At 39.4% G+C, this 72,089-nt stretch overlaps 3 protein-coding genes across 3 annotated transcripts; 1 reads left to right on the forward strand and 2 right to left on the reverse strand.

Moving 5' to 3' along the window:
* Window positions 1-13,542: 13,542 nt before the first annotated feature.
* Window positions 13,543-19,087, reverse strand: alpi.2 (alkaline phosphatase, intestinal, tandem duplicate 2; the record flags this gene model as incomplete). Its single annotated transcript, XM_083887796.1, has 11 exons — window positions 13,543-13,817; window positions 14,852-14,971; window positions 15,087-15,277; window positions 15,580-15,718; window positions 15,879-15,948; window positions 16,033-16,158; window positions 16,391-16,563; window positions 16,867-17,041; window positions 17,532-17,647; window positions 18,350-18,466; window positions 19,063-19,087. 11 exons carry the CDS (start codon window positions 19,085-19,087, stop codon window positions 13,543-13,545), a joined length of 1,527 nt encoding a protein of 508 aa, XP_083743922.1.
* Window positions 19,088-21,212: 2,125 nt separating this feature from the next.
* Window positions 21,213-31,444, reverse strand: alpi.1 (alkaline phosphatase, intestinal, tandem duplicate 1; the record flags this gene model as incomplete). The annotated part of the gene is made up of 11 exons (XM_083887797.1): window positions 21,213-21,493; window positions 22,379-22,495; window positions 22,645-22,839; window positions 23,045-23,191; window positions 23,835-23,910; window positions 24,005-24,139; window positions 25,030-25,193; window positions 26,119-26,302; window positions 28,034-28,149; window positions 30,546-30,671; window positions 31,351-31,444. 11 exons carry the CDS (start codon window positions 31,442-31,444, stop codon window positions 21,213-21,215), a joined length of 1,635 nt encoding a protein of 544 aa, XP_083743923.1.
* Window positions 31,445-44,286: 12,842 nt separating this feature from the next.
* Window positions 44,287-47,727, forward strand: srek1ip1 (SREK1-interacting protein 1). Its single transcript, XM_083888013.1, has 5 exons — window positions 44,287-44,390; window positions 45,248-45,295; window positions 45,801-45,959; window positions 46,545-46,626; window positions 46,858-47,727. The coding sequence occupies exons 1-5, from the start codon at window positions 44,366-44,368 to the stop codon at window positions 47,111-47,113; spliced, it is 570 nt and encodes a 189-aa protein (XP_083744139.1). The 5' UTR covers window positions 44,287-44,365; the 3' UTR covers window positions 47,114-47,727.
* Window positions 47,728-72,089: the final 24,362 nt, after the last annotated feature.

A 72,089-nucleotide genomic window follows, 5' to 3' on the forward strand; every position in this document is an offset into this window, starting at 1 on the left:
CTAAGTCAACTCGGCAGCTTGAAAAAGAAGTCAAACGCGGGCAGAGACCTGCGCTCAGATATGGGCAATGACTCGTTGAACAATCGCAGGAAGATCAAAGTGTGCCTCTGACACAAGCAACAACAACAACACAAAAACACTTCCAGCTTCCAAAGCACAGCAAAGGTCACAATCAACATTCATTGCTGTCGGTGGGTTTAACTGTGTGGAAGAGCTCACTGAACGATGAATGCAACTGTGTCCCAGATTTCATCCAACTGTCAGAAGGAATCGCGTCACGATATGCTGATGATGCCATTATTTATTTCTCTGCCTGTGAATTTAGAAGCAGTTCAGATTGCATCTTGATCACAGAGGCAGGGGTGGGGGGTGGTTCAAGTCTGGCTCCAGCAGCAAGAGGAAGAAGAAAAAAGATGAAAGGTAAATTCGGACAAAACAACCGATAATATATTGCATAAGGATCAATGAAAAATGTTGTTTAAAAAAAACAAAAAAACATTTCTATTTATTAAAGATCAGAAACAAAAATGTTGAAAAAAATATTGAAGTGATGTGACAACAGTAAATAACTTAGATTGTAAAAATGTGTAAATAGTGGATATGTCATGATGGTACAAAGATTTCTGTATGTGCATTAAAAATCAATGATGTTTCATGTTTTTCTGTCTGACAAAACATTAAAGAACCATTACACAAATATCTGTGTCTTATCTATCTATTGTACTTATTAGTAGTTTTTATTTATTATAAATAAATTGTCAATGTTCAGATTGTTCTTCTTTGGTTTGGGAGATGTAAAAGCGGCCGACGTTAGATTAAACACGATCAGCAGTAGCTTATTCCTGTAGATAAGAGCGTATGATATGATGCATCTATCAATGTGGCAAACATTGAGTATTACTACTGATGTATTATTAGCTCCATCTTTAATCCTTAATCTCCATTTACTGCCAAAAATGTATTTGTGTTTGATCTGCTGATAAATATTTATTAACATTTCTATAACTATTGGCTTTAAAGCTAGTTCACAAATATTCTTTACATACTATTTAAACATCTATTGCACTTAAATCAAAATCATTGTGTAAGCTATCAGAATTCACACATTTAACTTAGTTGCTATGTAAGGACAAGATTCCTGGTGTAAATTTCAGTGTCTGTTTATCAAGCTCAATTAAAATTACATTTTGCAAAACACTTAAAAAGATTTTGTAATGGCTGTAAAGTAGGTTTCCACTTTTAGCTTACAGGTTGTTTCATCACTATGAAAGAAATTACAAAAAAAAAAACAACATTGAAAAATACTGGCTAACCAATGGCAAGAAGCTGTAGATGTATGAAGATAAATGAGTCATAGCAACTGCTAGATATAGATGAGATGAGAATCTTTTGAAAAATAAACTCATATAACATATGAGCATGATCAACACCCACAACAAACCTGGTGGTGCCGTGTACTGACTGACAGACAGACATACAGACACTGACACCCCATGTCCACTAGAGGGACACCAATAACAAAACAATATAAAATACAAACAACTTGTCCAGTGTTTCTGTATTATTTTTTTTTCAAACATAACGCACAAATGCTTACATGCATCATCATTCAGCTACAATGATAGACGTGTTTTGACATTGAAACAAAACATTTCAGGCACATTTCTAACTATGAAAACATGGTCTCAAAATGAGCTAAATTATTAACAGCGGGAATTATTTCCATGCAGTTTATTTCATCATTAAATTATTATGTTGTCGGTGTGCCCACCAGGGGACTGATGATGTTAAAAAAAATATATATTTTATTTTTATAAATGATTCTATAGCCTGTAGCAAGAGATAAAGACTGGTGATAATTAATGGTTTTGAAGCGCATCACTCTTAACATTTATAATTAGAACACGGCAGCGGGGAAAGATTGTTATAACTGAAGATTATTGTCCTTCATAAATGTTATGTTCTCTTCATTTTAAATGGTCCATAAAATACAGACTAAGCCCAGAAATCTTACATGGATCACCACAGGTGAAATATCACAAACTATAGCTCTGTTAACTTGGACATCTAAACATTTCTAGTGCTGATAGAGTCTAGCTACGAACTCCAGCGTCCTTCTTCTACTCAAACCTGATTATTATGACATCGTACACAAACAAAACAGCAATTACTATTGTGACTATGTGATTAGGTACCAGGCTTCCTCTGCTAATATCATTTTCTGGCCAAAATACTTCAAAATTGTGTTTTGACTTCTTTTTATAGCACTTGATTATTTTTCACAAGACAGCTGAAGATAGGTGGACCAATCTGAAAACATAATGACAGCAAATGAGGTGGAAAATGATTCTGAAAATTTGTTTTGACTTGCACTTGAACTTATTAGTGTTATCAAACGCTGTCGTTTCAACTAGGTAATGCATGAAGCGGTAATCAAACATACAAAGAAATAATGCACAAAAAAAGAGAATCAGGCAGAATTGATTCAACTACATTTTTGAAAAAAAAAAAGGGTGGAATCAGTAGATATTTTAAAATGTAAAAACACAGAAAGATCTTCAGTGACTGACTTCATGGGTTTAAATCACCAGAAAATGTCTAGTGACTTGTGGCTTCCTCCCCTTATGCATTGTCTTTTACTGCTGTTCATAGCGTTCTCCAGTAGGGGTCACTACTGTCTGATGTCTGCTGGCCTGAGCTGTCTCTCACCCTCAGCCAGGAATATCTGCATGGCTCTGTAGAGCAGATGGACACCCAGCTCCTGTTTCCGCTTTGTCTGCCAATTTGACACCACGCCATAAAAATCGCCTCGCTTCTGATTAGTGAGCATCTTCAAACCTGGGAAGTTCGAGAATTAAAATTATTGACTGGCTGGTTCAACACAATGGGTAAGTCAGAGGCTCCTCTGGGAAATTGAACAGCGTCTTACAGGGTATCTGTTTATTTCGAAACCTCAAAATATTTTAAGACCTTATTGCTACTTCAAGCTGTAATCAGCAACACATATTTAACTTAAACAGACAAAACAGTTTTAGTTGACAGTTAAATCTATAGAGCACAACCATACAAAGGAACTCATAAGCTGGAAAGGAACAAAGCTCAAAAGAATAATTTAAACTAAAGGAAAGGTTTATTAAAATAAACAACTAATAAAACACTTTCACTCAAGTATTTCGGAGTTTATTTTGTGCAATTTTGGATAATATTTTGCGCTAGGAGGAGCGCCTTCGCTGTCGACAAAGATGCAAAACGTGATGTGTACGCGAGCCCCCAGTCGATCTTGCAGGGCGAACATGCCTGAGTATCGTTTTTTAACAAACGCGGGGAGAAAAAACAAATACATTCATGCATACCTTTTGCAGTAAAACTCCATGGACAAAATTATTAAAAATAAATACCTCATTAAGACTGTTTAATGGGCCTTAATTTTCCCAAAATTGATTTATCAACTTTGAATACGTTTTAAGACCCCGCGCTTGGAAGACTCAAACAACAGTCAATCAAAATATATATCTGATGGTTTAGAAGTAAGCTGTCTAGTATATTTATGAGATTACATCATATTTGATTTGCTACAAATGATACTGAAATGTATACAGTATTTATACATAACACAAACACAGGGCGTCTAATGGCCTTAAGATGTTTTAGTTGGAAAAGCACAGATTTTGAGAATCTGCAGCATGCAGTCTGGAACTGAGGAACTAGCTATATTTACTTATTATTGTACTTAGTAATCATGCTTTTCCTACTGTGACCTGTAAAAATATCTGCCTTTAAAAAGAATCTATTGTTTGAGAACAGTGTCACATGGACACAACTTTTAAATGGATAAGTGTGGTTGTATGAGGTACTGACACATTATCAACACTTAATTGGACAAGCATGCCACCTCTCTTATTACACAGCCTGGGATCCGGACATGACACATGCTGTCGCTGACAAAATGGCTGCCAGCAAAGACACAAGGGAACACTTAACAAAAGGCTCACCTAATAAATCTGACGCCTGCATAAGTCTACATATCTTCAGAATATGTTGAGCACTTGATCTCGCTTTCTTCCCAATCGCTCGCACCAAAGTCCAGTGAGAAAATCAGCGTTTTTAGCTTCGTCTTTGGCAAGTTTGTGTCTCTTAGGTAATTCCATAGACAGGATTTCAACACCAAAAATCACAAGATAACACATTTGATTACCAAGAGAGGCAGTAGTGAATAAACGACTCCTGTATACACCGATGTAAAATTGCGGAATTTCTCTATGGACTTCAGTGCGAGGGTAGAGCAGTTTAAACTGCTCCAGAAAAGGCTGCCGAACAGCAAGAAACATAAATAAGATATCACAAGCCTACGCTGGCATGGATTTTATTAGACAAGTCTTTTGCTAAAGCCATTGCTAGAGTGGCTAAAATATGTTTTTCCTTCTGTTCTTGTTGGCATGTTTTCAGAGAGAGTGAATGTCTGGGTTTCAGGCTCGGAAATGGTGGCTAACAACATTGTCAGTGATCCTATTCATTTTGAAATACTAATTATGAATGATATTGCCATAGTTTCTGGGTCCTGCTTTGAGAGGATCAGGTTAAGCACACTTACATGGATTAATCCATCTTTAAATTAAATGAAAAATCTATGTGAAGGATGTATCTCCATTTGCAGTGATTGTTTTGTGTGGTCAGTTGTAATGTAATCTTTAGCTGTACTGTGTGATTAACTGCATTATGTTTTCTCATGTGTGTTGTGTGTTGAGATGCTATGGCAGAAAGACACATGAAACAATATTGGCATTAGTCTATCAAATGAATTCCCCCATAACTTTAAGTAACTGCCAAACCGTGGTTGCTCGGCATCTGAGAAATCTACTGACTGCAATGAATGGTAGACGGCGGTAGGTGGCGCCACTTGCCAAAACTTGATTTCAAAACATAAACATGATTTGCAGTCTGCAAAATACTTTTTTTAATGCAAATATTTTGGCTGTACTGTTGTTGTTGGTGAGTTCAGTTTGTTATATGAATATTATTCCTGAGTCTCTGTGACATATTAGGAGGATGTTATGGCCAGTTGCTTTAGTTTTATTACATAATGCACCTTTAACTATATAAAAAACAATTAGTTGATAATCACAAGTTGATTTAAGAGCGTAATAAACAGTAGTTCAGGACTAGTAAATGAAACTGGACTGCATAACATCACTGTTAGCCAAACTAAAGAGATAACCGGGGATGAATGTCATCCTCCTTTTACTCACCAATGGCCTCCACCATGCAGGCCTCTCTTGTGTACGCCTCCACTGGGATGACGTTCTGGAAACAATGCAGAGAGATGACGCCCTGTCCGGCATTCCACACCTTGAGGATGTGCTGCACTTTGGGGCATAATTTCTGTCAAAGAAAGAGTCAGAAATGCATTTACAGTTAGGCCCATAAATATTTGGACATCGGCACAGTTCTCTTTATTTTGGCTCTATGCACCACTACAATGGATTTGAAATGAAACGGTCCCCTAAAAAGTGGGAGGCACATATAGAAAGTGTTGTAATTCCTACACCGTTCACTTGATTTGGATGTAAATGCCCTCAAATTAAAGCTTAAAGTGTACCGTTAGATCACATCTTGTTCGTTTCATTTAAAATCCATTGTAGTGGTGTATAGAGCCAAAATAAAGAGAACTGTGCCGATGTCCAAATATTTATGGGCCTAACTGTATATATCTCATATCCTATCATTCTTTTTTAATGAAATTAAGAGTGAACAGTGTAAGCTGCCCTACCTTGGAGGTTTTGTCCCCTTTGTGGTACTCTAAAGCCTCATACAGATGGCTGTAGGGACGGGAGCGTTTCCCTTTTCCCACATAAAATATAGCATGGATGAAAGTCTGGAAACACTCCTGTGGAGTCATGGTGTGACTACGGAAAGGGAGGTTGTTCGTCACTCTAGCAGAGGAGAAAAACAAAGATTCATTTTCTGATGTTTTTAGTTTTGTTTCACAATCATAATTATAGTTCAAATCTAAACTAATCCAAGGCAGTAAAATACACAGCAACATGAGAGACAAGTCTACCTTGGATCTAGCAGTAGGTAGTTGAAGCTCGACTTGATGATGCCTTCTCTCCACTTTCTATTTCGGTCTGGTTGGTCAAACTGCAGACACAAATCCTGCTCGTCTGCCTGACAACTAGGCAGCTTGAATGTGTGCAGGGCCCGGCGCAATTCTGGATTATAACCTAACGCAACAGGGTTAAAAAAAAATAATAATAATAATGCTTCATGCTTATTTTTTGATGTTCTCAAGTGAACAAGTACTTAACTTGTTTAAAGGAAAATATATTACAAAAATACAAATAAATAAAATATTTTTTTTTAAAGTCACCTGTTTGTGTTTGGTCCAATTGCTTCTGGTGATGTGGTGATTGAGAGTTTGACTCCTGCAACAGACGGCAAAGTCTTCGTATGTAGGTGGGCCTGGTCCGGCTGCTGATGGGCCCCGGACTTTCACCCATTTCTAGCAGTCTCTGTCTCAGCACCTTGTCGGTCATCCCTTTGGTCTCTGGCAATAAATGTTCCTCGCGCTCATCATTTTTCTCCTTCTGCATCACCCTCAGAGGCTTCTGGTTCTCCTTCTCTCCATTGCTCACCACTTTGGTCTGCAAGGAATGCCAGTCATAAAGGATGGTATCCTCACTGCTGGTCGTGCTCATGCTGGAGGAGAGTGAGGTGTTTGCTGTTGGTGGGACATGTGTCTCAATGAACTTGTGACCATGTTCTGTGTCAGTGTAGAGGTACTCCACTGGTTCGTCCAGATCTTGAATAAGTGGACGCCCCCCAGGGGTGTAAGACAGGTTAGCCAGGCTCTGTGGCCTGCGGCAACTGGACACTCTGCTCATGCTGTACCTCGGGGTGCATCCAGTGCCAGGGGTGCGCGGCAGGTCAGAATCTTCCCTGGACCTTCTAGGGGAAAAGTAGCTGGAGCTGGATGAAGAGGAAACTGAGTCTGACTTAGAGCTCCATTCCTCTGTGATCAAGCCCTCTTCATTTTTTAGACTGGGATCTTCATCCTCAACAGGATCATAATTTACCTTTCCTTTTGTTGTTGCCTCATCTGAACTTGTCAGATCATCCGTCATAAAATCCCCACCTTCAGAAAGATTCTGATCTTGGCACTGCATAGCAAGCATAATATCTTCAAGGTTATTTTCATATGCATTCAGTAAAGAGTCCTGTTTTTTCTCCAGTACAAATGTGTCTGATAAAGTCTGTGATTCAGTGACACTGTCACTTATGCTCTTAGGGAGGATGAGCGTATCTGCTAAGCTACTGCTAACAGTTGAACCTGCTCTCAGGGTGCTGGACTGTGTGTCCTGGCTTTGCTCATGCAAGGAGTCTCCTCCTGTGCTATGCCCCATATAGGTTGGTGCAAAACAAGGTATGTGTGGTGAACTATAATATTCTTCACTGCTCTGATTTCTAGGTGTCTGACGGTGTGATCGAACCGGTGTAGGTAGGGTCTCCTCAAACAGAGTAGATGTAGTGAAGAGGCTCTCGGGTGTTCTTAGCGAACAGCGACTCAATCTCGAGCGAGTCCTGCCAGTTACAAAAGGACTGGGTGTGAATGGGAGGTTAGCTACATCCTCCGATATCTCAACTGCCTCATCAGATTTGGTGTCTGTAGTGAGCCTTGTAGACATCTTGTCAAAACCATCTTCACTTGTATTGTCCACCATGTGCCCATTGCATGCAAACGCATCGCTCTTTGTATGTTTTGTCTCATACAAGTTAAGTTTATCGAGGATTCCCGGTAAATGTGCTAACGTTTCATGCTCTGAATCCATCTGGGGTTTAACGTGTGGAAGATTCCCATCTTGCCACACAGAATCAGAATTTGCTTCAGATTCAGAGTTTGCAGAAACCTCCTCTGCTTCAGGGAGTAAAGCCCGTCTGGGATGTAAGGAAAGATCCAAAGCACTGGTGTAATGGTCACTCTCACAGCTACTATAATGACTCCCAGTGGTCCCGCTGCTACTGCTGCCCCCGCATGGATGTGCTGGCTTTTCCGTTACATTCACATGCATGTTTTTTACATTTTCCCCCTGCTGTTCATCATCACTCTCTTCCAAAGCACAATGACTGATGACGGTTTTCTCCATGTCCTCTTCTGTGCTTGTGCTGCTCTCCCTGCAGAAAATATATACGTGATCTGGTGATGTCACGTCAATACCCTGCTTGTTTAAAACTGTGGCCATGCGGTCCGAGTCAAGGAAGTCAGAATATTCCGAAAGGTCAAAGGATAAGTTACTAGAGCACTGCCTGCCATCAACAGCAGCCTGCTCTTTGGGAGAATTTGGACTAAAAACAGGGAAATATTCATCTACATCCCAAAAGCTCACACTCTTGCGGCTTCCTCGCCTAGAGAGAAGTGCTGGGAGAGTGTCTCTTCTGGATGGAGACATTTTGCTGTTAGTTGTAGCAGCATTTTCTCTTGGTTTAAGTGCAGAAAGATCTTCATCAGTTAATAAATCATCCTCCTTAAGAATTGGCATTGGAGCTGCACTTCCCACACAAGACATGCGAGTACTTGATAGTATGGACGGACCTTCAGCTGCCCAGTGTGCAAAGGAATTGTTCCAGTCCTGGCTGTAATGACTCTTAGTCTCCATATTAGAAAGTCTGTTATATGGGTTTAAAAATGACGAGCGCCTTGTGCTGCTTAATGGGGCTTCGCCAAAGTCACTGATGACAGATGACTGAGAAGTGAAGCTGTAGTCTGAATCGGTATAGCTGGACAGGTCTGTCTGGTCTGAATACACAGCTGTGGGGGAAAACAGATACATAAAAATATATTATCACAAGCAATGCAGATTCTGTAAAAATGGAACAGGAATTCAAACATATACTCTTTATACACTAACAGAATGTGTAGCAAATGAGTAGACTACTGACATTACAACATACTTACATAAAACAAACAATACTGAATACAAAACAAAAATGACTTATGTAATCTCATATCATACAATATTGGAATTGAGGGAATCCTTGCTCCTCTGCTGAGCTGGTCTGGTACTCCTGAAGGAGCAGGGCACATTTACGATTCTCCTGTTGCCCAGCAAGATGCCCTGGTGTATTCCCTTCCTGCATTAATGAAGGGAAAAAAATGCATTAAACCAAACTGAATCAGAGATGTGGACATTCAATTCATCTACACATTAATAAACAATTATCAAATGTTCACTAATGACTGATTTGACTGGCTAATGCAATGTGTTCATATGCGAAGTCAGTTCGACTGAAATTGGTTGCCCAGACTTTAAGCTTTGTCTACTGACTTTCCTTGTGTGAAATCTTACATTATCCTTAATGTTTGGATCCCCTCCATTCATCAAGAGCATCTTCAGATTTTGAAAACATCCCCACAAAGCAGCAATGTGAAGAGGAGTCAGGCCATCTGATGACCTGTGTGAAACACAAGTAAATAAACAACTTATAAACAGGGTATAAGCAGGAATCCTGAAGGTAATTATGATACCTTTTTAAGACTTTTTCAAGACCGTCTCAAAATATTTTGAGACCTTATCGCCACTTCAAGCTTAAATCAGCAACACACACATAACCTACAAAGCAGTTTAAGTATGCAATTAAAATCTATAGAGCACAACCATTCAAAGGAACTCATAAGCTGGAAAGAATACATTAAACCAAAGTCAAGGTTTATTCAAATAAACAACATATTTCGCGACAGGAGGAGCGTATTCGCTGTCGCAAGATGCGTAAGGTCATGTGTACGTGTGCGGCCCCGAGTTGATCTTGCCGGCGAGCATGCCTGCTCATCGTTGTTTTTAACAAACGCAGGGAGGAAAATAAATACATTCATGCATACTTTTTGCAGTATAACTCTATGGACAAAATGTAATACCTCATGAAATTGCAATAAAGAATTTTTAAGGGCCTTCATTTTCCCAAAATTGATTTATCAACATTTAATACTTGTTGAGACCCCATAGACACCCTGCATAAAAAAACAATACAACATCTTAGAGGCCATTAATGACCTAATGACAATTTCAACAGTTTCTCCCAGCCATATTTGTACATTTTTCAACAAATTGAACACAATGAGAAAGGCTGCTGTGGAATTTTAGGTTTATTATAACCATACCTGATATTGGGGTTCGCTCCAGTTTGGAGCAACATTTTCAAGCAGCGCGTGTTCTTCTCAGACTCTTTGCCAACGGCCAAGTGCATGGCAGCCACACCTTTACTGCCCACCAGGTCAGGACATGCACCTTGTGACAGAAGCAGCTGCACTAATCTGCCATGATAAAGGATTCTGTTACAACATATCGTCAATTGCAATTTTCAACAGAACAGTATCCAATAAATTAACTCTTTTCATTCTTTCATTGTCTATTTATATTGTTGAACACCTTTATAAATATACATTGATGCTGTTGTGATGGGTTCGTCTTAATGTTTGTCTTTATACTATACTAAATACATAAAACTATACTTTAAGAACTATGAAAGTGAATTTAACTGGCTAAAAGAAGAGCAGAGCCATATTTACACTCATTAGACATATTTTATATTGTCATTCTAAGTACTGTTGTTTTTACATTGCTTTCGGTATATGTAGGTATGTTTTTTGTTCCATACCTGGACTGAACTATTAATCAAAATCTTTATCAAAGTCGCAATATGGCAACTGCAATTTTAAAATCGCAGGAGGCTCAATATTTCTTAGAGCCAAGCTGTGTGTCAATTTACCAATTTTAAATTAAATATTGTGCTGGCCTATACATGTCATATTCTACAGAATAAGGCTGAAGGATTTTGAATAATTGCAATTATTTTGACAGGAATTGCAATTGCGAAATGATTTGGAATATCCGATGGAATGGTGATTTTTACTCATTTTCATTTGAAAAACATATTTAAAAGGATTACTCTGATATTTGTGCAGATCTGTAAGAATCAATTATGTTCTCTACAGTCGGTAGAATAAGATGTGTATAAGGATCAAGATAATAATGAATCTAAAATTATATTTTGACACACATTTCGGCTTTAACAAATATCGCGCCTCCTGCTATTTAAAAATTGCAGTAGGCTGTATTGCGATTTCGATATCATTTTGATGAATTGTTCAGCCCTAGGCCTGCAACAGACTGAAGAAAACATATTGTGTTTCTCACAGATCTGCCCAAATATCACTTAGTAATTGTTCAAAATGTGAAAATAATAACTATGTAAAAACAACCACTCCCTCTCATATAGCAAATCATATCGCAATTGCAAGTGCATTAGATATTTTATTCAAAATCATTCAGCCATATTCCATACATTTGTAAATGTTTAGTCTTCCACTTGCAAAGACAGATACTGTACCTGGTCTCTTTGTACGTTTTGCCTATGAAAATAAAGATCTAACCATAAACCACAGCACTAACATACTGAAATTATGAGGAAAATAGATGTGGAGAAAAACAGAAATAACACGTGTACACATCAATATCAAGTTATAGCCTTATTTGCTGACTTCACTTGATTTACACTAGATGTTAAAAGTACTGCAGAGTGAATGTGTTTTTGTTACCTGTCAGAAAACTTTGCAGTGTTGTGTGCTGGTGGAGAACGACCGCCATGATTTACATCATTGAACAGTCACTTGCTGTTAAAAGTGTAACTTTACTTCCACTATTAACTGCATGCGACTCTTCAATCATGTAAATCATGGCGGTCGTTTGTTTTTCCACCCTGCTTTCTACACGAGGCGTATTTTAGCAAAACAAAGACAAGAGCATCACCTGGGTTCTCCATCGTTCACCGCTTTCCTGAGCTGACTTTCCAGAGTCTTCTTCTTTCGGTCCATGATCGATATCGCCCGATTTAAACTAATGTATGATCGTGTATCGCTGCCTGAATCCAAGGCGCTGCAGCGAGCTCTCGGTGATGTTAGCGGAGCTAGGAGCGACTGAGAACATGCTCCGACATGTTAGCTTAACCGCACATCGCGTTTACATGTTCATAACATTAAAGTACAACACAAATATGACTGGGAGTTCGTCATTTTTGCCCGGAGGTTGTTTGCGGACTTCATCCAGCACTTGTTTATCCATTTATTTAGCCCGTGGTTTGTTGTTGCTTGTCTGTCGGTGTTAAACTTCCCTCCAAACACAAACGCACCCCCTTACACCGGATGTCCCGCCCACTCTTGTCTCTGATTGGACAATCGTATTATTTTCACCAATCTCGTTGAAGCAAAGGATCAATTGAATTTGATACTCCGGTCATCACAGTTTCTGTCTAACTTGTTCCATTTCTTGATACGCAGTACTGCGTTTTTCCTATCTATCTATCTATCTATCTATCTATCTATCTATCTATCTATCTATTTTCCGTGTTTTGTGGTCCCATACTGCCATTTCTAAACCAAGTCATAAATCTTTAAAACAGATTCTGTAAAATTATTTGATGAAATATTGCCTGCAACCCATCTGTATGAGTATCAGTTTATATGTCCATCCATCCATCCATCCATCCATCTTCAACATCTTTATCCTCCTCATGAGGGCTGCAGGGGGCATAGGGCACAAGTTGGGGTGGACACTGGACAGGTCGCCAGTCTATCACAGGGCCAACATAGAGACAAACAACCATCCACTCTCACTTAAAGTCAATTTAAAGTGGCCATTTTGCCTAATACACACATCTGCATGTTTTTGGACTATGGGAGGAAGGTCTACCATTGTAAAGGAGATTGTATGATGCCTGCTTTTCTGTTTGTTTGTCTGTATGTTTGTGTGCAGTATAAATTAAATGGTAAAGAACAGATTTACTGAGGATTTATGGAAGAAATATTTAGACTGTGGTGGTGATTTGGATGCACATGGCCTTGAAAAAACATAATTCAATATATCTACTTGGTAAAAAACAAACAAACAAACAAAACTGTCCAGAATTGAAGGAGGTGTGAAATGATATGAAATCATATTTGAGGAAAACAATGACGACATTTTGACTCAACACAGCACAGCATTATAGAAAAGAATGGTGGAAGAAATTCAAATCTTACTCATAGTGCCCTTTGTACAACATGCTTTTTGGCTATGTGTGAAATGATGTTGGACATGGTTGTGCAGCTTGAAAAGCTAATAAAAATATATGAAATATATGTTTAAATATATGAATATCAGCAAACTGTACAACGGTGGAACAACAGAGGAAGCATTAGTCATTTGTTCAAGAAAATAGTTGGATGCCATCTCAGTTTAAATGTGGTATTTTAATATCAGAGCAAAGTATACCAAAACATCATCGTTTACGTCATTACATCATCATAAATCACTACTTCATTCAAAATATTATTACCATGTTTTATATAAATAAAGTCAATATAGTGTTAAAAGTCATGGCTCTGAGCATAAATGTTTACATTATTTTCTGTACAAAAAAGGTAACCCAGATGGGCTGAAACTATTTAAAATTGTTGCGATGTCAAAGAAGTGCAACTATATGCAGCTTTAATTTAATTTCTGCCATCTCAGACTCTTAGACAGAGAAGACTGAGAGGGGGAGAAGGCTCATCAGGAGGAACAGCAGGCTTGGATGGACGGCTCCAGCATGGTTTGGTGTGCTGGGGAGTCGGCAGTTCTCGTAGGGCTCCAGACAGGCAGCAAAAGCCATGGCATGGGCGATGTAGTTCTGCTCCTGGACCCCATGAAAGAGGTGTGACATTGGCCCTTTGGCATAGATGGCTACATCCTCTATGCCATGGGTCTCTGAATCAAGAGGGACAGGCGCCTGCTGGCGGTAATCATTGTGTGCTGAAGTGTAATGGGACAAAGGAAGAGCAGATTAGCTTTTCATTCAGCTTTTCAGACAAATAACAAACCTAGAGTGTGTACAAAGAAGGGAGAGACTGCTTTTTAATAGCCTTATAAGACAAAACCTGTAGACTGAGTGGATCGTGTAAACACATTTTAACACTTATAGGCTAATGGTGTTATTACATTACAGAGTATTATAGTATGACATGCTTGTAATATAATATCTAATCTTGTATATATCTAATATCTAAATACTGCATTCACAAGGATAGTACAGGGTTTAATTCAGGGGTTCTCAAAGTTTTGATACCTGAGGGCCAATTTAGGAACATAACATTGGACTGAGGGCCGACAAAGGAAACAAAAAGAACAAAAAAACAGAAAGAAATCCCATTTGTAATCATTTTAATGACCAGATTGCAGTTCTACAGTTAAGCGTTAAGTAATTTAAGCATTAATATAATAACGCTTTATAATTTACTGGGTAATTACCCAGTATTTTGGCCATTGTTCTTACCTTCTAATTACAGGTTATTACCAAGTAACACATTACTGTTACCATATATTTACTGGGTAAATAGCTAGTAATTGGGGGCTGTAGCTACTTCCTTATTAGCAGCTTATAACACAATAATACACTAAAATTCACCATATAGAAACCAGGTAAATACCCAGTATTTTTGTTTACACTTATTGGTCTGTATCCAGTAATGTCCAATAAACATTTAACAAGCTTAGTAGCTCCTGGATTAAAACTATCAACTGTAATTCATTGCGGGGCCACCAGAAATGTTTCTGCGGGCCGCCATTGGCCCCCGAGCTGCACTTTGAGAACCAATGGTTTAATTAATATAGATGTCAAGACTAGATTTACTTGCTGTTTATTTTTTATCAAATTGTTTTTTTTAAGATAGGAGGCAAGAGGGGCTCCACTCTTCTTTGTGCCTTTATGGTTGATTTTCTGTTCCACCACAAGATGGAGCTGTTTTATTACACTGTCATCTCTGGAATGATTACCGGTGCACACTTACATGAAATTGACTCATTCACATCTGGGCGAATTCCATTGACTGGTATCTGGTATCCTGGTCCATTTCCATACACAGCTGTAGTGAAACGCTTCCCATCCTCAGCTCTTGAGCGAGACACTCCTGTACATCCCAGAAAAAAGGTTTGTGATAAAGATGGAACATATCAGATGACATTTACTTTTTCAGCCTAATCATAGTTTAAAGTTTTTTTTTGTTTTAGTTTTTTTTCTTTTACCCAAGACAGAGTTTCCTCTCTTAGAATGTCCCCCGAACGCAAACACATGGGAGTGGTCGGCACTAACCACCGTCAGGGTGTCCAGTTCACTGGTGAGTTCTGCTGCTCGGCCAATTGACCGATCAAACTCAACTGTCTCATACAGAGCTCTCTTGGCCCGTCCTCCATGGTGCGCGTGGTCAATTCTTCCCCTTACAGTCCAAAAGAGAATCATTGACAAATGAACATATGTACACACATAATGTCATTTTTCACATGTTAATTCTAATCCATGGACCACAATGTAGTGAGATGATGACAAAAAAATATTGCTAAGAATAAAACATCCGCTACAAGAAAATAGGTATAGGTATTTAAATTGCCTCACTAACTACCGTTATGTTTTTCCCAACTTTATGATGTGCAATTGACATAGATTTTGTGTGAACCGCCACATTAATTTTAACGTGGAAATTCACGATGCCCGAGAGAGGCAGAGCAAAAACAAACACACTTATCTTCCACAAAGAGGTAAAATCCCTTGGGGTTTTTGCTGAGAATCTTTATTGCTTTCTCCACCATCTCAGTGAGCGATGGATCCCTGTTGGGATCACGCTCCAACTCATAGCGGCAGTCTTTAGGCTCGAACAGACCTAAATGTAGAGAGAAAGTGCAGACCTCATACATTTCAAGTCTGTGAGTTACTACTTGTCTCATTACTCAAAATTGAAAAACCAAACTGTAACTGTATGTATGTCTTAATGAGACACATTAGAGAAAAAACCCTGTATAAACACAGATACTTCTTCTTACCCATCAGGAAATCAGTTGTTGCAGGGTTGACAGCATCAAAATCAACTTTGTTCCAGACATATCTGACATTCTGCAAGGGGGGGGGGGAATATATATATAAAACATGTATTTATACTGAATATGAAGAGCACACCAGTGTAATCTGTTGTTTTACCTTTTTGTTCTTAATCCACTCTGCAACAAGATTTTTTCCATCTGTTCGGTCTCCTCTGTAAGAAGGATATTCTGGGTCTGGCATGTCCTTGGTAAACATGTACCGACGACCTCCACCAAGAATGACCTGGATCAAAACACATGGAGAAAATTATTTTTCAAACTAAATACATTTTATGTTATTAGTTGATCCTTTATTCCTGTGGTGCAGCCACTTGACTCTTGTATTGGCCTTTAGTGGAGGGAGAGGGAACACTTTTATCTAAGATTTTACATATTGAGGGATTTATTTAGCACTTAAGTTCTTTCAAATCCAATGCGTCGTTTTGCCACAGCAGTACCCCTTTATTAATGCTTACATTAATCTCTGTGTTGTGGAGCAACTGATATGCAATGTCACGGCATCCGTTTTGGACGGCCTCTTCGGGGAGGTCAGAGTCAGCATACCAATCTCGATCAGCAGAGTGAGCATAGTTTCCTGCTGGTGAGGCGTGCTGCACTCGGGTTGTTGTGACAATTCCGACTGATTTTCCTAAAAACAGAGAAGGAAATAAAAGAGCATTATGGTTCTAATCATGCCAGTGTTTTGACGACAACATTCAAGTACCTCCGAATGAATAAACGCTAAATGCTCTGTATTTTTCACATGCTGCTCTTCTACCTACTCGGAGGTTTATTTGATAGTGCACTTAAAATATTAGGGAAAAAAAAAGACATTTTATTAGTGACAGTGTCCTTACATGCAGCAACACACACCTTAAAGATCCAAACATGACACAGGTCCATAAATGAAGCCACAATAAAGCAAAGCTTTGTGAAGAATGATATAAACTACCTGCTTTCTTGGCACGATGCAGAACAGATTTGACCTCTCTCCCGATGCTGGCGCTACAGTTGCCCCTTGGTGTGGCAGCAGTGACACCCAGAGTGCCATAGTTAGCCTTCACACCACACAAATATGCTGTGGCTGTGCCTGCGCTGTCTGGCATCTGCTGGTCAACATTGTATGTCTGCAGGGACCAAATACAAATCACACACATTCACAGTTTGAGCAGAATCTAATTATGAGTTTCATTTCTGCAGCAAGCTTTTCCAAGTAAGCAGATGAAACGCCTGCACATTTAATGATACAAATACATCCTGCACATTCTGACTCTGAAGCATGTGATGTTCACATTCATTCTGCCTTTTAGAATTCTTAGGTCAGTCAAATAAGGGTCTTATTTTTAAACAAAATACCTCACAGCTTCAGATTCTAATTTATCTTAACCATTTTGCAAAGGATGAAGTCACATTTCCTGGGTAATAACAATCACTATGTTGGGTTAAAAGAACAGAATGATATGCACACATGTATTGCTAAAGTTAGCTGGGACATCTAAGTCTGTAGATCATTTGAACAATTTCAAAAGTGTTTTTGTGTGTGTGGGATCTCCTCATTGTAATGGTTTGAACACATTCCAGTGACGTTGTGAATGTGTTGGTGTGTTGCTGGCTGACCTTTGACAGTGCCAGGTGAGGAAAGGTATCCATGACTAGACTGGTCTCCTCCCCTGATTTTCCTGCCAACTGGCCTTTGAGGATCCGCGCTGCAGTCACCGTTGTTACTCCCATACCTGAAAGCAGGTGGAAGCACACCTGAGTGTTAGATAAAACCAACCAGGGAGACACAGAGTTGCCATTGTGCTCTCTCAACCTGATTAGGTACCTCGGCTAATATTAGTTTAAAGGTCGGTGAAAGACAGCCAAGATATTTTCTTTCCCAAATAGGACTATATGTAAGGCAAATACTTTCATAACCTAGATGTTTTCTCCTCTAAAACATGATTATGTACATTTATTCATTTCATTTCAGGTAACATGGAATACATTTCTCAATCTTAAATATGCATAGATAACTACATGCAAACCATCAAGTATCATTTTTAATCTCTATTAATAAAACAGCATCAAATCATAAATAGCTACTATCAGCATGTTTATGGAGTATTGGTCAACTATTGATCTTGATAGGAGGAAGTACAGAGCAGCAATGACTTTATTATTCTGAAGAATTGGGAGTTGATAGGAAATATAATCTCAATTTAACAATCCGAGATTACTCATAATTCCAAGCAACTTGATATTCAGTCATTCATCAGTCCCCTTCTACCCACAAACGTTTGCTTTTTAAAGCCACATAGTACATACATGCATATTCATACTCTCTTGGAGAACTCAACCACCGTCACGATGTGAGTCTCACCTGAACAAACAAAGTGGACTAAAAATCAGCAAACGACCCATAATTCAAATAAATATCTGTTTCTCAGACTCACCATCCCCCAGGAAGAGGATGAGGTTCTTGGCTTGATGGAGATTAGGTTGAACATTCAGGGAATCGTGAATCGCCTGACTCCCTTTGTTGTTCCAGTAACTCGCATGGAGCTCTTCTTCTGTACGCAAGAAAGAGATAATATGATATGACACTGACATCCACAATTGTGAGTTAACTATTTATGTATATTTACTCAGTCAATTCACACAAATTATCCATTGTTTACATTTTCTTATTTAACTAAGCAATTGTCAAAATCATAATGGCAAAAACTACAAGGTTTTACACACAGAAACACTGAGGATGTGACATGACATTCATAGCAAATATAACAGTGTCTAAAATATTTGGTTCCAGTGTAAACTATAATATTTTAATAGTATTTACATGTACATGTAACTATCTAACTATGCACATCTTAGTACAAGCAAAGCTTCCTAAATCAGCTTAGTTTTTGTTCAATCAGCAAAAACAGACAACTGATGCACTATAGCATGTAATTCCTTTATTACCTAGAATAAAAGTTAATATAATGATATCCAAAAATATTCAGGGTTCTCATGGTCCTGAGGTAATTGAAGTGTGAAATCCAGAGGCAATACTAAGTTTTCGTCTAGATCAAGACATCAACAATGTATAACAGACTCTTACCTGAAGCACACAAAATCTGCTGCAATGAAATGAAAATCAATAATCCAATAAAAAGAGGCTCACGCGCCTGCTTAAATGTCTGAGCCATGCTGCTGTCTATATGTAAATATGAAAAAGTAAACTGGATGTAAAAGTTCTTGTCCACTCACCGACATCCCTTTTATAGCTGCATTCAAGGAGCAAAGGGCACATAAGCATGACGAGAGCAATAAGTCGAACTGAACACACGCGCACACACGTGCATACACACACGTGCACACACACGTGCACACACACACACACACACACAGTTACATATTTCTTTCAGCAGCTGCTTTTAGCAACATTTTAGCAACCTAAGCTCCACAGTGGTTCACACCAGCTCAGGTGATGTCAGTCTTCTCCACTGATTGGTTTTGATTAGTTTTGTCCTCAGTAAACTTGGTCGACTTTACCCGCAGGTGGCACATGGTTTACGTGTAAATGAGGCCGATTACTCATTAATTTTAATTGCAAAGTAATTAATCCATTATCTGTTTTTGCGTTGATCATTTCTAAGCAGCATCTGATGAATGTTTCCCAGCAGCAGGTTTCATATCTAGAGTTAGATTTATAGATATCCAGACCTCATAAAGGTAGGTTTTGAGCTGGCCAGAATTTAACCAATGTCTGAAAAAGTGTTCTAACACATGGACCATTATGTTTGAATTTATGGCAGAATTAATTGTTGACACATGTCTGTGTGTGTGTGTGTGTGTGTGTGTGTGTGTGTGTGTGTGTGTGTGTGTGTGTGCAGGTGGTTCTGACTGCACACGTGTGTGAGGCTCTCTGCAGTGTGGTTGGTAAAAACCCTCAGCCCTGCCTGGCTATGGTGTTCAGGGTCACAACCATTTTCTTTTGTCTGTGTCAGCATTTTAATTTACTACAGCGAAAGGCTTCACCTCAGAAAGACGTCATGACATGTGTTTTGATCCACTGGAATATTAGAATCATACAGAGAAAAATCCGAAGTATATGACACAGAGTATGACGAGGACACAACATTTTACAGATTGTGTTGCAAAGATATACAGTCTGACCTTTGGAGTTTACAATAACACTGTTAGAGTTAATGGACTATTACAATTTGCGGAATAGATTTCATTGTCATCCTGAGATAGTGTTTTTTTTTCCTTTTTTTACTGAATGCTGATTCAAAATAACTTAGCAGTTTGACTGTTTTTCTTCTTTTCCTATGGTTTGTTGCACATAAAAGTGAAATGACTGAATGAATGGACTTTTTTTTTTTAATACTTATTTATAGCTAACATTTGCAAAAACATCAGTATAAAAATACATTTGCTTACAAAATACATTCAAATACAATCCAGACAGATTATTTACTGTATCAAATGACAATCTGACAGAAAACATATTTACTATTTGAAGCCAAATAGTACATATACAAAGATACAAACTTGAAAAAAATATTGAAAGCTACATTTTTCCACTCCTAAACAGGGTACAGTATCTTGATGTTGAAGTTAGACTCTTTAACTCAGTTTTGAGAGTAACTTGAGTACTTGTATGGTCTTTTGGTGTTGCAGCTTGGCTTGGCAAGTTGGCTCATAATTCAGGTTTCTGCGTCTGCCTTACACTCATCACAACTGTCCACAGGCTGATCAGAGCCCTTGCTCGGTCCCTTGCTTGATTGCTTCAAGTTATTTTCAAGGGAACCCTCAGATTATCGTGTAAACAAGTGTTAGATAACTCGGAGCAGGCAGATTGCGCTGGCAAAATCTGTATTCATCTTGAAACTATGGAAAAGATATTAAAAAATATCACTAACTAATAAAAGAGCTAGTTAAGTTAGTAGTCATGTTGCAAGTAGGAAATAGCCTTAGTAAAGTGCAAATGGTTCTGCATAGGAAAGAGCGTTTCCTCCAAGAAACATCCCAGATACTTATTGTCAATCAATGTGTCCTATAATGTCTGCCTGTCAGTAGGACAAGGATACTGCATGCATGTTAAAGCAATACAAGGCAGTTTATACATTAATTTGAATGTCTGCTGAGTGGCCACGGAGCAGGCCATGTGAGTAGTTTTTATTCATCACATACAGTGTTGTGCTGTATATGTTTATCCCTGCCAGCCTGTGTGCATACAACAAATGTGTGTGCCAACAAGAATGCTTTTTCTGCATCAAGTGTCCGGATTTGCTGCATACATACTACGTATTATTTTGTGTGACTGGGTCATCTGAACAACCAGAGGAGGGTGAGCAAGCCAAAGAGGAAGCAGGAGTGTGTGTTCACACACGCAGCTGAGGTGTGGGTGTGACTGTGGGACTGAGGGGGGCATTTTGTGTAGGGCTCCAGGCAGGCAGCGTAGGCCATGACGTGTGCCACGTAGTTCTGCTCCTTCACCCCGTGGAAGAGATGAGCCATTGGGCCTTTGGCGTAGATGGCGACGTCCTCCCCGCCGTGCGTCTCAGCATCCAATGGGACAGCAGCCTGCTGCATGTACTCCTCATCATCTGTGCAGGGGAGAGTGAAATAATATTTGTTGACAAAACACTATTTTAGACAACTCATCAATGGTAAATACAAAGCAGTTGCTTGAATAGACTCCGCCCCAGGTATTAACCATCAATTGGTGATGACTTTATCGTTTCACAAGATAAAATTTACTGAGAAATTGCAAACAAAGTTTGTGTGATTGCCGATGCAGCTACCACCCACTTCACAAAATATCTTTGATTTGCTTCAAGAATGCATTCTCCTCATAGATGTTTTTGTGGCCGTTTTGCAGCTCAAGTGGTGTTTTGTAAATCCTCCGTAATTTAACCCATTTAACTCAATTACGACATTTTGCAACCAAAAAATGTAATTTAAGTCCATTTGGTAAAATTACAGCATTTTCTGTGTGATTTTCCACACTGAAATATAACCAAAGATTGAGGCCATTTAACTTATTTCTCCCTCAAAAGAAACACACAATCATTGGTGCAAAACAAGCACAACATGCCCTGAAGTTAGGATGTACAACAAACGGTACTTTTCTGTACTCAAGACAAAGAAAAAAGGTTATATTATGGAAAAGGATTCATTCAAAAAAAAATCTTTTTGTGTTTATTCATCCTTGGCTGGGTATATTTTGTCCAAGAACACTCATGCAATGGCTAAAGGGAATGGTGCAGAACCAAGGAGGGAAACACCAGACGATTGAAGTTCACCGTTCTACAAAGAAAAGTACAGCTACATGTAAACAATGAGAGCAAAAGACTGCACAGTGCCATAAACATCGTATTTCATTTGCTTGCCAGGGTAAAACACAGGCATGAGTCGGCCATAACCACATGAGTTTATGCTGTCTGTCTACACATCAGCACTACATCTGAAAGACATTAGCTTGTACTTACAGTAATCTACCATTGTGATGTTTCCTCTGGTTCCATTTACATGGACATACCCGGGGCCATTAGCATATAGGATGCTGGTGAAAGGCATTCTGTCATCAGCTTTCTTTGGTGCCAGACCTGTACAGAAAAAAAAAGTAAGGAATATATGATGACATTAACAGGTATGTATGAAGCTTTTTTCCACATTGTACTTGGATGCAAACACAGATTCAGTGATTAGTCTTATTTCCATCCTAATTTCACTTTGGCCAACATTAATGGCTTACCAAAGATGGGGTTTCCTCGAGGTGTGCTACCGCCGAAGGTGAAGACGTGTGAGTGGTCAGCAGTAACCACAGTCAGTGTATCAGATTCTCTGGTTAGCTGTGCAGCGCGCTGAATTGCTTGGTCAAACATCACAGCCTCTGTCAGGGCCAGTTTGGCAATCCCATCGTGATGACCGTGATCAATTCTCCCTCGTACTGTAACAGTAAAGGAAACTAAATAAGACACAACCTCAACTTGTTTTGACACTAGGACCAACATTATTTCATTCATTTGTCAGCTGTTCTTAATTATTTACTTATTTAAGTTCCAAAGGTCACTCCAGGTATAAATCATTACACCAAGTGGGCATGATTAATCATGATACCGATAATACAACGCTTCTTAAGAGTGCTGATATACAGAAATACGCATCTTCCACAAACAGGAAGTATCCTTTGGGATTCTTGCTGAGGATTTGTATGGCCTTCTCCGTCATCTCCACAATGGAAGGGTCTCGTGTGCTGTTGCGAAAAATCTCAAACCTCATGTCCTTTGGCTCAAACAGACCTGGAAACATAGAAAAGAGAGGGATAGAAAAAAAAAATAGGTTTGATATAGTGGCTGCAGAGACAGAAAAAAGACAATGGTTGAAAGACGAAGGCAGAAGTACATTTGCAACATAAAGTCAAAGTAACAGCAAACAGCTGCTTCTGTACAGTACTACAAGCATTATGTATCATTGCAATAAGGGCTGATAGTATGAGCTATCTACAGCTTCACAGTGCACTATCATGTGATCTTGACATGCTTGTAAAGATGAAAGCTGGTCTTACTGCTTTCAAAGCCGGTCTTACTGCTTTCAAAGCCCTTGAGAGGGTTTCGCAACATAGATAAGAAGAGAGTGTGAGTGAGTGTCTATACACACACACACACACACACACACTGGTTAGCTATTCTTCTAAGTACACCGCATTGGTTTACTTCACTACAACCAGTTCATGCCTCATCAGGACCAGGTTTTGGTCTCCATGAGTAGTGGTCCTGACAAGGTCAGTGTTTATGCAAACCATAGCTGCTATCAGTTTATCCTGATAGACAGGTGTTTGATTATCAGTCTTGTGTAGATAGACAAGTGTTTCTGTTACATGTGTTCATGTGTGCGTTCACCTGCTCTACCTGATTGTGTTTATATAAACATCTACGTACTCACCCATGAGCCGGTCAGTAGTTTTAACATTAATCTCATCAAACTCTTTCCTGTGCCACACATAGTGTGACCTCTTGTCCTGAAACACAAAACAGAGGATACATGAGTGTGTGAGAGAGGTTATCCTTAAAGTGCTGCATGTACTGACAAGTACAAATATTAAATGACCTTACTGGGTTAGCATTCAGCCACACATCAATGAGGTTCCTCTTGTCTCTGCGGTCCCCCTTTCGAGAGTTGGAGGTAGGATACTCTGGGTCTGGGGTGCCTTTTGGTGTCATGTACAGCCTCCCTCCTCCCAGGATCACCTTGAGGGAATACCAGTCACAATGTAATCAGGACACAGATTTTCACAGCTTTTTCCAAAAGAAAGTATAGAGGGGATTAAAATGAATTCAAATACAAATTACCAAAAATAATAATGAAGATGCGTTTTAGATGCTGGTATTTTGTTCAAGTGAATGTTCCAAAGTATTCAGTCAAATGGTTATATACTGTATACATAGTCTGATGTTTTAATGAAGTGTGCAGACCAAAGGCATACAATTATGTTCATACATACTCAGCCACTAACAACTATACCAGCATTACATACACAGATTTTAAAAACGGAATGTTTTTTGCTTGTTTGTTTGTTTTGTCCTTTAAAGCAAGATTCAAGATTCTTTATTGTAAAAAAATAATAATAATAAATAAATAAATAAATAAATAAATAAATAAATAAATAAAGAAAAATAAAATAAAGAAAAAGAAAAAGAAAAAGAAAAAGAAAAAGAAAAAGAAAAAAGAATAAAAATAAGAATTAGCGCACAAACTTTAAATAACTAAATTTAACTTTTGAAATATATATAAAAAAGAAAGCCTAACAAAGCAAAGAACTAAACCATGGCAACTTATAAGCAGACAGCTCATTTGACAGATGGCTTGTAATGTGTTAAAACATTTAACGAGAACAAAGTCCTTTCAAAATCATATTCCAATAAAATCCCTCATACACTTCAATTACTGGAAAGCAATATACAGTTAGATAAACGGCTGATTGTCCATCGGAAAACAAACAATAACAAGACAACTGTTTAAGGTTACACCAGGTGAGGAGAAACCGGTAATGGCGCTGTGTTCCTTCAACCTATTTCTTCAGTAAAATCCAAAATCATATGATGTTAATATAAAGTGCTAATTAAGTGCCCTTACATACATCAATGTCAACGTTGGTGACCATCTGGGTGGCAATGTCGACACAGCCCTGTTGGCGCGCACTGAAAGGGAGATCTGCATCACTGTACCAACTGCGGCTGACTGAGTGTGCGTAGGCTGCAGCTGGGGAGGCATGCTGGACACGGGTGGTTGTCACAATACCAACTGATTTACCTGGAACAGTGCAGAGATATAAACAAATCAGAGATAAACACAAGAATCTTTTTATTTTCGTGACACTGACAAGTCACACATTTGTCCGTTTTGTCAGTTGTTCAGTTGTCACTGTGGATACAACAGTCTTGACTCTCTGGTCAAGTAATGAACTTGACTGGAGGAAAAATGGGAAGTTGACGAGAATTTTTTTTCAGTATTGTTTAGTTACGCAATTCAACCAATCAATAATGTGATAAAAAAAAAAAAAAAAATTGTGATCATTGGAATTTGGAATGAAGTGATGCGACATAAAGCTGGTCTTACTGCGAGATGTCAATGAGTTTAACTCATGCAACATGTGTATGTAATGCTCAAGCGTGTCTTGATCATAGTCATAGACATTTTTTACAGCAGATAGTTCTTTAAATGAAATTGTAGGACAAACCATTTTACCAGTAACATTAATTAAGGTTCCAGTCCAGTATTAACAGAGCTGTGCTATTGTTCAAGTGTAGGGTAGTTCATGCTAAATACTGTACCTGTAGAGGATCAGCAAAAAAAAACTGCATACATATTTTCTGGATGTGTTCCAGTAAAGTGAAATATAAATAATTATCCTCTATTGTCATTATAGCATTGCTAAAACAACAAATCTAGTGGTGGACTAAGACTTCTGCACAGTACTGTACATGTTGTGAAATGGTGAAGGGGTCAGTGAAGAAGAAATCACTATCTCATGAAGGCTGTTTTGAAAATTGGGCTATCAGTGGTTAAATAGGTAGCGAAGATCATGCTTATCAGAGGATTGTTTTATACCTTGTGTTTTTATTTTCAGGCAACTATGACCTGTGCATATCTTCAGATAACAAATGTAATTCAAAGCTGTTCAACGTTTCATTACACATCACACCCATTACTTGGCCGTGTCATTTACTGCTCTTACCTTGTGCCTTGGCACGTTGTAAAACTGAGTAGACCTCGTTACCGAAGGTGGTGTTGCACTCATAGGCCACTGCGTGAGCGCTGAGGCCGACTGTCTTACTGTTGGCCTTGATGCCGCAGTGGTAGGCCGTGGCTGTGCTCGCGCTGTCTGCGACCTGCTTATCCACACTGTAGGTCTGTGAAGTGAAAACACATTCAAAGCAATTCCTCTTAAAATGGTAAGTAAATTAAAATGGGAACAGAAAGGGATTCAACAAAGGTGGCTGTCACTGCCAATTGTATTGTTTTTTAAGGTCTCATATTATACCCTATTTCTCCAAGTTAAACTAGTTCCCTGGTGTCCTAATGAACATGTCTGTGACATGCATTGGTCACAATACCATGAAAGATGAAGCACCACAGCAGTTCATTCACCCTGCCAAAACAGCCCTGTTCAGAACGCTCTGTTTAGTAGTATCTCTTTGAAAAAAAAAAAAAAAAACTTGATATGACATCAGCCACAGAGGCTACTGGGAGCTAACAGTAATTATTGGAAAAGTGATAATTTGCAGGCTCGAGCAGGCACATTGCTGTATATATCATATGTATCCACTGGACAGATAAATCCTCTGAGGCTGGAAGTTTGTGTAGAACTCTGTGCTGCACTGTGGAGCCAAGAATAGAACTTTTTTGTGGACTTTGCAGGCTTCCGGTTTTTGGATACTGTTGCCCTCGCCAGCACTCTCGTGTGTTTTACGGACAAAGCGGAGCTCCGTGAGACAACAATTCCAGGAATTTAGTGTCTTCTGACGTCTCAGTTAGCGCAGAAGTCAACATCGCGTGTTTTATCTCCTGTAGTTAGACTGAAGAGGACCACAAAAACATGGGTGAGTCCCTTTTTTCACACTTTGCCGACTGATAGGGCCTCCAGAGTCCCAAATATAAGGATTTAAATGATTAAAAAGTTGATTTTGCATAATATGGGACCTTTAAAAAAAGCTGTTGCTAAGTTTCTATGGAACAGTCTCATACAACAGGCTGAGAATATTCCTGAAAACATCTACGTGCTCTACCCAACCATCTTAATCACGTAACAATCCTGGTTGATTATAGGTTAGGATACAGAAACACTAAAGACACTGAATTATGTTTGGTCGTGAGGTTGCATTTTTGCATCTATTATACATAACTATGTTAAAGTCTGTTTTCACTGTTTCTACCACAAAGTCTGCACTTTCAGTTGAAGTGCTGATTTAGCTTAATTCCTCAAAGCTCCATTCAGACACAAAAGAGATGGATGGTATGAGACAAGATCGTACATGTTAGAAGACAAGGAATGTGAAAGACACACACCAAACCACTGACCACTCCCACTCCCTTCTTTATACCAGAGGATTTATCTGGACAGCATCACTCTCTTTTTGTCCAGCTCTCCACATTTTCTTTGTTTCTCTTTCTGTCTCCAAACTACATCATACCGATTTATTTAATTGTATTTGTTAACTATTTTAGGACCTTTTCTGTCATAGACACTGACCTTGTCAAGACCAATAGTCCTCATGTGGGTCCTAACCTCATATCTGAGAAAGCTTAGAGGTAACATTTAAAGTGTGGTTAGATTAAGCTTCTACATTAACTGATTATGATTAAGGGTGTGGATAACACTTTGTTTAGGCTGTCCAAGTTAACGGAAGTCAATAAAGAGTCTTGTGAAGAACAATGGAATCATTTTGATAAATATATGTGAAAACATGCTAAATTATTACTTTCATTTACAATTAAAGGGCATAATAAATGCTACATTGTATCCATGTATTAAAAGTAAATGGTGAATATGAACCTCCTGTTGAAATGGTATGCAATACATTGAGAAAATTATGAAATGACCTTCTGAAACATGGAAAAATAGGTCAGTATTGTGTTGTCACCTTAGACAGAGCCACATATGGGAAGGTGTCCATCGCCAGAAGTGCCTCCTCCCCTGAGCCACCTTCCATCTGACCCCGCAGGATCCGAGCTGCCGACACAGTGGACACACCCATTCCTGGGAGACAATCATTTACAGGTGAGGGTCTCTGACATGCTCCATGTTTTTAGCTTCACTGTCATTAAATGAGTACTGCACTATACATTCAATGAAGTAGGAATCTAAATATGATGTGTTTGAAGGTTGCACTGGTCAAACAGAGCGTGCCAATTGTTCTCTGTCCAGTAAAACCATGACAAGAAAACTAAAACATTTTTTGTTTTGAACAGCTCAGTTTATAACTGAGAAACAATATTGATTCAGCAATTCTACAAGTCAACAGAGTCAGCACATGGCAAGGCCATTACTGAATCTGCAAATAGTTGGTACAGTTAGACAGTGGTTTTCTAGGAAAGCCACATTTTCAAACAAAATAATCAGACGGGCCAACAATGACTCGTATAGCCAACTATTCAACCCAGGATTCATAGGAAATCTGTAATATAGACATAAAAAATATTGCTCTCTCACTATACAACATAGAGATATATAGATAGATATAGATACAGAAAATGTCTCTGGATGCTTTAAAAACATGAATACATGCCCATGATACTGTGATGCATTTAACCCTTTCTTTAACTCCACACAGGCTCTAGACAGAAGAGATGCAGCCCTGACCACCCAGAAATGTAACCAAGTTTGATTAGTCGTTAAGTGGAAAAAAAAACTCTTAAATCTCTTCCTTTTCACAGTTCCCCTTACAAAAATTAGTTTCATGCTGCCACAGCTATACACAAATCACACCAGTGACAGCTAATGTAAAATATTCCAATCAAAGCCAACTGGCTTGTCCCTAAAGTGAATAATCGCAGATTAAGGCTGAAAATGCATCATGTCAGTTTCTCCCACAATTAACTTACCATCTTAATTGTCACACCAAATCACTCAAAAAAAAGCATTAGCTTTACATAATTACCTGATGCATCTAAGAAACATTAGATGGTTCCAATAAGTCAAAAAGGAAATATCTTCAATACACTTCAGTTGTCAAGACCATCACTGTTCATCAACGGCTCAATGACTTTGTCTGTTTTTATCAAGCAGCAGACTGTGTATGTGAGGGAAAAATATTATTCGGCCTTCTCTAAAGTTATCAGCTCCCATTCCTAAGCACAAGCCTAAACAATTCAGGACAGCGCCTGCCGAAACTGTTGTGTCAGAGCGACCTCGGTATAGCACTGCTTGTCTACAGAATTCGTCTCTTCATGTTTTCGCTGAGCCTGACCGGAATGGGGCAAATGACGCTACTGCGCAGTCCTCACCAAGGTCAGCTCCATGTATCAGCAGAAGAAGCACCTTTAAGTATCCTACCTCTGGGACTCACAGGCAGACTGACAGAGGATGCCCAACTGTTAACATACTTGTTTTATGTTTGGCATTGTCTCAGTTCTCCTCAGATCTGAGCTGCTTTCAATAAAGCTTTTCAACTTAACTCATCTCTGACTCCAGGAAACTCCGTCTTTGGTCGACTCACTTAATAATCAAATCTCCGCAACAGTGTAGAGTAGGCTTTGCCAATGACTGCTGCATTAAAATATACCATTAATGAGAGTAGCAATATATGTACATAAAAAAAGATGTTATGCTGTAAAATCAGAGGAAAGATGACAGTGCATTCCTAGAGTCTACCATATTCTCATTTAGTGTTTAAGTACATAGGAAAGTAATTGTGGAAGTTTCTTTAACCATGCTATTATCTACATACATAATATCTATTTGTTTCAAAATAAGGGCGCACACTACACTTAACAGAGTAAGGTAAGTATGGGTTAACTCGGGTGACTTTTCCAGTAGTTGCCTGCTACAGCTATTGCAGAGTCTACGTCTCTTCTTAGCTCATCAGAGGGTAAGACTGTGGGAATTTCACATACATTAGGTTTATTCCACTAAACTATTTGACTATGCTGAGAGCAATCATTTTGAAAAACAGTGACATTCGAGACACATTAAGGTATTACTTGCTTAAAGGGTCTTTTATAGTGCAATAAAGCATAGAAACACTAGAAACTTAGTAATTACTAAATTATTATGATAGTATCTTTACCTATGGTAACCTATACAGACACAATTACTCTTTAACAGTAACTCCCTCTTCAATTGAAGAAAAATCAGATTAGAGAGTGAATTACTTACATAACTCTTTCCTCATCAAATCCATGTAAAAGCTTGTTTATTTCAAGCTTTTTTAACAAACCACCAAAGCTAAACATCCAAATATTTAAGAAACCTCTGAGGCATTGATCTTTACAAATTGAGTTTCACTCCTGCTCTCCAAGCTGTGTTGCACACTGTTCTGTATTGTCACTGTATTTCCAACTGCAGGTAACTTTTTTTGGTTCAAAATTAACCTACAACCAAGTCAATATTGAATATTTGCTTGTAGAGATTCCTGTAATGATAGCATGGCCTACCATCCCCAAGGAACAGGATGATGTTCTTGGCACGGTGATTCCGAGGGTGGAGTCTCAGTGCAGCATCCAGTGTCGCTCTCGCCTGAGCATCCCAATAAGCTGGTTCCTTCTCCAGTTCATGCAGTGCTGCTCCATGGAAACAAACACAGATATGAGTAAGAGGAGTGTGTGGGGAGAGTGGACGGATGCAAGTGGATCTCAGAGATAACCTGGTGCAGCAGAGGCAGGTACAGAATAAGGTATGCGAGTTATATGTTTGGAATGGTAAAGAGGTTTACATGAGTTCAGTTTGTGCCTGCACATTTTGCCTTTGGGTAGGGAAGAAAATTCCACAGAAGCATCACAAAAGTGTTATGCAGCCTTCAGACGAATCAGCTACCGTTTGCATTGCAATTGCAAAATGATTTTCCTATTACAAATAATGGTTTCAATATTTGACTAAGACATTTAAATACTGAGTTCCCGCTACAAATTTGGTGTCTGTTTGTCTAGTGAAAGAGAACATTCCTTCAGCCAATGGAAAGACAAACAATCGGTCCCGCATTGTACATAAACAGGTAGACACAGGCAAAAATACATTCACACCAGCTTTTGTACATCAACACTGATACTCTCAGTCTCTCCATCACAACTACACACCTGAGTCTATGCTCATGGACCACCACAGCTGACAAGCACAAGCGCAGTCTGTGCTCACACATTCCCACGTTTTCAGGCTGAGGTTACCTGCTCAAGTCTGTGCGCCCACAAAGTGCTCCTAATATCCCAACCACGAGCAGCAATAATAACTCGGTCATCTCCTCACCTTGGCGCTCCACAGCAGCGCGGCCCACAGCCAGCAGGATGGGGCACAGGAGGATGAGCATGAGATTGGGGGCCCCTTGCTGCGGTGTACGCATCTTTGATCCAAGCAACCTGGAGGCTGAAGAGGTCGACACAGGCGCTTTTTTTGGAGCAGCACACCAAGACCAACAGGCAGACGCACAGGCATAGAGAGTGTGTGGCTGCTAAGACCTCCAGTCCTTCCTTTTTAAAGCTCCGCTGGGTGTGTAATGAGGAAGGGCCCACGACAGCTCATAGGCTTAGAGCCACAAAAGAGGGAAGAGAGAATGTACGGGAAGGAGGAAGAGCCACGAGTGGAGTCAGACACACAGGAAAAGACCACACAAGAGCACTGTAGCATCACAGCCCCTCTGCTCATTTTGATTACTGAAAATAGGCAACCCCCACCCATCTTTTTATTGTTTTTCATTTACAACTACCTCCTTTCCCTGAAGTGAGCATGGTAGGAATTTATATGGCCCTTTGATGTGGCAAATGAATAATAGGTCTTTTAATGGAGAAGCCCCTTTAACAGGACGAGAGAGAAAAAAATGGCTGCCCAATTTGTGTTGGCATTCATGAAATACAAATCATAGCCATGACTTTTCCCCTTTCTTTCCCCTCATCCACTGGAAAAAAAAAGGCCACAGGAAGAACGAGAACACGGTCCAATTCATTCTGGAGAATATCACGATTTAGTCTTCATGTACTCTGCTTTTCATGTCAGGGAAGTGGTCACATTTCCATTTTCCATCCCACAATCAGATTTTTTGCATTTGAAAGACCCCGATATTTTCCCTCTCTTCAACTTGGCTGTTTTTCTTCTATGCATTTTTCTTCTGTGAGGTAGTGACGACTGCCTGCAGTATAAAAATGTCTCCCCTCTACACAAACACACGCACACACACACACACCCCCCTACACACACACAAACACACACACCAGTTAATGTGTGAAATAAGGAGAGTTGAGCCAACTTTGCTCCACACGACCAGAAGAATCAAATTTCCAGAGAATGGCTCTCGTCTTGTGAACAACGGGGCTGAATCTCATTACCAGTCGGAGCTCTGGAAGACCTTTGCTTACTGCCAACCACTCACCCATTGCCAACAGGGGTTTGCAGTTAGTCACATGTGCCTAATCAAGACTGCAATAAAATCATAGCAGCAATTTGGGTAGAGAGGCCTCACATGATGCAGCCCACACCACATGAACTGGAAATACTAGCAGCAATGTGCAAGAGCCGGAAAACTTGTGGAGGCATGACTGTCTGTCCATTTGTTATTTGTTAGGTTTGCCTCAGAGACAGAGTGTAACTTATGCTGGGAAAGTCAAATTAGTTTCCTTCACGACAAACGTAAACACCTGGTGGCTGTTTTTGTTCTCAGCATGGATCATCCATTCTCCAAAAAGGTGCTTAAGTGCTTTTGTGGGCTGATTATATGGTAAACTTGAAGACTTGTGGGAAACCATTGCCCTCCTGGGAATTTAGAGAACTAAACAATATAACATACAAACATTATACTTAATTTGTATTTGTATAAGTATTTTAAGTGATGTATTGCAGTATTAGTAAAATCAAAGCCACACATCTGATCCAGATTCAAATTGTATAACTTGATCTTTGATGTAGTAGATATTATCATCCCTTTATGCACCTGAGCAAAAACAACTTTGATAAGAGAGATAAAGAGAGTGTTTCCATGTCGTGTGCTTGAATACATTTATAGATGAACTTTCCATATCCAGACTGCGACAAAAAAGAAAAAAAAAAGAAGATATGAGTATGCATTAGATAAGATAAGTACCTCTTACAACACACACAGGTGCGCACACACACACTTGTTTATATATTTTAGTGAGCCCCTTACCCTAACCGTCACAACTAAGTGACTAAACATAACCCTTACCCTAACCTTAAGCTTGAGCTAAACCCAATTCTAAGCCTAAACACAAGTCCACTCACAAATAAACATGTATGTGTCTGAGGCAGAAAGGATTGAAGTGACATTTTCACAATCCTTCATCTCTCAACCAGTACTTTCTATCAGCTATGAATTCTCCTCTATAGAAGAACACACATTCACAGTGCTGTTAACGTGCAGAGTCACGGCCCATTTTACAAGTTGAAGTACAGTTCACGGTTGATTTGTAAAGAACCTAAAACAGATCTTTTTAAGGCTTTTTAAAAAATATACATTGTGTTTTACATTCACACACACACACACACACACACCTAAACAAGCACTCCATCTTTCCAGCATCTGGACCCTGAGTCATTCTCTAATACACGTAAATTACAAATGCTACTCCCCTCTCTGCTCTTAACACGCTGGGATCCTTCAACCTATAGACTCTGTAAATTACAGTGGTTACATGTAACCATCTTAGGTCTAGATTACAACTCATGGAGGGAAATGTTTAGGTTCAGGTTGTCAAAGAGAGGCCACGCGTGTGGGCGGTGCCAGACCACACAGCCACACTTTCAAGATCTTTTCCTCTGGCTTTTAAAGGTTGGCCTTGAAGAAATAAAAAAAAAAAAAAAAGGATTAACTCCAATCTGACAAAGATGAACGAATGGTGAAAAGATGCTTCAGAGGGTATCTTACAGAGAGGACAGCATCATACTTAAAAAAAAAAGAGAAAACGGAAATCCTGCCATGATCTTCAAGACAGTAAAAGTAGCTCTGGTGGAGCAATTAAACAAAGTCTGCAATGATGCCGGTGATCAATTTTGGCCTCAGCATAAATATGAGCCCATTCCTCTTAAATAAACTTTTCAGAGTGACAGTCACAAGACACATGAGAAATATGATGCAAGTCCTTTTTATGAGAAGCACTGCCTGAGATACCTTCTCAGAGCAGTTGGATAGACAATCATAAAAGGGGTTTATTACTGGCGCACAACTCAACCGGGGGACAATTAGAAGTGAAGTAGTGAGCGACCCGTGTCCTGATTCAAGACAGCCACTCAAAGCAGCTTCGATAAAGAGGCCGTGACCTCAACATCAAGTGGTCAGAAAGCAATGAGAAGTGGCACCATAGTTTCTAGTTGGACCGACGAAGGAGATGCAGACTTAATCCTAACTAGGTTTTCGTGTGGTATGGAGTTTGCATCTTCTCCCCGTGTGTGTGAGAGTTTTCTCAGGGTTGTCCGGCTTCCTCCCACAGTCCAAAAACCTGCAGATGTGGGGTTTGAATTTAAAAATTTAAATTGGACACTATAAACTGACCATAGGTGTGAATGTGAGAGTGAATGGTTGTCTCTATGTGGTCCTGTGATGGACATGGTGATCTGTCCAGAGTGTGACCCAGCCTATCGCTCTATGTCAACTGAGATTGTCCCAGCACCCCCCAACTCCACATGGGCATGGATGTGTGCGTGTCTGACTGTGTTATAATTGTGCCTGGTTTGTTATGTCTGAGTTCAGACCTACTGTACAAGTTACGACATGGGAAAAAGTAAATTGCCGTCAATATACACACAGATAGCTCCAGTTTTATTGTGAGCATTGAAGAATATATTGCATTTGACATCATGTCATAAAGAAATGCCTTCATGGGCACGGTGCAACCACATCAAATCCCTGCCCGTAGCTGTTGGTATAACCCTCTCCCTTTTTCCTCTGACTTTCTTTTCTTTCTGCCAAAATCACAAACAGAAACGTCTGACTCACCTATGCCACCACATCCGTGGAGGACTGAACTCATCAACACTATCATCTTGTCTTTGAGGCTTAAAACCTCAACATTTGTAAATGTTTCTTTCTAAACTCTGTTGGTTTTCTCCACTTTTCTGTTCTCACCACCCCCCCTTCATCCTCTGTATACTCTCATGCTTTCTTAAACTTCCAAATGTCTAATTCTTGCACATAGGCTGCATTCTGAGCTTGCATCTTTTGTCTGAGAGAGGCAGATGACACACACACACACATACACTTTTGACCTTTTTGATGCCAACATTTAGACGATTTGCATCAGGTGAGATAAGTCGCACATGTACGCAGGCCACTACCGCACGAACGGTGCAAAGAACACTTGTACAACTCAATGACCTTTGACACAGATCCCCGTAACAACAGTTGCTACAGTACACAGAAACAAGAAAGAATTGATACAACTGACACAATACCACTTGTGCGTCCAGAGAATGTAGAGCAGGTTTCAAAGCCAACACAGAAAAGTGCATAGCTCACTTACGGTTAGAATAATGTGTAATTATATTAGTCATTTGTCTGTCGACACACCAAATACAGTGGAAGAAATGCACACCACCAGTCTGAGAGGGACGAGGGGACCTCAGCCACTAATTCACAGTATATATATCCTATTACATTCAAAGCAATGTATTCACAAACTGTTATTCCAGATGTGCTTTCAAAAGTTTTCACTCCCACATGCTGGGGTTCAATGTATTCCTTTTTAAAGCCACAGGTCCAAATGTTGAGAAACAGTATTTGAAAATCAAAATACAAATGTGAAAGTCACTGGTTTCCAGTAGGCTAAATGATTATCAGATGGAGGTTTGACACATTTTAGATTCCCTGAACAGACAACAAATCTAGCTGGTTAATAACCCTCTAATCTTACCCACAGAGTGTGAATTTTAGTAATGATTTATTCACGGTTCAACAGTTTAATATGTAATTTTCTGACTGTGAATATGTCAGATTTATATGATCACAAACCTGGTTGCTGGGCTTTTAGGGAGACCTATATTGGTAGCTGCGGACAGACGAGCTCACACCTGTCTGCACATATCATAAAATGCTCCCTGACAATGATAAGAGCACAGTAAAGCATTCACCACTTTCCATGCTGCAACTATGTCCAGTTCATCATGTCTGCAGTGTTGACTTATTTGTCTCTTGTTCCAGTGCTGTAGCTGCACAAATGTCATTGCAGCTCATGAAATATCCTGTTTAAAAGTAAAATATTCTCTCTGCAAAAATACAGTCCCTGAAAAACATTTGTTTCTGATGAAAGAAACTATTTTGTTAATGGTTTGTGTGTGTGTGTGTGTGTGTGTGTGCAAATTAAATTGTGTTGTTTTGTGGTTGCTTTTTTTGACTGATACTAGAACCATACTTTTCTCTGCATGAAAAACGTCTCCAATGAAACCAATTACACCGCACTAAAAGGGCGTGACAGACAGAAATCCGTCCTTAGGGACAGCAAACCCTTTCACAAGCAATAAAGTCAAGCACATAAAACACTTAAAACTATGAATAAAAGCTGCTTTATGATTAGATTTATGAAATTCTTTTAAATTGCGATAAATCGTGGCCTTTTCACGTGAAGTCTGGATAAATAAATACATTTAGAAAGCATTTTAATAAGGTTTTAACAATGGCCATTTTCTGAAACAATACAATATGTGCTCCTTAGGGATTGTCCACAGACAATAAAATAAATTGTGTTTGCAGCTCTTACATGAGCTCATTCATTATTCATATCTTCATTTCACAAACACGTCTCACACAAAGTGCTCTGGTGGCTGTTTCAAACCTCTTTTGAGGTTGATTATTGTGCTCACCCAGTTTTATGTAACCCCAACAAGCATCTGGAGAACTGATACATAAGAAGTGGGGTTGGGGACAGGGGTATGTTTAAGGGTGAGGGACTTGTTATTCCCGCACTCTTTCCTGCTCCCTCATGTATCACGTTTCTAATGAGAGAGAGGAAAGCACTGTTGTGCAGTTGTGCTTATAGTTAAATACTGAGCAACTAATGTATGAAAATATCCTTTGAGTTTTGCCCATTTTTCCAGAATAACTATCAATATCATGTTAAAATAGTGTATCAACAATTTAAAATGTTGTTCAAAAGGTTTTACCGAGAAAAAACACTACATGGACACCACATTTTGCATGATCAATTTGAAATTTAACACTCAATGTCCAAAAACAGGACAAAAAAAATGTATGGAAACAATGTACAGGCATTTTTCCAACTCTCTTCTCTCTGGTGACAAAGATGCTGATTCCCTGCAACAGTATGAGTGAAATAACAGTAATAACCACATGTTGGATTTGACGTGCAACTAGAAACCATTGTAAGTTTTCCGATAGCACACAACCATGGCGTAATTGAAGTAATGCAAAATGCGCTTGCATCTGCAATATGCTCGGTGTTAAAGGGTTAAGAGTGAAATAGTTACATTTCAGTTGATGTCTCCATTGAATCTAGCTAAAGAGGCAGAAACCGTGTAAATCAGGCCAAGTAAATAAAAAATAATAATTCTGGAACTTCACCTGACAGGTCACTGTAGGCGAATGGGTACCGGGTGTCTTGCCTCATGAATACTAACGCCCTCCTACATCTGGTATAGATTTTTGGACATGTCCCCGCCTTTGTAAATACAGCTGACCTAGAAAATTCTCTGCCACGTTCACCATATGTGAAGTACAAACTCTGTCTGGGCCCAATTTTGTGGACATTTTCCAGAGTTCATGTCTGGCTATAGTGTGATTTCAAAGATTTTGTTTCTTTGTCATTCATTTCAGTCTGGACAAAGACGGTGGGTCTTTTCAAATGATCACACTACTTCCAGCCCTGTAGCCACATCACCACCATTGTTAAAACTTGTCAACAAATATTGACAAGGCCGTGGAGGGAGACAGAGAGAGAGCAATATCTTTTGTGGAATGGCCTGGGTGGTGAAAGAAGCAGATTAAGTATAACAATTACAGATATAACCAATGACAAAGTAAAAAATATGCTATAATACCTCTGCTCGAGGTACTGTTTTCTGGATAGGAAGTTAAAATATTGAATTAATGCAGAAATACCAGTGGCCTTACAAGTTTTTTTAATATGATATAATCGTTTTACTATTGTACAACAGTGATGTGACAGAGCAATAATAAGCTATGTTTACATGTGCAAATTCTCTTCAGTCAGATTCAAATCATAAGTGATTGATGAGTGTATACATGCATCAACCATTTAATCAGAACCATTTTCACATGCAGAGTTGTCCAATAGGAGTAAAAGCTTCCGCCTGTCTTCTTTTCTTTTCCCTTCTCCGTCACATCTGCGACTTTCATTTCTGTAACAATCCAAACCCCGAAGTCATGATCGGAACAACTGTTTATATGAACACCGATGGGAACGATGATCCACATTATCCACCTCTCTCCACTGAAATGAAATGTCTTTCCGAATGGGCCATATCAGACCAGAGTATTGGGAACGGCGTTTTCTATTCCAATCAGGCTTTTATTCAGATTATTTGTGTTCACGTAAGCATAGCTTTTGATCCTCCATTGGAGCTCGCAATTTACTTGAAATGCTGCAAATTAAAAAAAAAACATACAGTAATCCATGCAACACACTGTAACCTGAATGCCCAGTTTGTAAAAGTAAATGAATAGTTGTGAAAGATAGAAAGAGACCATCTTCCAGCAGTTCCTCCTTGCACTGCTGACAGACTGTCTGGTCAGCACCTGGCGGACACTGAGGAACTGTAGAGGATGTTTTTGGACAGAGGCCTGCCTAGGAAAATAAACCCATGTCTGACCTCAAGCGCCAGCCATGGAGGCTCCACACCTCACCACCTGACACAGTGTTGCTCCCACAAGCATGAGCATCATGCCTGGGTGGCCGTGCAGGGAAAACTAACAGAGCTCTCCAATGGGAAAACAACATTTATTAGGATGAAGGCTCCATATCCATGCACAATGACAGCACTAAGTCACTTGATTCAACTACAATACACATCTTTAGTGTTTAGTAAATCTGCCAGGTGAAGCAACCAGCAGCTGATATCGTTTTGGTTTGAATGATATGACACAGGACTTGTTAATCTTAACCCCCTCCCAGGCTCTCTTCATCTCTCTGTGCATGTGTGATGGCTTCTGTAATGAAGTTCTTTGATGTGGGGGCGATTGGGGGTAATAGTGCTTAGTTGAATGGGAGGTTGAGGAATGCAAGTCGTATCCGTAGAACCGTATCCGTCTGCAGAATCCTCTTTCAATCAACATTCTCCACATTAGCACAATTTGTTTTTCACATCACTGTCTCTGTAATGTATATACCTTGTACACACTTGTTTATCCCTCTGCTCCCTTTGTTCCACTTTGATTTCTTTGAAACAAATTCAGACATTTTCCGAAGCAAACTGCTTGCGTGAACTGCTGACAGACAGGCACCCACCAAGGACCCGAAGAGACAAAGACTTTGAGATGATGTATGAAGTAGGCAAAACAAGGGCAGTGTGGGCAGAGAAAACATGTACATTCTGTGATTTGATGGATATTTTGATGCAAACTGGTAAAAAGGTGAAGGCTGCTAGTGGGAGAAAGATAATTGTGTTTGTGTGTGAGTTGAAATGAACATGTAGCTAAAATAAAGTAAGCATATCAGCATGCTCAGAACTCATTATTATTACAGCAACTTCCATGGTAACAAGTTAATTTTACAATGCAATAACTTAAGTAAATATAACTAATCACGTATATCTTAAAGTAACTTGGCCAGCACTGCTTAAAAATAATGTTCACGTCTTTATTTCACTGTTAGAAGAGGAATTGGGGATGTAAATGTGAGTTGTGTGGACTCACCATCTCATTTCACACAGCACCTACTTCAGTCTCCTGAGACACAGCTACAGTGTAAATGCTGACATCTGCTGGTTCATATTTGATATTGCACATAGAAATACATGGAAGCTAACTTTAAACCTTAAATAGTAATTCCTCAACGTGGACAGGGTCGTCCTAGCACGGCTGTGCAAAATTGCCATGACAACATTTTAGGTTTCTCTGTGTGACAAACTCAAATGATTGTCTGGTGAACCCGTCTGTCTGTGCTGCTCAATATAATGATGTTAAAGAGACAGTTCAGTTCAGAGCTGCAACTATCGAGTATACTACTGTCACTGAATATTTTACGGATCATTCCATCGATTAAATGAGTAAAAAAAAGTGTTTATCTTTTCTCAAACTGTTGATCAATATGGATTTGTCCATATACAGTTTTTAAATGATATTTGAAACAGAATCACATTGTGCATCTGACCACGTCTACTGCTACGAGATAACAGTCTGTAAAATCTGTGTGCCACAGTCACAGACGTGATAATGAGAATATGTCTGGGGGCCATACTGTCAACATCTGTCAACATTTTCCATCGACCAGTCTGAATCTGGCAGCCTCCAATTAACCTCATAACTAAAACCACAACTGGATTTGCAGTGAAAACCATCAAGGAGTTGATTGATGTATGGAACTAGAGGAACCTTTAAAAGTGACTTCTGATGGAAGTCACTTTAAAGGTCCAGAGTTGCAGGAATTATGGCAAATATTTTTGCAGAAATGGTACGCAAAATGTGTAAAAATGTTTTAGTATTGTTTTTGGTTTTTGAAAAGTGTTCAAGTGTTGATTTTAAATTTCTTTCAGGATTCCCCAGTGTGATTGGCTGCATATATGGCACACACATCCTCATCACAGCTCCATCACACAATGAAGCTGATTATGTGAATAGAAAGTCCATTCACAGCATATATGTGCAGAACATGTGGATTGACTACTCTTTCAAAATGTTAAAGACTGCATCATAGTTCAACATCTGTCATTATCTGCACTGTCAAGATCGTGTGTGGTGCTACACACATCATTTCTAATGTGGAGGCCAAGTGGCCTGGGTCTGTTCATGACTCAAGGATTTATCAAGAGTCTAACCTGAGCAACAGACGGCCATAGGCCTGCTGAAAGCCCGTTTCCAGTGCCTACGTCAGAGCAATATGCCATAATCACTATAGTGATTGAGTCACCACCACCACAGCAACCAAATAAAGCCCTGATACACATTTCATTTGGTCTTCTTTATTTCCTGCAAATACAAGAGCTAGTTTAAGTTAATGTTCAAATAGTTAACACAATTCACCTATGACCATGCACCTACCTCTAACTTGTGCTCCAGTATTTCAATTTCTAGGTATGCCATCCTAATCTGGCGGTCCATGTACTGCATTTCTTTGTCAGTTTTTTTTTTTTTCAGCAGGAGCATTTTATAAATTTCTTTGACTGGTAACTGGAAATACATACAAGGAGGACATTATACAGTTGCACATGAATTCCGCTGAATGAATCTCTGATGTTTACTGAACATCCATCTCACTGTGTCAGTCTGTGCAGTGGAAGTTGAGGGACCCTCCTGCTGCTGTCCAGCCATGTCCTGTTAAAAAAGGATGAGAATGTGTTAATACTTCAGTGTAGGCTAAAAGTCACTCTATATTCCACCAGAATGTTAAGAAATGTATATGGGAAGAGAACTATCAATAACATATCAAGATGTTACCTCTATAGGCCTTTCTGTATCCCCCTCTGTAAATGAGTGATACGTTTCAGTATAATTTAAACTACCATTTGACAAAATGGTAGTTTAAAGCTCAGAGGATGAGCTCCCTCCAGGGATTCCCTCAGCCACTGGCCTTCCTACACTCTGGCTTAGGGCCAGCTCCTCTGCCTCCGTTAGAGGTGGCGGTGCTGGGCCACCACCCGTTTTACGGGCATCGGCTTTCTTTCTGTTGGCCGAGTAGGTCTGTGTTAGTTTAAATAGGCTTATTTAACAGAACATGATATAGATAAGAAGTCATTTATGTGTGTGAAAACAGCATTATGTTGGGATAAAACAACGGTATACAGTCAAACAGCCACTTCATATTTACTTAACACAATGTAAAACACTATCAAAATGAGGTACCCCAATGAGATTATGCTGAGGTCTTACCTGTTTGAAGAATGTTTTTATGTTTCATCTTAAGCTGCTGCCAAGTGCGCTTCTCCCCCGCGGGATTGCACTTAATGGAAATAAATTAATAAGCTACCACTCAAGCAGATTCCCCGTAATATAAATGTGATTGCAAAGGGCTGCATTTAAACTTACGCATTGACCTGAGCAACAATGTTCTCCCATGGCATCTCCCTCTCTTTTGCTGCTGCAGCTGTGTTACACTTTCTTCTAGACACATGCTAGAACTCAGCGTATGAGCACATTAAAGATTTCCAACTCGAGTGGGGTGAAAAACGTAGCCCTCCGCTTCCCCGTTGCCATGGTGACTCGTTGAAACGGGGCTCCATTGATGATGCATCTTTATACTTGTGGTGCACGTGCTTAACTCGAGGTGAAACTACTCCAAGTTGATCAAACTAACTCAAATCAGCTGTTGTGGAACCAAAAACTCAGAGTTTCCCATCTCGGAGTAGATCAACTCAGTTCAGGGTTAGACTCAGAGTTTGTTGAACCTGCTTTATGAAACAGACCCCAGGTCTCCATGAGCAGGGAGCAGAAGGTATTTTAATGACTACTTTAAAAGTAGATAAATAGACAGATAGACACGTTTAACCTTGAATCTGCCCTCAACATATTAGAAAACGAATACATACTAAAAATAATGACCATTGACCAACAGTCAATTAACATAGCACAGTGGCATATTTTAACTTGTTTTTAATCTCGTTTTGTCCAGTTTCAAATGGATCGGTTTAAGTGTTTGAGTTTTGAGCATGAGTTGCAGCGCTATTTAAACCAATGATTTAACTGCTGTGACCCGACGACAAAATGGCTGTCGATTCAGATAACTGAGCCACAACTGAGTCAACATTAAGAAAAGATTTAGCCACTCCTGGCTCTAATATTTCTAGTTGGTACAAAGTATGGGCTTCATTAAGGAAAGCCTAATATTGAGCTAATAATTAAGCCAAAAATGAGACAATTCAGATTACATTGAGCCAAAGCAGTAATTGAGCGTATGAGCAAACAATAAGCCTAAATTGAGCCAACTATGAGGCACATCATGGCTTATATTAAGCTAAGGCTAATTTTGAGCGTATGAGCAAACACTAAAGCAAAATTGAGCTTCCAATAAAGCACAGCTCACACAAAAGATGAACTTGAGCAGGCAGCTAACATTAAGGCAGAATTGGGCTGACAATGAGACACAGATTGAGGCCAAATAATTAAGCTAACATTAAGCCAAACATTTAACTTACAATGACGCATACCTTGAACCAATGCTGAAACTGAGCAAATAATAGCCATAATTGAGCTGACAGTGAGGGGCAAAGTTTAAGCATTATCATTCAGCAAAACAGAACCACCATTAAGATAACTTGACAAAAGTTACTCACCAGTCTGAATGGGCCACCAATCAGGTCGAACACGCCATCTTGAAGCTCCCTGCATCATGTTTTTGTAGAGCTGACGTAATGCTGCGCTAGTTTTCGTCTTCTTTTGTTCTTTTTCAAAGATCTCTCCTTCTTTTGAGGTTTCATGGCGGTTGGCAAAACAACGATTTGGTGCATTACCGCCACATGTTCCCTCTTACAGTGTATGTAAATCAAACACTTTTAGCCTCTTTTTTTCCCTCCATTTTGCGGCTCGTTTATGCAGCTTCTCTTCAAAGTGACAACACGGGACTGTTGGTTGGAGGCACAGGATTAGGAGGAGGAGGAGGAGGAAGCAATCAGCGGTCATGAGCTTACTGAAAAACACCTGCGTGAAGATGAGCAGGTGTGTGTTGTATGTCACCCATCAATCCCCTCTTTATGCTATATCCACGGTATCTTTTATTCTGAAAATTACTGCTATAGCGTAAACCTAAAGGAACAGGTACTTTTATTTAGAAATGTTCAGGGATGGGGGAACTACAGATGGATTCATTCGCCGTACATGTTTTACTTTATCTTAAGTTACCACATTTAATTTGAACTCTTTGTGGTCAAACCTTTTCTGTACACTTAACATTAAACAGACATATGATAGATATATGTTTTGTCTTTCAAAATCGTCTTGAATGCATTAAGCGACTTGGAGGAACAACTTCTGTACAGCAGGTGGCGGTAACACGTCATTGACACGGTTTCCCAGCAGCAAATAACGGAAGCAGAACAAGGCGGCGGAACCCGGTAGACGGAATGTTTCCGGTCGACGTTGTTTTGAGTGAGGACTGGAGAATCGAAAGGTTTACTTTTGTACTTTTACGGCTTCACCATGGATAATTCAGCGTTTGCTCCGGGTAGGTTTTATCTTTTACTAACGCCTTTAACTGCCCGTGTTCATATGTATCTACCTCAGATGTTCAGTGTGCTTTAGAATAGTAATAACATGCTTTATCAAAGTGGCGCTCAAATTAAAGTTAGCATTACACGGACCAAACCACTGTGTAATGTCTGTGTCCTTTCCCTCCGCTTTACAAATACTCCTTAAAACAGATTGAACTGTATTTATTTGTCCATCGATAGCTACAGTATAGCTGTTGATACACACATGAGCTCAACTGTAATGTCTCCGTGAAAATGACGCTGCTGTGAATTTGTATTTGTTGCTCGTTACAGAGACTATTTAGCAGCAAATGGATTAGAGCTTATCATGATATATATTATGTACAGAATTATATATATATATATATATATATACACACACACACACACACATATATATATATGTATATAATTAAGTAGCAATTATTTTCCTTAATAGCTCTATAACAAATGTATATGCAACACTCTTGAAGATAACGCATGTATGTAACTGACAAGATTAAAACCACCAAAAGTACCTTAGCTTTAACTCAGGAGCAAAAAATATATATCCGTAATTATGTCAAATAAATCAATAAATCATGATAATCATCAATATCGATTTATTTTATTATTATTTTCATTGGAATTGCGCAACCCCATTTTCAGGTCATAAAATCACCCAGACTGACTCCATGTCACGCACAATAATTATTTTGGGATCAGCCAAATGCCTCATGTGCCAAATAATGTGCCTAGCAGTTGGATAACATGCATGTGTGTATGACTATTTAAAAAAAGCACGAATACTTTTTGTACATTTTTAAATAAGTTTATATCACTTTCCTTACAGGTCCTAACAAGGACAACATTCGAGCCGGGTGCAAAAAATGTGGATATCGTAAGTAAAGCTTTAGCTCACAAGTTCCACCACAGAATCTGTGTGTTGCTATGAGTTCCTCTCATGTCGGTGTCATGCAATTTGTTGTACACAAAACTTGAATCCAGACTGTATTGATGATGGTTTTGAGAAGCAATATTGTACTCATCATCAGTCAGGACTGCAACAATTAATCAATAATCAATTGCAATTTTGTTAAATGCTCCATTGGTGTGTCTTTTTTAATAATTAAAACAAGTGAACTGTATAATATATGTATATATATAGTATAAATGTTTTTGGTTTCCATATGACAAAGAAATCATTATCACTAAACAATTTTGATTTTGAATAAAACAAGACTGTTGAGAACATCATTTTGAGGTTTGGGAAACACTGCTGATCAAAAATGACTCTGACATTGTCTTCTTGGTTTATGGTTGTGATACTAAAATGTAAATAACAGTTATAATCATTATAGCTGTTTTATATATTAATTAATTGTTTTTTCTTTTTTTTTCTTCAGCGGGCCATTTAACATTTGAGTGTCGAAACTTTGTCAGAGTTGACCCCCAGAAGGACATTGTTCTGGATGTCAGCAGCACCAGCACCGAGGAGAGTGAAGATGACATGCCTGCAGCTCAGCCAAGTGTAAAGCGAGAGAAGAGTGGTCAGCATCGCAGACGTAAGAAATATGATCTGCTAAGCTTTTTTTTGTTAAAAACAATGATGCGCAGGCATGCTCCCCTGCAAGATCGGCTCGGGGCAGCACGCGTACATGTGAGGTTGCGCATCTTGTGACAGCGAACAACCTCTTCCTGGTGCAAAATAATATCCGAAATTGCACAAAAGTAACTCCAAAATCATCAGACATGGGGAAATGTAAGTTTGCGGACTCCTGGTTGAAGATCTCTGAATTTCAGCAATGGCTGAAGCCTGTTGCTGAGGCTTTTTGTATATGTTGTAGAAAGAGATAAGCGTAGCCATCAATTCTGTGTATATGCACAGTGTTACTTGTTGTTTATCTTAATAAACCTTGCCTTTGGTTTAATTTATTCTTTTGAGCATTGTTCCTTTCCAACTTATGAGTTCCAATGTATGGTTGTGCTCTATAGATGTAATTGCAAACTAAAACTGTTTTGTAAGTTAAATATGTGTTACTGATTACAGGTTGAAGTAGCGATAAGGTCTTAAAATATTTTGAGAAAGTCTTGAAAAAGTCTTACGGTATTGAAACTAACTTCAGGATTCCTGCATATACCCTGTTTAGGTTCCCCTGATAATAATGATGAGGATGATGGACATGAGCGACAGAAACGGAAAAAGTACAGACACAGAAAGTCCAGAAAGAGGTAACGTTTCCTACCACACAATACATATCTCAATTTATACTACAGTTCTCTGACCAAATAACCATTCATATGCAGTTTGTAAAGATTGTGTGAGTGGATATACTTAAACAGAAAATGAACTATTTAAGATTAGAAATTAGATGTTCTCTTAAGTCAGTGATTGTTTGACTGATAATATTTGACTCATAATTTGAGTTAAAATGTAAACTTTTCTCTGATGTGCTTTTTTAGATCGCTCTCATCATCGAGTGATGGGGAGACCATGAAGAAGAAAAAGAAACAGAGCAGGTCCAGCTCCTCATCTGATCAAGAGGAGAAGGAGAAGAAAAAGAAACTGAAACGCCACAAGAAGAAAAGCAAAAAGAACAAACACAAAAAGGAGCATGTGAAGAATCCCAAGAAGAAACAAAAAAGTAGGAAACATAAATCATCTTCGTCATCGTCCTCTTCCTCTTCCAGCTCCAGTGAATCATCAGACAGTGACTAGGGTATAACTTGATGTTGGAGGTCTAACGTATCAACTCCTCAGTCACTGAAAAGTCTGTGTTGCAGATATTGTGTAAATCAGAGCTTGTTCCACAGAGACGCTGATATGAATTCTTAAAACAGCACACACTGTTACACTGGCCTCTTCAGCAAACACTTGCATCTTTATAAGTATAGTTTGTTTTCACACTTCAGAGTGGACATCCATACAGAATCACCTTGCTTTTTTTATTTCTCATAAACAAGTGACATTTGTAGTGTCATATTGAACATCACTGTACAGTGCTTCAAGTCCAAAAAGAACTTAAGGTAGAAGCCTGGATATTTGATTCCTGTAATTTGTCAAGCCAAAGTTATTTATTTTGGTGTTTTCTTATACTCTAGATTCTGCCCAAAAAATTGTTGTGAATTATGAATTCATCTTCAGTTGACTAGAGGCTTTGTCTTTATGTAGTTTCTGCTCATTACGTCTTTAAGCCAATTCAGCATTCATTCCAATTTCATTTGTGGTGATACAGGGAAAACTGTCAACACCTTAGCCGCTTTATGCATCATGCATTTCTGTCGTACACCACTTTCCATGGGTTCAGACTTTGGTCCTCCTCAATAATGATTACTCTCTGATGAAATTAAAAGCATATTTGTGTTAAAAGTGTAAGTGTTTTTTTTATTGCAAATTTGAAATACTTTGAGCTTTCACAGAAATTGAGAAATCAGAAAACTCTGACGCATTAATAGAGGCTATTGGTCAATCCTATTACAGTACAGTGATATATCCTGTAGAGGGCAGCAACACACCTAAATGATGTTAAAACCTTATCAAGGAACGTAATCATCAATCTCGTCTGAAAGTACCGCACAATATATATATGGTTTACTACAAATGTACATATTTAGGTTTACTTTGTTGTATTATCAACCAACACCCCTTAGAATGTCTCCTTAAAAGAAGTCCCCAATTTGTATTTTTTTCACAGAAGTAAAAAAGTAGATAGAAGTAGCAAATGGCAGAAGCAAATTAACTTTTTAATATTAATACATGCCCATTCATCTTTAAATGACGTCCAATACAGAAGACAAAGTAAAAGCACTACAATAAAATAATACACCTCTTTAATGAAATGTAATTCTTTGCACCACCTTGTGGTCATGATGTGAACATTCAAAGAGTGAGGGTCCCATGTTGCTGCTGCTGTCATCTTTAATGATGATGTGGAATGAAGAGAGACAAAACCTTAATCTTATTAATGCTTGTTTGGTTTTCCAGACAATCACAAATAGAAGGAAGCAGTGGTCCCCGAGTCAAACATCAGTCTCAAAACAGTAAATGTTGTGGGAGAATCACATAGTGTACTAGCACAGAAACTTAAACATTCAGAAAGGTTTCTACACATTTCACAATCTCTCACACACACACACACACACACACACACACACACACACACACACACCGTCCTGTCAAAACCTGCAGGAGAGGAATGCCACTAAGCTCTGTTCATTTTGTGTCTGCCACAGTAGCCCATGGGCAGGGGCAGTAAAAAACCATGTGAGGCCTCAGTTTGATTCATTCTCTTATCCTTCTACCTCCATGGCAGTATCAGTTCCCACAAAGTATCAGTTCCCACAAAGATATGAAACAGCAGGAAAAAAAAGAGAACATTATATAAAAGAACTACAGTTCCTCACAAACCAAGGGCTCTTGGAAGCCCTTGTGTTTTGTTGAATCTGGGCTGTGTGACAGTTGTTTATAATAGCACCATTAATTTCACTTTGCCTTGGGGAAGAAGATATCTTTTTAAATATCTGCAACATCTTGACAGCTACATGCATGGCTGCTGATCAGAGCCTGGCATTATGACAAGACATATTCTGCTCCTTCATATACTCAAGGTCTGGGAGAGAGTTCATTCTTATTTTTGAAAGAACAAATGAGAAAAATGACCCCCCCAAAAAAGAGAATAAAATAGAAACAAATACAATCGGTCAAGTCGGATAGATTTATGAATAAAACAGGAGATGACCCAAAGTCTTATACAATCACAGCAAATGAAGGATCAATACTGATTTAAAAATAAGAAATGCAATGAATCAACACAAGAGAAATCAAATGTTTCAGAGAAATCAAGCAAAAACGTAACGTTCAGACTGCAAATAACAAAGACACTCAGTCAGTTAATTAAATTTCTGGCGATTACCCTGATTACCTTAGGGCGCAGCTGAGATGCTGAAGATTTGCAGTAGGAGACCATGTCAGAAAATGTTTGGTTTGGAGGAGATCTCATTAGTTAGTAGGAACTCACAAAGGATTGAGACTGAGAGTGCCAACTCATGGATGAGAAGATGTTCTCTTCAGTTCATGCAGTAAATTTCAAACTCCTGCCTGCAAAGCATTTATTCTTTTCATTCTAAAACTGTTATATACTATATACACAACTTATACTGTGCACATGCTTTACACACACTTGAATCAGGCTCTTGTAAAGTATTGACAAAAGAAACTTGGAGAGTGTGAAACTTCATAATTGCCCAGATGGTAAGAGGACAACTTGGTACAGAGGAGCAAATGAAGGCGAAGGATTGTCGTCATGTGCAGCCACGCTGAGCAAACCATATGCTGCTTGTATAAGACAACAGCAAGGTTTTCCTCTTTGCATCAGCTCATTGCCTTTTATTAAGCCTGTCAGGCTGCAGGGAAACGGAGAGCAAATGGTTCTCCACTGAGCCATTTAAATGAAAATGAGATGGTCAAAGTCGTCTTTTAGACAGTTTAGCGGCAGAGGAAAGGTGATTTAGTCTCCTTCTAAGCATCTTTGAGGCACTGATCTCAAAATAAGTGCAAATACTTTTTGCGAAATGGCTGACCAGAATGACTATACCATAGGGCTAAATGGTCTCACATTACCACAAGGTGCATTTTTCACTTTGTTTGTATAACTCAAGCAGCTCAGTTACAAGCCCGTGTAAAGTGCCTGGTGTCTTCTGCATTGTCTTTTTGGTAACCTGTCTTCAGCATTTCAGCACATACCTGTTTTTTTATGCATCATGTTCATACAATAACTACCAGCAGACCTCAGAACAGCCAGCCCGGTACAACTGACGTCTTCTATTGAGGGCAAGTCGCGGCTCCAGTGGAGATACAGTCAAATACTTGGCTCAAAGGCACCTCTACTGAGGTGCTGCCTCTCATAACCTTAAGGCCACCACCACAAAGCAAACCATCATATCTTCCCAGAAATTAAATGAAAATCCCTGATGCTACACTTTGTTGGGTACAACCCAAGCTGAGGGATGGCGCCACTTTTGCGTCCGTAACCGCTGTTGAAATGTTATTTCAGAAGCGAGCTGTCCCCACATCTTGGAGCTTGTTGAGCAGAGCACTTGAAAAACGCATTAGGGCCAAGGGGCATGTCAGAGGCTATACATTTGCTACCAATTTGGGTTCTGCATCTTAGATTTCGCCTGTTTCTTCCTCTCCTGGCCCTGAAATCAGGCCTAATGTAGTAAATAACCTCTAGGATAAATAGACAGCAGGCTACATTACCCCAGACATCAAAAACGCGGGATGTAATAAATACGACATACGTAGCTTTACAGGAAATACGCTCACCCAAAAACTTGCAGGAAGAGAAAACGAAGGGGCGAATAGGGTGAGACTCTGTTCACTGCTTTCTCTTTGGTCAAAGGCTTTTTTCCATTCAGAGTGGAGCTTGTTCATATAAACCTTGAGGTTTTGAGGCATCGCTGCACTGACTGGGTGGCTTTCACCAGGGAATTAGCACGGGGTCACATTGGATCATGATCAGTTGGCACTCTACAGCTAACCTGCGTTGGACCAGTGGAGGTGGTGAGGACACGTTTCCTGGCTCTGGAATGTGGGTGATTGAGAGGCCCTTATCCTGTAAATCACAGATCCATCTGATGCCTTTCGACTTGCTGTTTAAATCATTGGATTTAACAACTGTTTTCCAGATTAGTCTTGATGAGACTGGACAATTTGTTTAACGTTAAGACCTAGGTTTTTTTTCCCCCTCTTATAACTGGAGGAAATACAAAGTTCCAGTTACACACTGAGCAGTATGAAGATTCATGAGTTGTAAAAGTAAAATAATTCCTAGATTTTGACTATGTTGGATAAGAAAGAGAAGATGATATTAATATTTACAGTTACACTGACTACGATTAGTCCATATTGTGACTGGGTTCAACGCCATGCATCAACAGATAATATCGCTCCCCTGTATTTTTCTTTTCTTAAACGTACAGTGTGAGATCATTTTCTGGAGCATTTTTTTTTTACTGTATTGCTTAAAATCCTCTTCACAATCCGATTGTAAGCAATTAATGAATGCATTGTCACAAAAACGGAAAATGTCAATCAGCTGTGGAACGGACAGGCCTGTAAAAACACCATCCAATCATATTGAAACGGCCCGAACAAATGAATTGGATCGTGATGCATCAATCAAACTGCCATCTGCCCCACCCCCCATGTGCCTTTGTGCACTAATCGTGCATGTCCAGAAGACAACGCCAACCCTTATGCTAGCTTGTTAAATCCAATGAGAGAGTTGAAGCAACGTTATGGCAGAAAAGGTGACAACAACAGGTGTTGGTCACAAACGAAAGACGGTTGTTTGGAAAGCTACTGCCAAGAAAATGGCCGATGCAGAGCGAGACCAGAGTGAACATCGGTGCTGATTTTGAACGGTGGCGACAACTGAAAGGGCTGCAAAGTAATCACATGGTGGCTCTTTTTCTACTGAACCAGTGTTGTCAATGTATCCAACATATATGTGTGCTCTGGAGGCAGAGCTTTGGAGGGAAGTCTGAAGAAAGGGGCTTGGACATTTGAATTCAAAATGTTGCCTGCTCTAACTGTTTTTCCAGGATCTCCAACCCTACCTTTAAAGGTGCCATATGTAAGAATGTGGCCAAAAACGGTTACTACATTCAAATTCAAAATACCAATCTCTTTTAGGTTTCGTTTTTTGACGTAACTGGCAACCCGTGGTTGCTCGGCAGCTGAGACTCTACTGACTGCAATGATTGGTAGACGGCGGTAGGTGGCGCCACATGCCAAAACATGATTTCAAAACATTAACATGATTTGCAGTCTGCACATTTTTTTTTTAATGCAAATATTTTGGCTGTACTGTTGTTGTTGGTGAGTTCAGTTTGTGATATGAACATTATTCCTGAGTCTCTGTGACATATTAGGAGGATTTTATGGCCAGTTGCTTTAGATTTATTACATAATGCACCTTTAACTGCCAAGCAGCTGTCTATAACAATGGATAAATAAATAAATGAATGATTTCAAATCCATAATTAACAATGCCGGACCAGCCAGGAGCCATGATTGATTCATGTGTCCACAAATGCATTAGTGGCACCAATGCTTCAGCAGATGGTAGAGCTGTGTGTTATTGATTAACTGATTATGTTTTCTGTAATGGCAGAGACGGTGCCAATCACAGAGATTATTTAGAATTTTAATTATTGTTTTTGTTAATGCCATGCGAGTTCTACTTCTGCAACTTGTCCTGTCCTTTCACACAAGTTTGTGAATACATCTCATCAATGGAAACAAACTCTATCCCGGAACCAAATGGAGACATTTGTATACATCTTTTGGGTTGGATGTGTTGAACATAATATACAAAGACCTCTGTTGTGTCCTTCTTCTTTTCCGGCCCAATCCATTTGTCCCACAGAAATCCAGAAGGTGGCAGGAGTGACACTGTTGACAACTCGGCAACAGAAAACGAGAAATCACAAGGATCCAGCAGCAGCAGCAGCAGCAGCTTCAGCACCACAGAGTCTCTGCTCTCCGCTTCCTCAGTGACGATAGATGTTTTACATGTCCCCAACATCAGACACGTGCGGCTTTTTCAAAGACGAACGACGTGGTGTCATCTCTGCCCAGGGCACATCTGCTCACTCTTACTCTGGTTTTAGTGTTCTTTCCACTTTGCATTTATATGGAAAGTGTTTTGGGCCTTTGTTCTGTTCTGTGGGGGGTTTGTGTCTCTTTGTTCGAAAGAGACGTCAGACAAGGCCAGAGCAGGACATGATGGCTTAAGCATGATTGAGATGGTTATTTTCTGTCACATCGTCATAAACCTTGGCTTGCTCTTGTTTTCTTTTCATGGAAAACTACATCATATGTCAGTAAAAGTGCCACAGATGCCATTGTGTTTCTTTGCGTTCCAGATGTTGACATGTGTGTTCACTGTCTGTTGGTTAATTACGTCAAGTCTTACTTTCAACTCATGCATTTTTTTCACAACAAGGAAACATCTATTTTCAGCACATGCCACAGCATGATGTATTTTTTTATTTTTATTTTTTTTACTCATCTGGGAAAAATGGCCTGAGCTTGAATCTTAAAACGTAAATTCCAGCAGTATGTTGTGGCTTTGGAGCTCCACTGGCCCCTGACTTCAGCTGGAACAGCTACAGAGTTCTTGCTTAGTGGCATCTGACCGGTGGCGTATCGCTGACGATTTCTGAATTTGCACGTCAAAGCCAACATGAGGTTATTACAGCAATTTCACTCGAATCAACGTCTCGAGGAGAAAGTGGGAAGAACACATGTACATAGTTTCCCTGTTTTTGCACATTGAGAGACTCAAAAAAGTTTATTGTAAATGTTTTATACTGTTCAAATTTAACATGCACAAATCTGTTGTTCATGTACAACTGCAGTGTTTTTATAAATAAACATTTAAAATTGTTAAAAACATATTTTAATATGCAGCAAATTGTAAATAACTGCCAGATATTGGAAGTTATTGTGGAAAAATGGGCAAAAGCACTTTGTTACAGGATATTTTCTGGTCCTTTAGTGGTTAAAATCAGCCAAAAAAAATCTCTGCACCAAAAGCATCCAGAGGTCAAGATCTTCTCGGCAGTACACATCATCCTCCACCTGCACTGGTATATTGGTAAAGCTCTACTACTCCTAAGTAATTGAAGGTGGATCATTCCGGTTGAATATGCACACATTTGTTTGACCCGAATGACCCCGTTCCCTGGATCACAGAACAAAAACACTATATTCCTTGCAGACTTTTCCACATTAAGGGCAACTGAGAGATCACATCTGGCTAAAAGCTAAAATGTGTGACGACACCTTTTAACTTCTCATCACTCACAGAGAGCCCTCTGGTGGTGCTTTACAAAACTCTTCCATCTCCAACTGGTCCAGAATGCAGCAGCTTGGAGTTCTTCCTTCCCAGTCCTGACTGCCCTTCACTGGCTCCCTGTAATTGATCTTAGCATTTTACTGATCACTTTTATAGCTTGTGTTGTTTTGGCCCTTCGCTACACAGCAGAAAAGACACATGCTTCTTAAAACCATGTTATTCCTGTATTTATTTGACCTCTGACCCATTATTATTATTATTCATTCAATTATATACAGTTTGACTGTATTTAGTATGACATTGCTTGCTCAGAGAAGTAATTACTTATTCAGGTGAACCTATATGTGTGTGAGGAATCTTTCCACACAGGTTAGAAGGACCTTTTGCACATGTCTCTTTTTCACACATCCTGTCCTTTTGCCCCCTTAATGCGTCAATTTTACGTCACATTTCTTAAAGACCGACACTCACATGCAAGACGAGCTGTCCACCCACACGTCTCTTCTCCACGCTCACACTGAAACGGCACCTGAAGCTCTGATAACACGTGCCAATTGATGGCAATAAAAGCTAGAAAAACTATACACTATAAACGGGTTCTACAAATCCTACATTGTAAAAATATTGCTTCTCTTTTGATATATTCCTACATTAAAAAAGAAAAAGAATATGATGCTGACCATTTATCTGAAGGAAGAAGACCTTTTGACAGCTTTTCATGACTGTACCAAATTGTTGTTGTTCTAAAGAGCTGTATCTGGCCCATAAAGTGCAGCCGATCTCTCTATGGACAAACAGAGCAGACGTATGTACTGGTCTGTGTATGTGTCTGCAGAGAAACTAGAAGGTGGTAAACCTATAAGGCAGTGAGAGAATACTAATTATTGTGTGGGTGTGTTTAAATGTCGGAGTTTTTTTTTTTTCTTTCAAAAGACTAATCATTTGTCCAGGCCTATAAGCTGAGCTTTCAATTGTGAACATCAATGCAATTGCAATTTTCACAATTTAATAAGAAAATCCAATTAAAAAAAAATATATGTACTGGTTTGTTTTTCTTTGCTCTGTCACAGACAGTAGCTCTGTCAAAACCTCCTCACAGTTCATGACAGCTGCTTTTATATTTGTCTCCACACAGTTCTACCTGCACTGTGAAAAAAAAACCCTCTCACAAACTTTCTGTATTCACGTGGGGAAGCTATAATACTATGTTAAATAAAGAAAAACTCCATGATGCTCAGTAGCTCAGTGATAGAGCGATAGAGAATCTCTGTGCCATCTACAGTTTAAAAGCTTTTCACAAGAATGTCTCACATGATTTTCCTCATGATATGCAGTTTGCACATCTTTACATTTCTCGATTAGAGTTATTTATTACCATTTTTTCCCTGTTTTTTTTTTAATTATATCTGACTGTCTGTATCAGTCTAAAAAATGACCTGATAATGTTTTGTAGAAAGGGAAATTTAAAGTAAAATCTGTGTTAAGGTAAAAGAACCATCATCATCATCATGATTGTTATAATGATCACAGGGTTAATGAAAGTGAATATTTGACTCCCCCGTCTGACTCCTGACATCTCCTGAACTCATTGCACCACCACAGACTTTGTAGCTTTATAACATCACACCACTTCTTTCTTTCATGAGAAAATAAGAGTCATACTTCCTTTACAGCCACTGAATTAATTTTCTGTTTCAAGGTCAACATATGTTGCTGAGAGGTCAACACATGCTGTTGTTTCTTTTTGAAGACAGTCTGGTGTTTTTACTACGGAAAAAAAGATACAAATACAGATTGAACGCATGATCTGTATCTTTCATTTACCTCGTGACACAGACACAACAGCTTTCATATTTAAGGGCAACAATACTTGCCCTTGCCTGTATAAAATCTCCTAGTTCAAAAAATGTCTCATATTGGGATGAATGGAGCAAATCCATCCACTCTACTGCTAAATGCTGTTGAAAACTGCAACCAATGTTCTGGAATCATCCTGTGACCTACTGCTACAGGATATGTTTAATTGCAGAATAATTATTATTAGAAATAGAAACGTGATTTGTCATTCTGTGCCAGTGAAGCTTTTTGTGAGGGATTTCCCACTTTTTCCTGATCAGGGAAATAAAGAGTTATTGCTGGTAAGTAAAGCTCTCACCAACCTTTTTTTTTTTTTTTTTTTTTTTAGGTCAGAGTAGAGTATTGTCATTTTTCATTCATGACTTCAAAAGACCCACTTTTTAAAAATTGGTAAGGATCACAGCCACAGAGATGGTGGTAACCAGAGATGTTTTCTCAGGAACTCCCTCTTGGATTTGGACATCACCACGCCTGCAGCGTGTGGGAAAGGCAGCTCACTGCAGAAGTGAGGAAAGGAAAGGCAAAATGAAAGAGACAGCGATAATAAAGCGAGTCGAGAGAAACAGAAAACATGAAAGACGACAGCGAGGTCTAATGTGAATGAGAGAGCAGACGATAAAGACGAAAAGATGGAGTTCTGCTCCAGAATCAACACGTGGACGTGTATTTCAACTCTGCATTCAACCAGTGAACACACACACACACAGGTGCAGGAGCAGTACCTTACTCAGTGGGTACCCCAGCTCTGTACGGGGATTTGAACCAGTGATCCTCTGGGTACAAGCCCATTTCTCCTGCCAATGTGTGGGTATACACTTTGTATAGTTTCAATGTCTTGAAATTGAAAAGATAAAAACTTTTGTGGTGAATTTTAAAGACAATGTTGTGACAATTAGTGAAACATATCAACTACTTCTTTTTCAATTTCAGTGTCTGATTAATTTGTCCAATGTAGCGCAGGTAAACAAAAATACGCAATCATTCATCTCACTCAGAGGTGGAAAGTAACGAAATACATTTACTCAAGTTACTGTATTGAATACTTTTTTTTGTGTATTTTGTATTTTGTACAAGTAAAATCAGGATTTTGTATTTTACTTGAGTACGTATTGACTCAAGTATTGTACTTAGTAACTTTATAAATCCTATCCGTTACTGAGTAAAAATAAAAATTCAGCCCAATGAAGACCTACAGGGGGAAAATATACACCAGAACCAGACGAATGATGATGTGATTAGCACCAGCACTGGCGCGTGAACATAGAGGGCGCACGCCTCCAAGTAACCTTTACTTAAAGGTGAAGTAAGTAGTTTATAGTGCCATCTAGAGGAGAGGCTGAATTTTACAACAAAGAACTGCTCCTCTGCTCACCCCCTCCCTTCCCTGAGTGCTACGGTATCCACAGCCGGTCAAATGTCGTCCTCGTCGTCTTTCTCCGTGTCAGCAGATGAGGTTCGTGAGGCGAGGGAGAGGGCGAGCTACCGTGGCCGTAGCAGGCGAAGCGGAGAGAGAGGAGGCGGGACTTCCGCTACAAGTAAAGAGACGCTTGATTTGTTCTCTTGCGTTTGTCCTTACAGGCTCCGGTAGAAACATGGCGTCTCGCTGCTAACAGTATGCAACCGTGGCCCGTGACCATGTTATTTTACATGACTTTTTGAAACACTCCGAAAATGAAACTAAAAATATTATACAGCGACTAGACAATGCAAGAGCACATAATATGTATAAAAAAGTGGATTTTGGGTAATATAAACCCATAAATACTACACAGTGTCCCTTTAAGGTACATTTCAAATTAACTACTTTTTACTTCTACTTGAGTACATTTTCAGATGACTACTTTTACTTCTACTTGAGTAATATTTCATCAAAGTATTGGTACTTTTGCTTGAGTACAATATTTTTGTACTTTTTCCCATCTCTGATCTTACTCATATACAGCCAATACAATCCTGCCACGTTGAGTATGATTCTGGAATAAGCCTCCAACCGAGCCGCCCAGATTCCCACAATGCCAGTACACTCCATCTGTATCTGGATCACCGCCAAAATATAACAATTTCTTCCTTGGACCATGGCCTATGTCCCCAGAAAATGAAATCAAAATTGCTTTTTAATATTGTTGAGTTATGATACTCAGAGTCAGACAGACAGACAGACAAATGCTGGCAAAAAATGTAAACCTCAACTCATAACCAATTTGTGTGCTTGTACTGAAGTCATTGAATAAATACATTGAAATCTAAAAATCTGCATCTTACTGTGATCAGTTAGTGCATGCTATCAGAATCACTGCCGCCCCGTGAGTGTCCCTCTTTAGGAAATGTAACATGGACGGACACATCGGAGACAAAAGGACAGGATCAGTGTATGAAATCAGTGTATCTAACCTGTGTGAAAAGATTCCTCTTGTCTTGCTACAAGCAGCACAGTTATAGACAGTGCAGGAAACATTTAGTGAATACTGGCTCGGACTTTTGTTTTCATCAACAAACGACTGATCCTCTTTAAAAATAAGGTTAGGCTTGATAAACTTTAGGTTAAGACAAACTTTATTATAAGATTTGTGAAAAACGTCCAAGTCCTGTGTTTTGTCAAATCCTCCAGAGACCCTAATGCTCCTCCTCCTCTCAGTGTAGACTTCGACGTCATCGCTTTACCTCGTCACCTGACTTCCTCGTTTGTTTCTGTCATATTTGGAGCTCTGGCAACTTGTTTGAAACACGATTTCAAGCTTCCCTCTTATTGGAAAATAAAATGTGCTCACAGAGCAAACTGGATCTGAAGTGAATCAACGAAATACAAACAATCCAGGTCATTTAAGAAACAAAAGAGACACTGTTTGATGACATCAACACTATAGTTCTAAAATACTGGCTCCAGCTGCAGTGATTTGACACAAACGTTTGGGGGAATTTGGGTCACCTTTGGTCATTTGGAGGCTATTCATTATCCTGAGCTGCAGGATTAGTTTTTATTATCTTGCAAGTGCATAGATGTCGAATTTGCACCCACGCTACTCTGTTTTGTTTTATGTTTGAAACCTCTACTCTGGATGGACCTTTGAAATTCCTACTGTTTTCATCTTTTTGTTGTCAAAAAAAACTTTGTTGTTTTCACCATTGTTGATTTTTATGTGTAGTATTTTCCTGAACTAAGCAAACAACCCGTAGAGAGAAGACTTTGCTACCTGTTTACCTTAGCATGTGTGGACTCAGTATATCTGAAGGGTCATGTGATTATCAGCCATCAGGAGTTTTCATTCAAGGTTTCTTTGCTTGAAATGTTTCTGGATAAGAGCGTCCTCCAGAATAATTGCCATGTATCTCCATCTCAGTCGTTTGTAGCTGCCGCTGACTTGTCGGTGGGCAGGTACAGGTATTTGTCAAGCTGACCCAGGAGCATGTTTCCACATGTTGAAACAGATTTGTGAGTGTAGGGGAGTGCACTGTTGCCAAGGGCATTCATCAGTCCAGGGTGGGCCTGGTGCTGAAAGAGCCAGTGTTGAGCTGCTTTGATTGATCGGTGCAGGAGATTGGTCATGGCCTGGAGAGGGGCATGTTGCTCTCTGCTCTGGCTATGGCCAATTATATCCAGTGGGGGTTTTGAGTTATGCACTGGTTCAAAATACAGCCTGCTTTTCACTCCCTGGGAAAAAAACAAATATATGAGAGGGCATGAATATCAGCACTTATTTGTGGTTTAAGTGAAACACCACAAATGTCATCCTGTTGTTGGCACAACAGGACACGTTAGAGAAGTGGCTGCAAACAATAACACATCAGTGACACCATGTGCCCTTTATCTCTGTGCTCTACTGTATTTTGCACTGCCAGCTCTGGTCTGGCATTTCAGAGTCTCGTAAAAACCACAAGCCTCTTCGTTGGCACTTCTATTTCTTGTGCTTTGGTTTTGTGTGTGGCAGGTGTTGTTTATGTAACGTCTGATTAACCACATGAAGTAATGATGTAATGCTCCTGTTGCCATAGAATCAGGAGCTGCGCCGAAGTACACAAAGCGAGGAGAAAAGAGAAGGCAAGGTTGAATAAAAGGACTGGAGTAATGGACGGCTGATATTTGTGTGTTTACGTGTGTCTTGTCTGCGTTGGACGTCTGAACTCTGAGGGTCTTAACCTAAACAGACACACTCCTACACACACACCACAGCTCCTCTGTTTGACGTTTGCCCTTTAGGCCACTTTGGATGACACCAAGGCAACAACACAGTAAGTGAATTATATTCTGGCCGACGGTTGATCCAAAAGCAGAATATAAGGTTAATTAATCTTTTGAGATGTCAGGGTTTGGAAAAGGTTGTGGTAATTGGAAACCAAAGCAGTCAACCTTGAGTTTTTCTCCATATTCCTGTCTTCCCAAGATCAATTTAAACATTATTTTGACCACAGCAATAGTTTGATCATATTTTCTCAAGCACTCTGAGGGGTACTTGAACCAAAAGATTAACTTGTTTCCTCTGGACCCCAATTTTTTACAGATTGAAGTAGAGTTCAAAGCGGCCGAAGCGAGGGAATCGTTTCCCTTTCAGCGAGCCTGAGCAAAGTGAAAACCTGCATGACTTGGTTACACTTTGACAGCATCTCTGATCTCAGTTCAGTTCAGGAGGTAGGTGCTGTTGTGTCTGCTGAAGACAGCAGTTCATGCAAAGGACATGAAGAACAAAGCTGTAGTTTCAGGACAGTGCTAAGAAGATAACTTCTGTTATTATATAGGATTCCACATGAATTATAATGGTTATTTTCCATTTAATCTGTTTGAAAAAAAAAAGGTTATAATCAAATTAAAATCAGCAATTGGTTGATGCTGTACTGGCTTATACTTGGAGGGGTTCCTCATATCGTTTGTTCATATTAGGAGTGCCTCTCACTTTGAGTAAAAGTTTCATCATGATTATTAAACGATGGGATAAAATTACAAATTAGGACATTAAACAAGTTTTTGAATGGGAACTGCACAGCAGGAAATTCATAATAACTCTCCCAATTCAATTTAACCTTTATTTCCGTTATGGATTCGGAGTCTGTGATCTTCCCTTTTTTTTAAGGAAAACAGATGAGTCATCTCTGAGGAAGTTGTGACTAGAGGAGAGGAGGAGACACTGAAGTCAAACACCGACTGTAAACAATGACTTCATCACAGGGCGGAGCAGACTTCTGCTCAATGTCAAAGGCTCGTGATTCAATAAAAACTTTTATGAAATATGCGACAAATTATGTTTTACAATATCTATAAGCCGTTAAGTTAATGGCAGTGGACTGAAAGCGTGTTCGGTCTTAAGAAGACATTGTGGTGTGAGTTTGATTTATGGCACAAAAGGAACTGCAATATTTCAAAACAATACTCTGAAAGTATAATACGAGATAATACTTTACAATGAAGACAACATCATTTACCCAGGAACTATTGTGTTTTATATGTATTATGACAAAATACAACACCAGCAGAAAAGTGCTGGTACAACAGCTTCTTTACAGCAGTGACCAATCAATCATGACACAGCAAAAAAAAGATGTTGCCTCTTTATTAAAGAAGAACAAGAATAGAAACAGTTAGTAATGATGAGTCAAGGTTTATGAATGTAGAAGAAAGTAATAGGACAATCGTGCCAAAAAAATAATGTAGGGAAGATTGAATAATCACAAAACACTTATGATAATAACTTTATTCTTAATGAATGTGTCCATATACTCAAGTGATTGTCCTTTCTACACAGAGATGGTGACAGTTTTCTTCTGCCTGGAGCTGGTGCTGAAGAACAGCTCCACACTCTTCACTGCCCTCTCACACAGTGGGCTCTGGTCAGGTCCTTTAAGTATAGACTCACTTTTCAATACTTGATAGTTGTCACATATTGAGTACTGTATACAAATGCAGGAATTCAAAAAGTTGTGACATTAACTTATATTACTCATAGTATATGAATAATACGAAAATGACATATCAGGAAGAGTAAGACAGAAGATGTTTCGTTCAAATAAACGTTCTGCCTCAACTGAAGTTACTGTAGTTAAGGCATGTTTAATGTCCTAAACTCTTTTTTTATATCAGGTTATGCACTTTAATCACCTTTTATTGAAAAATTGAAGCATGATTTTTCGGTTTCCAATCTATAACAGGCGTGATAATTGCTGTATTTGTACATTCATTTGATCCAAACCTTTTAAAAAAAGAGCTTTCCGTTTCAGCATTCTGAGATGTTCTCAGGGATATCTTGTTTACAGGCCCATGTACTGTATCTGTGTGAAGGGAAACTGCTGTAAACACTTCTTACTGTCAAACTTTACAGCAATATTACACATTACCTGTGTGAGATCGCAAGACTACAGAGTCTAGTGTCATAAAAGCAGAGACTCACACACCTCTTTGGTTCAGCTTTGTGCTTTCACTGCCAAAGAACAAATGCTTTTGCATTTCTACACTGTACATCAGTAGATAGATTTATATAATCAAAGGCTGAATATGCCTAGAATGCATAAAGTTGGAAAGATGTGGAGCTTTTTCACTTGATTGTGTCTGTTTCTTTACAATAGCTGATAGATGATGCTAATGCCCTTGTTAAATCCCCTTGTGTGATCAGTAATGCAATGATGTCTGACACGTGTAGTTATAGCGTTGCACTCCTCAAAGGTTCACCGCGTAATTAAAACAGTGTAATACTGTGACTGTCATCCGGAAGCGACGGGCGATTCCCAAATCGCTGTCCCTTCATTAGCAGCATGAAATTAGCCTGCTAGCTCTTAGCCGAAACATAAATCACATGACCCACATCATAAACGCATGTGAGTGGGCAAGTTGAGACTGAGAAGGTGAGGCATTCTTCAGTGTGTCTGCACAGCTCCCGACAGTTCCCATGCTCGTACTGTAGATTTAATTACAGGTACCATTTGCTGTTTAACCTCTCCAGGACCGTGTAAATCAGCAGGACATGGTTCAACTGACCCGTGATCGAATGTGAAAACTGACTGAGGAATTATATCATTTGGAAAAGTCTTGAACCTGTTGAAGGGGAAGCCTCGCTGGCAGTCAAATGGGAAAGTCTACAGTACGTCATCATCTGCATTTCCAAGTGATGGAAAAACTCTTCCCACAGCGACACCTCCTGACAATGCCATGCTGGCATTTACCTGCCCTATTTATGTATTTATTTATTTTTTGCTGTGTTAGGGAGCTGGTTTTATTGTGGGATCCCATGTTAAAACTACTACACTGGTTTCTATTTTGGGGGCCCATACTGGGCAGGGTATTGCTACATTGCAACCAAAATAACTCAATAAACTTTTAGTGGGAAAGTTTAATACCTATGCAGCTCTTGTGTGGTCTCTTTTTCATGATAAGGGCCTCATTTTCCATTCAAACTCTGGAAACTCTAACAGGCCCTACAGTAACTTCAGAGGAGTTACTTGGACTTGCACTAAGGCCTGAGGCCAAGTTTCTGCAGCAAGTTTGCTATGCTAATCCCACAATGGGGACATTTTCATACATTTCCCCAATGTGGGACTAATAAAGAATTGTCTTGTCTTGTCTCGTCTTGTCCCAAACAGGCTGAGAGAAGACTCACCCCTCACTCCACAGGTCCCAGTTTTATAGTAATACTGGGATATTAAAATAAATTTAGGCTATAATGTAAATGTGACTTTAAAAAAAAAAGCTTGAATCTGAATCCATCTTATATACACTCATATATAAAACCCAGGGCAATCTTATTTACCACTGTTTGCATCATGATTGCCTACATAACTGAACTGATTAATAAACAGTCTTTGATGTACCTGTCAAACCCTGTCTCTTACAATCCCACACAACAAAACTGCAGTCTCAATTATGACTCCCCGGGAAACATATTTTCTCTCAGATTGTTTTGCTAATGACATTTCCCATAATAGATCATTGTGCAAGAGAAATGAAAGCTGAAGAACAAAGATGGCACCATGGGATAACTGTTCAATAACCACTCTACTCTGTGGGAACTCAGTTTGATTACAGATGACATGATTTACTGAGTAAACCACTGAGATGCAGCGATAAGGTCTTGTTACACTGTTTACTTTGACGCATAATCTTTTAATCTGTCAGACATGTCCTTACCTGCTGAGGTTATTAGCAGATTGAAGGAGCTGGAAAATGCGACTGAGGTCTCTTATCATCACATACATAAGTTGACCACAATCCTTAACCACACCCAGGCACCAACAGTGAGGACTTGTCACTTGTAAAGTTACAAATGTTGAGTTGAGATCAAGATAATATACCAGCCTCACACCAGCCTCACAAGATAATATATATATATATATATATATATAATAGAAGAGTAATGATAGACAGAGACTGACATCACACTCTGTTCTTTGTGTTGTAATTGAGCTTCTTTTATAGTAGCCAGTCTTAATGGTACCGGTGTATGCCATCGGAACTGCCTGACCAAAATATGCTGCATTCAAATAGGGTTGTTTACCACGTTAATGAGAACACGCTCCATCATATTCACAACCTGTAACCGTGTCATAGGTCTCCTTATAGTGGGGTTCCCTCACATGAGATATGATCTATGAATGGATGTTTAATTATAGGCATCGCCTCCCCATAATGCATCCATGAAGTGAGATGCAGCGATTTAATGGGGACCACAGGCCTGGCAGCTCTGTGCTGCTGCTTTGCTTACAGGCACACGGCCTGTTTTGCTGACCGATTGTTTGACCTACAGGCAAACTGCCTTTGCCAACTGATTGCTTCACCTGCACACCAGTTGAACTCCCACCGACTGCTGTTGCAACATTGATTGACTTCGCCCACAGTGAAACTGACTGACTTCAGCCAGCATCACACACCACCAGTTTTACTGGTTGTTTTGTATCTGCTGTTCTGGTGGAGTCAATTGCATTTGGTTGTGGTTTGCTACCGACTTATGTACTGATTTATAAAATACTTGCTATTTTGGTTATTTTGTGTATTTGAATCCGATTGCCTGACCTTATTTTCAAATAATTTTTATATATTATATTGAAGTTGCGATTACAATAGTGTGGGTATTTGTTTGTTGTATTTGTTTATTGATTTAGACTGTTTAAGTAGAATTTGGGATCTCCTCGCTCCTTAGTTCTCCTCACCACCGGTAAACCTCAGCCCAAACAGATTCCTTCCCCTATTTTAGCTATTGTATTGTGTTTAAATAATCCATTCTACATCTTCCTATTGTGGATGGAACTACGTCTCTTGCTCCTTAGTATCATGAACCTGCGCAATTTATGGCGGGTTTAATTTTTGTTTGTAGCTAAAAAAAATTTCCCTTGGTTAACATCTCATGGGTGGCAATGTCAGATCTTTATAACTAATACAACATTTGCAGATTATTCTAAAAACATTAAGCTTGTCCTGTAACTACACCAATTCTCATATCAAGTTTCCAGCTGAAGGTGGCACACATGTAAAAGCAGTTCTCCTATTAGACCTGCAAGTAATTTGATACATAGATAATGTTACTTGTCCGATTTCATGCTCTGTGTATATGGCTGATACACGTATACATATGAACAATTATGATCATGTTTGCTTCAGTCTGAAATGCATGCACTCAATTTTGCATTTTACACTTTACACACAGTAAAGAGTATGCATTATTAATCAGGTTTGTGAAGTTTCATAGAGTATTGAGCTGAAAGTGTGAATTATTTGACTGTTGATTTGAGTTCCATCTCTTACATACTACATACAAACACTTGAAAGACCCAATGACCCATGACTTAGAGAAATGCAGAAAAGTAAAAATGAAAAAGATCTGTGCCAAAATTTACCAAGTTCTTCCTTGGGTCATGTCCCACCCCTCCATAAAATCCAGTGGAAATTGGTTCGCAGTTTAGGAAAGACATGGAGATACAGACCGAGGGCCCCAAAGACATAACCTTCATGGCGTTGGTAATATTTAAGCAGACCACTAAGTGTAAAAGTGGTGGGCCACACCAAATGAATCGGCCTCAATGACCCTTGGAGAATCTTTGAATCGTTCTATATCCATGACATTCAAATCATCTGCGCCAACGTCATACCCAGACGTGGATTTTTCACCAGATAAACGGTGACTTCATGCAGACATGTTGTGCCATGGAGTGGTTTACAAATGTCCTCATGGAAGAGTACCAACTGTTCTCTGTGGTCTCTAATCTGAAGCAATGAACAGTCCAAAACCAACTTTCACCACAGCAATGTAGTACGGGGCTAAAATAGAACGCAAGCAGCAGCACAATAAGAAAATGTTGCATCCATTTAGGAAAAGTGAGGAGATTGAAGCAGCAGTGTGAATATAAACAAATAACGTAGACAGCACTTTACATCACTCTACTCATGTTCCACATTTGTGAAGATGATATTCCACCAAATATAGCTGTTATACCGGCTGCACCATTAAAGGGTTTCCTGTTTATAGGTTTGACACATCGTTGTGTAATGAATGACTGAAATCATGATTTCAAAAATGTGACATGGCACATTTTGCCCATATATTCAGTTGGTGTTGTTAAATAAGTTGCCATAGGCTACACATTTCTAAAATCAATGACAACACTGTGCTTTAAAATATAATTATACCACTGATTGTGATCAAAAAATGAATAATTTCCAGCTGCAGTGAATTGCAATATAACGCCATTTTCACTCAGTTGGTCCTCACCGAATCCAAAACAGGAGAAACGCGAGTCACAGTAAAATAGTGAAACACTAGAACAGACTGGTACCTCATACATTCCGCCCATCAGCATGCATCTGTCTTGATTGCCATCACAAAATAAAATAAAATAAAGTACAGTCTGTGTTCTATTTTAAAACCGGTGCCTTTTCCGTTTGTGAAACCAATTTTTTCCACAACCTTGATTTGTAAAACAGTTCTTAAAAGTTAAACCTTCACAGACCACAAGCAATTGTGCATGACAGTGCACACACGTCATACAGGTTGGTGTGCAAGTGTGCGTATGCGGCCGTTTCCCTCACTTCTTATTTACTTTTTAATAATAATAAAAGAAAAAAGAAAAACGAACATCAGCACTGGTTGTTCCTCTGATGTGTAGATCTGCTCTGTGATTTCTTTTCTGAAATCTCACCACACCAGGTTTGCAGTTTCAAACTATGGTGTTGAGACTGTGAGAAAGACCACTATTTCCACTCTTGTTATCATCAACCTTTTCTCATGGTAGTCATACACACTAATTGCCAGGGCTTATATATTCTTGGTATACCCAGGCATAATGGAATGGGGAAACAATATCAAAAATATTCCCAGGAGAGCAAATGTTGTTTGCTCCATAAATGCTCTAAGGGGTAAATTCTTGGACCTGTGCTTAGGTTGCATTAATTATATATTCATAAAGTGCTTTGTATTTTGTAGACAGGCTATAGGCAGTAAAAATACTTGATGGTGCTCAGCAATCCTGCCGAGGGCTTCAGGTTGCCAAGGGAATTAGCATCCCATATGTTAAAACCTTTAAGATTGAAATATGCAACTGTAGTTTTCCTCATCTGAACAGCATCACACACGCAGTCTTATTTGTCAATAAAGTCCAAGTCAAGTCTTTTGATGACTTCATCGCATTGACACAGTGGAGGAGCACAGCTGAACAACAATGAGCAACTTTCATTAAAGGTCTCTGTAACATTAACAGGCGATATGCATGCATGTCAACATGCCTTCTCAAAGACATTTAAACAAAACAAAACATAGGCTAACACCTTGAATCTTCCCGTCATTTTAAGTGGACAACAGAAAGTGATGAAGATCTCTCTCACCCTCTTAACCAGTTAACCTCCCCCCAATCAACTCGTCCGAAAACCCCCTAAGCTCAGCGTCCCTATTGCCTGCACCCCCGGGTACACCCCCTAATCTCTAACCCAAACGTGGTGCAGTGGCCGCGTACCAACGCTCAATTAAATTGACTTGTCGACTTGTACCACTGACGTTGAAGTGTCGACACATTGGCTTTTCTGTTAATGCCCTAATATACTTTAACAAAAGTAGCCTACAAAATGAAAAGTTCCGGACTGGCTTTGTGAACTATATGCACTAGTCTCACAATATACTGAAATGACACAGTGTTCAGGTTACTGTCAGCCCAAATGAGCTGTTTAACCCTCCAGTAATTTGACTGCGACATTATTTATCACTGCTGATGCAATGACCTTTATAGGGTAGTGTGGTTGCACCATGCTCTGTTTTCATCACAGGAAAAGGATGGTGCAGGGATTGCCCACTTCATTTACACTCGAGTATGTATTGCCTGTGATGAATATGGCCACGCAATATTTACCAAGATCGTCACAGTTTGGTGAATCACCCAACAGGGAACAAAGCAAACACACTTCCTTAGACATGATTCATTAGAGGAAAAGGATTTGTTGACCCATTGCCACACACACCAGTAAGGTCAAATGTGTTACCCTGTGGGTCTGGTGTTTGTAATCCCTCATTCAGATCTACCTAAATGACAGAAACTTATCAAAGAAGTAGAGAAGTAGGATATTTGATATATGTATGTCTGTGTGAACAAATCACAGTATTTTACATGCATGTACTTATAGAGTATAGTTGGTTTGATGAACAGGGGTGTGCATATTTACATATATGTAAAAGTGTGAACATAGGGATATGTGAATGACACGTGCACAGAACTTTTGTTTTGCCCTTTCCACAGAGATGCATTGACAGCAGTGACGTCATTGCTTATTAATGTGTATTCATACAGGGTTGCCCACACAAAGGCCCAGACAGGGAAGGCGTGCTGATGATACACGTCATACCCACTGTAGTATACGTACTTAGAGGCTCCATGTAGCTCTAACTAATGACCTTCCTTCTGCAAAAGCCTCTTCTCAAAGATCAGGTGTTGTAATGCTGGGTATTTCTGTCGGCAAAGAGAGTGCAGCAGTATCCCCCCAAAGAAACAACTTTCCCACTGTTGTTATCACATTTAACAAACAAGTCAAAGCCTTAATCCGTCTGCCACACAAAGTCAGTTGTTTTTGTTCGTAGAGGTTGGCCGTAATTAGCGGTTGAACCTTTTCTAGCACCTTTTTCACATGCTCATAGAGACTGAAGTTCAGCACATGAAAACTAGGTTAGGGCTCCTTGATCAAATTAGGTGCTGCGTGATTGAGTCACAATGTTCCACATCACTCAGACTCAACACAAAGACAAATGTCAAAACCACACAGTTGAAAAAGCGGAGTTTACACGACCTCTGATATGAGTGGCCATAGATATTCCCAGCACGCACCTCTTCACAAAAGGAAATGAGGGGAAAGAATCCCAGCTTCTTTAAATTGAGGACCATGGGCACAGGGTACAAAACAAGGCAGCCAATAAAAATGAATGCCAAAGAGGAAGGAAAAAGGGGGAAAATGTGGAGAATGGGGAAAAAAGCCCCTGACGTTGCGCCGGACTGAGAGAAAGTAATATTGTTTAGATCTTTTTGTGTGCAACAGCAGGGGTAGGCTTCCAGCGAGAACTGAGGCACATCACGTGCTTCATTTCAACCACTGAAAAGAGCAGAGTGAGGGCCAAAAATCAGCCTGAAGGGCTCTGCGAGTCTTTGAAGTCAAATAAAGCGTCCTCATCGATCACTGATTCAAAGGCCTCCTTTTCCTTCTTTCTCTCTTTGTCTTTTCACACGTGGGAAGGTTTTGTTTATTGTAAAAATGAACGTATAATAATGCTCGTTCACTTTGACAAAAAAAAAAGAGTAAACCCAACCAAAAAAAAACAAAAATAAAATAAATAAATCTGGATGTTTTCAGTAAAAAAGGTATGACAAGTCAATTTACACAAACCCTAACATAAATAAACTGAACATAATCATTTATTATCAATTATAAAAAAATCTTAATAGGATAATTTGCAACACCCTTTTACTACGTGACGAAACATTTAATCCACGCCCCTTTTTAAAATTTGAGTTCAGATGTGTTGATCTTAAAGGTAGGTTACCTTTTTTTTTTTTACAAGTACTTTAATGATGTGTTAAACAATGTAATAATCCTGATGAAGCCCAGATGCAGTGCTGCAGGGTTATAACAACCTGTTGGAAGGTATAAAAGAGGATTTAATCCTGCTTATGTCACCATATCCCATCATATTTACATCCAGGTGAATTATCCCTGTCAAAGCCACATATGACCCGAGTGAACTGTTCTGCTAAACGTAGAATTCAATAAATCCTGGTAACTGTAGCCACTCCAGTGACTTCTCCCCAACACAATGAGGACAAAACTTGGCAGGTCACAACTCAAAATACTCTTTAATGACTGCACACACACATATAAAACAAACTCAAGTTGTCCAGTCTTTTCCACACACTGCTCTGCTCACATAACGTGTGCAGCAGTCAGTCCTCTGCGCTAGCATTTAAAGGGAGAGAGCCTGATTAGTACGAGGCACCAGCTGTGTCAATTAACTCACCTGGGACCGCGTTCATGAGCCATCTTCACACCTGCTCCCACTTGCACTTGATTGCCAAACCCCGCCCACCTCCTCAGTGGCATGAACACGGGCTAAACGATTTTATGTTTTGTTTTGATTTCATTTAGGGTGCAAATGATGCAACATGGTTGTAAATACGTACACATACATTGATGTGTTCATACTTTATCAATATAAATGCATTTTGAACCGACTGGTGTCCGTCTTGTAAAGGTTTGACGAAGCTGCTGTGCTGTTTCTTCCTCACAGTGTCTTCAAACAAGGATGTTCAAGGTCTCATATTATATTCTATTTCTCCAAGTTAAAGGTGAAGTAAGTAGTTTATATATATCTAGAGGAGAGGCTGAAATTTACAACAACAAACAAATGTAGTCCCCGACGTCTTTCTCCGTGTCAGCAGATGAGGTTCGTGAGGCGAGGGAGAGGGCGAGCCACCGCGGCCGTAGCAGACGAAGCGGAGAGAGTGGTACAAGTAAAGCGACGCTTGATTTGTTCTCCCGCGTTTGTCCTTACAGGCTCCGGTAGAAACATGGCAGCTCGCTGCTAAATTTTGGCAATGCAACAGCGGCCCCGCGACCATGTTATTTTACATGACTTTTTGAAACATTACGAAAATGAAACAAAAACTATTATACAGCAACTAGACAATGCAGGAGCACATAATATGTATAAAAAAGTGGATTTTGGGTTATATAAACCCATAAATACTACATAGTGTCCCTTTAACCTAGTTCCCTGGTGTCCTAATGAACATGTCTGTGACATGCTTTGGTCAAAATACCATAAGGATGAAGCACCACAGCAGTTCAATCACCCTGCCAAAACAGCCCTGTTCAGCTTGGTTAAGTAGTATCTCTTAAAAAAAAAAAAAAAAAAAAAAAGTAAAACGAAACTTAAGGGACAGGATATGACATCAGCCACAGAGGCTACTGGGAGCTAATAGCAGTTAGCATTTGCAGGCTCTAGCAGGCACATTGCCGTCATATATAACAAGTATTCACTGGACAGATAAATCCTCTGAGGCTGGAAGTTTGTGTAGGACTCTGTGCTGCACTGTGGAGCCAAGAATAGAACTTTTTGCCGACTTCCAGTTTTCGGATACCATTGCCCTCGCCTGCAACCTCGCGTGTTTTACAGACAAAGCGGAGCTCCACGAGACAACAATTCCAGGAATTTACCGCATTGTGACTTCCCAGTGAGCACGGAAGTCAACATTGCGTGTTTCATCTTCTGTACTTAGACTGAGGAGGACCACAAAAACATGAGTGAGTCATCTTTCTTCACACTTTCCAGTCCCAAATATAGGTATTGAAATGATTAAAAAGTTGATTTTTTATTAATATGTCTTTAAGCTTCGCTCCTGGACCGTGGTTGGGAATCACAAAGGAGGTTGTTTTTCCAGGGTGAAAGATATAACGACTTCAGGCTAATACCCTTACTTTTTTGCAGGCAGGTCATGAACACACAAACACTCAACTTGATCCGGAGAGGCCTGCAT

Source organism: Microchirus variegatus, assembly GCF_963457635.1.
Source record: "Microchirus variegatus genome assembly, chromosome: 4".
Classification (NCBI taxonomy): Eukaryota; Metazoa; Chordata; class Actinopteri; order Pleuronectiformes; family Soleidae; genus Microchirus; species Microchirus variegatus.

Coding starts and splice junctions, on each gene's coding strand:
- srek1ip1 (XM_083888013.1), top strand. CDS start 44,366: ATGGATAATTCAGCGTTTGCTCCGG. Junction 45,296..45,800: donor GTGCAAAAAATGTGGATATC/GTAAGTAAAGCT, acceptor TTTTTTCTTCAG/CGGGCCATTTAACATTTGAG. Junction 45,960..46,544: donor GAGTGGTCAGCATCGCAGAC/GTAAGAAATATG, acceptor TACCCTGTTTAG/GTTCCCCTGATAATAATGAT.